The 72,089-nt window shown below is 35.4% G+C and overlaps 6 protein-coding genes across 6 annotated transcripts; 4 read left to right on the top strand and 2 right to left on the bottom strand.

Moving 5' to 3' along the window:
* The first annotated feature begins 22,625 nt into the window (after window positions 1–22,625).
* On the top strand, window positions 22,626–23,769 carry LOC146993869 (uncharacterized). The gene is made up of 2 exons (XM_085826419.1): window positions 22,626–22,802; window positions 22,893–23,769. The coding sequence occupies exons 1-2, from the start codon at window positions 22,659–22,661 to the stop codon at window positions 23,727–23,729; spliced, it is 981 nt and encodes a 326-aa protein (XP_085682545.1). The 5' UTR covers window positions 22,626–22,658; the 3' UTR covers window positions 23,730–23,769.
* A 2,613-nt stretch (window positions 23,770–26,382) lies between these two features.
* LOC146993868 (uncharacterized protein F54H12.2-like) lies at window positions 26,383–28,891 on the top strand. The gene is made up of 2 exons (XM_085826261.1): window positions 26,383–27,357; window positions 28,769–28,891. The coding sequence occupies exons 1-2, from the start codon at window positions 26,383–26,385 to the stop codon at window positions 28,889–28,891; spliced, it is 1,098 nt and encodes a 365-aa protein (XP_085682387.1).
* A 2,351-nt stretch (window positions 28,892–31,242) lies between these two features.
* LOC146993867 (uncharacterized) lies at window positions 31,243–34,026 on the bottom strand. The gene is made up of 8 exons (XM_085826418.1): window positions 33,725–34,026; window positions 33,111–33,642; window positions 32,772–33,030; window positions 32,317–32,664; window positions 31,899–32,195; window positions 31,562–31,806; window positions 31,395–31,482; window positions 31,243–31,290 (listed from the first exon to the last, which is right to left on the bottom strand). The coding sequence occupies exons 4-7, from the start codon at window positions 32,572–32,574 to the stop codon at window positions 31,479–31,481; spliced, it is 804 nt and encodes a 267-aa protein (XP_085682544.1). The 5' UTR covers window positions 32,575–32,664; window positions 32,772–33,030; window positions 33,111–33,642; window positions 33,725–34,026; the 3' UTR covers window positions 31,243–31,290; window positions 31,395–31,478.
* Window positions 34,027–46,186: 12,160 nt separating this feature from the next.
* Window positions 46,187–47,330, top strand: LOC146993866 (uncharacterized). The gene is made up of 2 exons (XM_085826417.1): window positions 46,187–46,363; window positions 46,454–47,330. Exons 1-2 carry the CDS (start codon window positions 46,220–46,222, stop codon window positions 47,288–47,290), a joined length of 981 nt encoding a protein of 326 aa, XP_085682543.1. The 5' UTR covers window positions 46,187–46,219; the 3' UTR covers window positions 47,291–47,330.
* Window positions 47,331–49,943: 2,613 nt separating this feature from the next.
* Window positions 49,944–52,452, top strand: LOC146993865 (uncharacterized protein F54H12.2-like). Its single transcript, XM_085826260.1, has 2 exons — window positions 49,944–50,918; window positions 52,330–52,452. Exons 1-2 carry the CDS (start codon window positions 49,944–49,946, stop codon window positions 52,450–52,452), a joined length of 1,098 nt encoding a protein of 365 aa, XP_085682386.1.
* A 2,351-nt stretch (window positions 52,453–54,803) lies between these two features.
* Window positions 54,804–57,587, bottom strand: LOC146993864 (uncharacterized). Its single transcript, XM_085826610.1, has 8 exons — window positions 57,286–57,587; window positions 56,672–57,203; window positions 56,333–56,591; window positions 55,878–56,225; window positions 55,460–55,756; window positions 55,123–55,367; window positions 54,956–55,043; window positions 54,804–54,851 (listed from the first exon to the last, which is right to left on the bottom strand). The coding sequence occupies exons 4-7, from the start codon at window positions 56,133–56,135 to the stop codon at window positions 55,040–55,042; spliced, it is 804 nt and encodes a 267-aa protein (XP_085682736.1). The 5' UTR covers window positions 56,136–56,225; window positions 56,333–56,591; window positions 56,672–57,203; window positions 57,286–57,587; the 3' UTR covers window positions 54,804–54,851; window positions 54,956–55,039.
* Window positions 57,588–72,089: the final 14,502 nt, after the last annotated feature.

Below are 72,089 nucleotides of genomic sequence, written 5' to 3'. Positions count from 1 at the left end.
AAATCTGATTGAATCGGTACACTTTAATTGAAAGTCTTTGCGAATTATGCATGTGTTTTTGCCCTTGAAATCTCATTTTATGTTGGTCAGATTTTCTAAACTTGCTTCCATTGGTTTTTCAAACAGGTTAGCAAATATTGGTGGTGTTTAGATTTATAAAAGAATTTTGAAATTGGATTGCGACTATGGCTTTGAATTACGCAAAGAGAAATACAGCATGAGCTCTGGGTTCCCATTTACAAAAGAATTTGAAAAAAATGCAGTTTCTTCTGAATTTTGTAAATTTTGAAAGTTTACACACAAAACATTTGAAACTAGAATAAATTCTTGAGCGCTACGAATTCGAAATTTAGTTTTTTTCGAAAATCCATTAGAGGTTTGTTCTTTCGCTCCATGCTTTAAGTTCGACTGCGTTTAGTGAAGCACGATGTAGAACAAAAATCTGGATTATAAGACTACATTTTAATCGCTTAATGCATTATTAATTTAATATACAAGTTCATTGCATAGTAGAATTAAGTTAAGTTTGATCACTGGAATAAATAAAAAACATTTCGAAAGAAATATAAAAACACTTTCTAAGTCTTGTGATACTTATCTTGCAACAATGAATGAATATCAAAAACGACTGCTTGACATAATACTTCTAATATATATATATATACTACTATTATATATTCAGCTTCGTTGAATGTGTTTAGAAAAAAATAATGGATTTGAAATGGTGAAGTTGAAGTGGATTCCTTTTATGTTAAACTACAAAGAATCGTTTGCAATGAAGCAATGGAAAATGGAAAGGTTCGAATTGCCTTGAATTTTGAAATCTTTTTTGGCAGATCTAGCAGACTCATGTCGGGTGCTGCATCATGCTGTCGACATCCATTACGCCAAACACATTTTACTGAATGATAAGATTTATTTTTAAACCGCCCAGTCTTAATAAATTAAAATGTAGCTGAAAAGAGCTGTGTACATAGCTTCGTTTCCGATTTATCCTCCTGAGATTATTTTTTGTTAACTCTCTCCGAACTACTTTCCCAATATTGAAGAAATTCGAAGATTTGGCATACCTTCTCCTAAAACCAAACCAAATGCACTTTTATAAAACAATTTCATTTCTTTGCCCGATCAAAAAATGAGATGTTACGTATTAGTGTATTTGCGTTACTGAATGCGCATCAATGCAGCAGGGTCTCATTTTGAATACTTTTATGAGTTCAGTGTTCTTATTTTGCTTTTAAAAGTATAGTTTCATTATGTACGTACTTCATTGTACCTTTTTATTCGTTTAGTTTCATTTCATATTGAATATTTAATTCATTTTCACTTTATGTACTTAATGTATTTATTTGCAAATGAATTTCTGGAACGTTCACTCGAGTACGCTGTTTTCTGCAACGTCGCACTTCTTCTCTCACTTACATGTTATTTTAGAAAACCAGTTATATCAATTAAGAACTAGAGAGAATAATTGTCATACTCTCTGACCGAGTACCAAGAATTATGTTATACGAAGCATCTATGGTTCAAACTCATTTACCTGCACATCGGAATATACTAGATAGAGAGCATAAATGAGAACATTACGCAAAAATAATTAAAAAGCAAAAAGCCAGAGGGAGCCATATGACTCAAGAAAGATTAGGTATAGGAAAAATCATTGAATTATGATGATTTTCTTTGTTTTTGTTTTACGTTTTTAATAATTTTGTGTATTTTATGTATATGTATATATTTAATTTTTTTGGTATTTTTATAATTTTTTTTATTCGCAGCACAACGCTAACGCAAAAAGCGTAAAAGCGATTAATTATTAGTGGATACCTTTCGCCAATGCCAATGAGGAGAAATTACGGAGTAGCTGTGGTAACACCACGCATCTCCACATCAGAAGAGTAAAAATATGTACAGAGAGAAACAGAAAGAAAAGTGTGTTGGTGTATTTAATTATGGGAAAGCACACTAGGGCTATCTGCCTAAGAGGAGGGATGCCTTTCGTGGAGGACTTTCTAAGGGAAACTGGCTCGTATACACGTTACACATGGGGAAAACCACGAAAAACGCCCATGCAGCAGAAAGAAAAAGAAATGGATGAAGTACTAGGAAGGCCTGCATGGCTGAGAAGCAGCAGAAAGAGAAGAGAAAACAACTGTGGAAACAAGGGAAGAATCAGGAAAAATCAGAGTTAGGTGAAAAAGCTAATAAAGTTCGGTTTGCTAGACAGAGCTTTCGTAAACAGTCTTTGTACAATACAAAAGTAGCAATAGTGTTTTGATTTATTTTCATACCAAACACAAAAAATTCATTTTAGGCTATTCTTCTCGAAATATGATTTTGCATCGGTACACCTGTCAACGGAATATCACTTTTCAATTTCTTGCTCTCAAATATTATCGCCCTGCATTATTTTTAAGGGAATTTAATATTACAAAATCTGCATATATGTATGTCCCTTGCATTGTGAAAAAAGGACTGCACTTAGGGTCATCAATGTTTGAATAATATAGTCCTCCGAACATTTTCAGCTGAAAGGCCGAAATTTGAATTTCGAATTTGTTATTGGGCTATTAGTCTCGAAACGGGATTTTGAGTCTTCCGCTATAAACGGCGGATCACGTTCAAAATTGTTGCCACGAAATATTTTTGCCCTGTACTATTTTTAACGAAATTATATAATGAAGAACCTACATGCGTGCACGCATGTTTCTGGCGTTGTGAAAAAAATTATGGTATCTAGGACCATCCAGTTTTGTATCACATAGTCCTTTAGACGAACATGTGAATCTGGAAGCCGGAATATTGAGTTTCGTCTTTTACATTTCTTTTTATGTAAAGTTTTACCGAATTTTTGATCAATTACTCGACTATCTGTAGGCGAGCTATTGCAACACTCTGACATAAACCATTTTTATCTCCAACGCGCGATGCTATTGCCATTCTAAAAAATAGAAGATAGTAAGCTTTTAATTTCAGTAAAAAAACTCGGCTCTGTGAAAGCAATGTGTAACTGTCGTCGGAAGGATTAACAAACTGAACTGTTTGGAAACCAGCAACGGCGACACTTGTACGGAATAAAACATGTTTATTTCCAACTTGCGAGACTAAAAGAATTCTTTCTAAAGATATGATGTTTTCAAATACTTTGTGATATTGCTGTTGAAATGAATTTTATGGAGCATAAGTGTGAAGAACATGATATTTAAACATTAAATTTAACACACATAACGTTAATAATAAAAAGACAAAGGAAGCGTTTTGCGAGCCATCTTACTGAGCCAGTAAGACTACTGGACATTAAGGTGATGAACTGAGAAGAGCCAGAAAACATTTGAAAAATATATGCCGACACTTAATACTGCATCAGGTATTCTGGACGTATGCTGCGTTTCTGTAATTTATACTGGTGAATTGTATATGGCATAATTAAAAAGGAAAATGATACTTAATAATAAACCGAAAAAGATGAAACGAAATGCAATAGCAGAATTGAGCTCAAGAGCAGACTGGTAGACTGTAAGCTCAGCGATAGCTTAGAAAAACCTTCACGGACCCTTTCGGGCAACCGTTAAAATCTGAACCCATTCAGATTTTTCTATTATTTTTTTCTTTTTGAATTTTTCATTTCATATTTTGTAAGAGTTTAATAAATTTTTGGTTAATTACTCAACTATTTGTAGACGAGCTATTGCAACACTCTTTGAAATAAATCATTTTTATTTCCACCGCTCGATGCTATTACCATTCTGAAAAATAGAAGATATTAATCTTTCAATTTCAATAAAAAACTCGGCACGTTGAAAGCAAGAGGTAACCGTGGTCGGAAGGAAAATACTTTCATCTTCCAACTCGCAAGCGTGTTGTCATTGAGCGAAGCTAATATAATTTTAAATTGAATATGGAAGGCTAATGCGTAATAAAGTAAGCGATTTGGAAGCAATAAAAGCAGTTCTTAACAATATTCTCTTCTACTTTTTAATGTCATTGACTTCAACAAACATTTATTAAATCACGAAATAATATTAATCATGAGAAATATTTCATACTTTCAAGAAATTACACCATGTGGACTTGTTAAAATCATTATATAATTTCATCTTGTCCTCTAACAGATTTATTCTTCGACATTTCCCACAGATGCAGAGATTCGACGTCATTTAAACTGTTACATGCCTTACAATTGCTTCCCCAAAATGCTGAGCTCTCACCTCCAGCGATCTTTCATATCTCCGACACTCACACATTATGTCTAGCTTCGTATATGTGCATGTGTTAATGTACATGACCGTAGTCGATCTCCTAAGTAGTCCTTTCAGTCCGCTCTGCCTCTTCGTTACACTGATAAGCTAATTTTTTAACTTCGTTCTTAGTTTTTTCTCATCAGTGTATGTATGGCAACCTTTAACCCTCTATGGGAATACCTAAAATATGCTGTTTTAGAATATTTTGTGATTTTTCTGATGAACTGAAATTTACATGGCGTAATCCTGAATATAAATTGTCGTAATATTTTAATTGAAAAATAAAGTGCAATTTCTGTTTTAGCCTACCGCTCTAAATTGTGCATAGAATGGAAAATACTGAAGAAAGAAAAGAAGAATTCTATAAGAGTTAAAACAGAGATTCGACACTTTTGTTTTTCTTTTCAAATATTTTTTAGGAATTTTCTTATTAATCCATTTATTTATTTGTAGTAATAAAGTGTGCTGTGGATTTTCCTAGATCTTGGTTTCCTCTATTCCTCCTGAAAGTTTGTAACCGATTTGATGAATCCCCCTGTATCTTAATATGTCTATGATGTAAGACATGCATTTTAATTATAAATATATAACGAAAGAGAAGCAAGCTTACACAGCTTGCTGAGTGCAAGTTTTTTTTTTCAACTTTCAATTTGGAAGAAGAATGATAAATCGATTTTTTTAACAAGCTTCGAATATGTAATGGATTTAAAAGTCAAATATAGTACACTAGTTAAATTGAGTCATTTGAGAATTGCTGACCACCAGGTTTTTCGTAACTTTTTGTAATAAAAAATTCTAAAATTACTCTATGCAACAATTGTTGCTTGAAATCCATTTTTAGGTATCAAGAAAAGCCATTTTTTGGCTAATTATGAAACAGTGGTGGATAAAATATGACTTACGTTTCAAGTTTAGAGTGTCAGCGATTGGTAGAGGTCCGTAAGGGTATTAATATTTCTATTCAAGAAATATAGCACCTGTGAATTGGATAATATCTTAGAAAACACGGAAGTCCAGCTAAATATAGTGTGGAAAATTGCAAGTCCATTCCGTTCACAGCAATATTATCACCTCCACCCAATTAATTACGCGGACAGATGATGTACTCCGAGATCGAGATTGCTGAAGCAATGGCCGATAATCTCAGCAAAACATTCGAACATGAACAAGAAGTAAACAACGCAGTCGACCTGATCAAAATTCGAAATAACAGAGACTATATCAAATTTACTTCCCCAAGAGAAGTTAGAGAAATTATCAAATATTTAAAGAAGAAAAAAGCAAAAGGCTATGACAGCATTAATGACGCAGCCCTTAAGGCTTTTCCCAGAAATTGTGCTCCTTTGCAACATTTTCAAAAGATGTATTAGGATTTCGCATTTTCCCCAACAATGGAAACATTCTGTGATAATAATGCTTCTCAGGCCTGGCAAAAATCCAAAGGAAGTGTCCAGCTATCGTCCGATTAGTTTATTACCGGCCATCAGTAAAGTGTTTGTAAAAGGTATCAGCGCAAGACTTAACGAACACCTCGAACGACTCGAACTTATTAGCGATCATCACTTCGCTTTTAGAACAGGACATTTCTACTACTCATCGGATTTTAAACCTTACTGAAAATATTGCTAATGAATTCCAGAAGAAAAAAGCAGTCACCGCATGCTACCTTCGATTTCGAAAAGGCTTTCGATCGAGTGTGGCATGCCGGCTTAATTTACAAGCTTTATAATTTTATATTACCTAATAGCTTCCTCAAGCTTATTATCTCCTACTTAAAAAGAAGAACCTTTCAAGTGCGCTGTGGTGATGTTCTCTCAAGTAAAAAACGTTATTTTTAAAGGATCAGTAATTTCACCAAAACGTTTTAATATTTTCGTTAATGACATGCCAAAGCCCTTCTCTTCTAATATTTAAAAATATGCCGACGTCACCGTAATCATCACGAACTCTACAAACCCAAAGAACGCAATCGAGAAACTAAGATTCCAAGTTAGTAATAAGTCCAAGTTCGAGATAATTGTTACCTGGTGCAAATTTTGGAAAATTAAATTAAACCGCCGTGAAATCTCTAGGAGTTATAGGAATTACTGGAAAGCATATACACTTAAGATTACTGCTAAGGGTCTGTTACGGTTACAGTTGAATAAATTGATTAGTTGCATTTATTTAATTACAATACCCATTACATTTATACAAGGACAAAACAAAAATGTCACTAAATTTGAGACTTCCTCACCAAATTTAGAGGCAAAAATGAGTCCCCTAAGCATCGTCAGCTTGGCGATAGCTAGCCAAACTAGCGAGATAGCCGTTTACTCAGTTATTAAATAGAATTGCCCTTGTATTCTTTCTTTCTTTCTGGGAAAGCAAAACCTTTAGGTTTTCATGTTACATTATACATGTTATTCGAAATTGAACCACTGATAAGTTTCTCGCTCTCTGCCGTTGTTAGTATTTATGCAAAGTGGATAAAAAGTGTCAGTGAAACCTACAGTAGACCTGAGGTGTTAGACAACCACGCATCACCAAAGAAAAAGGAACTCGGAGACTGTCCCGGTTGGTACAGCAAAATGGGCGGCAGACGATGTCTCTGCTGACAACCCAATAAAATGCAGGTATATGTGTTTCAGGAGACACAGTTCAGAGGACAGTGTTGTTTGTGGGACAGCGCAGCAGACGTCGACTTCTGTCGCTTGAGGAAACGTCGTTGCAAACCCCGCCTACTGGTGGCTCGGGAATATAGTCTATGGATAGGTGGAAAACAGTTGCCTAGACCGAAGAATCACGATTTCTCATTCATCACGTCGATGGTCTTATTAGTGTACGCCGTCTTTTAAGCGAACAGCTGCTCTCTTTTGCAGCAGGTCATACATCTGGTCATACATCTGGATGGTGGTGGCGAACTTATGCTTTTGGGGACATACTCATGGGCGACTCTTAGTTATGGTAGCGCAGACCATGAAAGCTGCGGACTTTCTGAACATAATTGGAGATACTTTGCATCCTTACATGGCGTCTGATCTTCCAACGGGAAATGGAATCTTCCAGCAGGACGTCGATCCGTGTCACAGGGCTTGACTTCTGTTGGAGTGGTTCGAGAAGCACAAGGATCAATTTCAACAAATGTCCTGGCCACATAACTCACCCGATCTTAACACGATAAAGCCCATTTCGGATGTCATGCAGCGGCAGCTCAGACCCAAACATCCACATGTCGAAATTTTTCAATTTTGCTTGACCGCTGCTTAAACATTCGGTATAACCTGCTTCTAGGCAACTACCAAAAATATTATATCCGTGGCAAGGCGTTGCAACCAATTTGTATGGCAAAGGACACGCAATGCATTATTGAGTAAGTAGTCTTAATGTTTTGGCTCTTTTGGTGTTATAAAATATGTATGTATTATTATTTACGTTTCTCTTATTATTTTTCATTTTTATATTACCATTAATATATTTTTATTTTTAAATTTGTTGGCCAGGTGATACTTAAATGTCACGTGGAACGAAATTTGTGGTTAGAACATCTTATTTGTCCGAATTTTAATGTTTTATGTTATTACCTCTTGACACAGTTCAGATTCAGTCGATTTGAAGCTTTAATACATAAATAAAATATTTTGCATTTTCGTATTTGTGAGATTAAGGTATCCCTAAATATGTCAACGTATTTTAATGTTTGCATATACATTTAACTTTTTTTCTTAAATTTAACAGTTCCTTACGTTTTTATTTTCAAATTCCTCTTAAAAACATTTTCTGGAATACGATATTTTGTTTCTTCTAACCTTGAATTTTAACTTTCAACTAATACATAACATATAAGACATAATATTTTAATTTTTAATATTTAACGGAAGAGAAGCAAACTTGCACTGTTTTGTGAATGCAAAACTGGATAAATTTATTCATTGAGTCAATATATGGATTTTCAGTTTTGATGAAAAATAATGAAATCGAAGTTTTCAGAACAAATTGCGATTCGGAGAAATAATGGTTTTTAGCATCAAACACTTAAAACATGAAATATTGCGAAATTATTGACTACCACTTTTTTTAGTCCAGTTAGTCGGAAGAACAAACTAACTTCTAAAATGAAACTGCGTTAGTCATAATATGAGATTTCTGAGTTATAATATGATGAGAATATGACGTTGGATAACGGCTGTTCTACTTGAATATTGAGTGAGTACGTTCTTTTGCTTCTTATTGTTATACGCTAGCGAAAGGGTATTTACGATCTACTGACTCTTGATTTTCTTTACGACTTTTTTTTTTTTTTTTTTTTTTTTTTTTTGCTTACCTAACAATTGACGACATGGCTGTGGACATGGACTATTTTAAAGAAATGGAAACGCTTTACAATCTTAGAAAGGATATGGAAATTTTGAATCTTAATTCCCTGAGAACTCCTCGGAAGAGGAAACTAAAATGTTAAAAAGTTTAGAATCCCAATGCACTCAATCTGAAACCTTAGTTCTTACGCTTCTCGCAAATAAGCAAGCTGCAATGGATGCTATTTCTAAAAATGTACCAATAATTAATGGCGAAAAAGATAAATGGACTCAGCACCTCGAAATAAAAGTGCGAGAAAGCTATCTGACTCAGATGATAACCTCCCTCCTACACAGCTTAGCAATCAATTTAATGCACTAAGCATAGATGAAAATCTTGACAACCCCACAGAAAATGAAAAAATGGATGAGGCTGACACTAATGATGCGCCTTTTGTAAAACCAAGTAAATATGCCGGGAAAATCCCACCACTAGTAATTACAAAAAACTTTAAATTGAAAAGATTTACGCAAACTAATTAAGGAAGTTTTAAAAGTAGAAAAAGTAGATGTCAAAAAAGAAGAAGACAATTTAGTCTTAAAAGTTTACCACTCAGACGATTACAGGAAAATACAGGATTTCCTTAAAACAGAAACTATACCATTCCACACTTATTTGTTAAATTCTGATAAATGCGTTCGCGCCATAATAAAAGGATTATCTGATGACATAACAGCAGACGAAGTAAAAGAAGATCTCAAATCACAACAAATTCCAGTTATTAAAGTTAGACAACTACAACGGACCAGAGATGGCGCCACTGTATTCCGCCCTGTTTTCTACGCTGAAGCGCCCAGGACAGACGAGGGTAAAAAGATATTTCACGTCAGGAAAATTATGGATATGTTTGTCAGAATAAGAGGTTATAAGAGTAGACCGGGACATACGCAGTGTTTTAACTGCCAGAGGTACGGTCACTCTCAAAGAGCCTGCCATAACCCACAAAGATGCGTGAGATGTCTTGAATCTCACAAATCTAAAGAATGCCCAAACAGACTTAAGAAAGATTTTGTTCCTACATGTATCCTATGTCATGGATCTCACCCCGCATGCAGCGAGGAATGTCCCAAGAGGCCAGGGATCGATGATAATAAATTTAAAAATTCTAATACCAACAAAAACCAAGATTTAATTCCAAAAATTGACCAATATCGCACTACAGATACTGACAACAACTCAGGAAATAGCACGACTCCTCAGATCAATCCTACGCCGCTGCTGCTGCAGCCTCTCAAAACAACAACAACAAAAAATATTTTTACTAAAAATACTACTAATAATTTTAAGAATAATGAAGTTAAAGAAGAAAGTTTTGACGAATTCAATGTATCTATAAGTAAAAGAGCAAAAGATTCTTCAAGCAGATTGAACATCGCCCTCGAGGCTGTAAGGCTTTTCATTAATCACGAACATGATTAATTACAACCGAAATAAATATACCAATAATTTAATACAGATTTCTTACGCAAAATTTACGTTCTACAATTGCAACGGAATTTACCACCAACTACTAGAACTCAGAGATTATATTTCTAATAATAATTTAGACGTAGTTATGCTTAATGAAACGCATTTACTCTGTGCACATGAACTAAAAATTCCTAATTACGATATTTATAGAGCTGACAGACTTCATAACGGAGACGGTGGAACCGCAATTGCAATAAAAAGCTCTCTAAAAAGTTACGCATACCCTCTCCCTGCTTTTAATAGCATAGAGGCTTGTGCTTGTATCTTACACTGCAGCAGCTGCAATTATTTAATAGTTTATGTTTATAAACCTCCGTAATCACATCTCAATACCCAAGACCTGGATGCAATAGTTAACTTAGGATTACCCACACTAATAGCTGGAGACTTCAACTGCAAAAATACCATCTGGAACTCCAGAACCATTAACTCGGACGGCATTACTCTATATAATTACTGCCAATTTAAGGATATGAACATTCATGCACCTGATGATCCTACTTTTATCTCTTCAGCTTATGGCTGCAAAGACACACTGGATATTCTTATTATCGCCAATATTAACCAGCAACCGTATCTTTTCACCGATAATGTTTTATCCTCTGATCACTTTCCCGTACGTTTTACTCTGTACGGGTTAAGCTACGGACTACCACCTGTAAATAGCAAGATCAACTGGGAAAACATCAGTTATATTATGCAAGAGAACACAGTTATTAATCGAAATCTAAACTCTCCCCAAGATATCGAAGATACAATTGACAAATTCACCCATAGCATGCACTCAATAAATCTAAATCGACCATTCATCCAGAAAAATTCACTCTCCCTGTGTACAAAGTGTGTCCCTGTGTACTCCCCTGTGTACTTAACAAAATTAAAGAAAAGAACAGGCTTCGAAAAATTTATCATAGAACTTTAGACCCCATCGATAAACGAAATTTCAATCAAGGTAACAGAACAGTTAAAAAACTCATCAAAGAATATAAAGACGACAGCTGGAACATCTTCATTAACAGTCTGTCACATATCAGTTACTCCGTGTGCAAAATTGCTAAAGCTATTACAAGAAATAAAGATGAAATAAAACCTATTAATTACAATAAAAAAGTTCTAATTAATCCAAAAGATATTGCAAACGCTTTTGCCAAATCTTATGAAAATCAATTCACTGTCAATCATTTTTTTTAACGCTAATGATTCGGCAGTCATTGATCACGTGACTCAGCAGTTAGAAAGTTTCAAGAATCAGACCAACCCACTTACCACACCCAGAGAAATTACAGAATTAATTCGAAAATTAAAACCAACGTTAGAACGTTTTTCCAATTGATATTTGCGATTTACAAACTGAGAGTTTGGGAAACTGTTACGTAAAATAAAGTAAAGCTAGAAATAAAACCGAGTTACGTTTTATTTGAAAATTTATTTAATGACAAACGGAATGATTTACAAATCAACCTAATTAAATAGCAGCATGAAATTATTATTCATTTTTCTCAAACATAAATTGAGATTTCGAACAGAAGTTTCTAGACTTTGCCTACAGACTTTGTACTTTTATTTTACTTGCAAATTTTGTCATTTTAATTAACAGCTGACAATAGTTATTGAAATGATGATTCCTAATGACGAGAAGCTTCAGTGGGATTTAAATTCTCTAGACAAGTTTGCAAATAAAGCTATAAGCAGTGCATAAATTTTTGCACAAAGTTTGCCTTATGTATAAATTATTACTCAAAATTTACTTCTCAGCATCACTTTCCATATCAAGTATTCCTAGACCATCCCATGGAGAAATATCGCAATGGTAAAAAAAAACATAGCTCCCTTTAGCGAAAACATCTCATTTGCTGAAAAAAAGACTCAACTTTATTTTTTTTAATAAATCATAAGTTCAGTAACAAGATTTAAATAACTGTACTAAAACGGGTGTGTATAAAACGTTCATAGTTCAGTTTACTTAATAGTGACAAATTAATATTGATAATTTAAAATTTTTCAAAATTAGTTAAAAATAATCTTAACTAAAAACATGCAGAACCAATAGAAAGACATCTTCTATATTTTCTGGATTCCAATATTATTAAACGAATGCCCGAAGTAACGCAATTTTACTTCTTCTAAGCGCTAATTTTGATCTGCAATGTTATATGAACTATTAATTTCTACAGTTTACTTTTTACCTATTTTTGGACACTTAATTACTTTTTACCTACAACATATCACAAAGAAAATTACATTAAAAGTTTTCTTCGAATAATTAGGTAAGTAATTACGAATTAAAATCTGCTTCTAGGACATAATATGTGTTTTTCAAAGGCTCTTGTATGGACACCTGCATAATTAAAATAGATCTTTCATTTGTCCACACAAGACGGTTCAATATTTGAAATCGAAGCTTAGCTCTAGAGAAATAATTAATTTTATATCGCGGTGCCGAACAATCCTGTCTTCTTAACATTATACAATCAAAACTGGTGTTAATTAAATTACATCCCAGGTGATACGTTACGTTAAAGTGATGCACCAAATCACCAGTGCTCCCTTTATTACTGCACTGACAAAATGTGCACTGATTGGTCTAGGCAAAATGACAGTTGAAGCTTCAGCTCCTTCTTTAGTCTATGTCACAACTTTACACTCCGTAGATGAATATTGAGTAAGGATAGAAAACATTATTCGGTGTTACTCTTTGTATAACTGGTTAAAATATCTCATATGAACAGAATTTCTATTATAAAAGTAGTTTGAAGGTTTATACAAACTAAATTTGCAGCTCTTTATTATTTTCAAGACAGATTTGAGATATGAAATTATTGTTACATCTACTTTTACTTCTAAGTCCTACCTTCGACCGCATCGCACTGTGCTGTGCTCACCATGTATTAAACATTTAGGAAAATTCGATGGGGTACATTATGTAACTTTATAAGAGATGTAAAACATCATCTTAATTCTGTTGCTTAAAAGTGATGGGAAGAATCGCCTCTTCTCTCCTAGAGGGTTTCTTTTGAGCAGGCATGCCTAACCCGCGGCCCAAGGCTCAATTGCAGACGTATTGCGGCCCAATTGAAGTTTCTAACTGTCTATATTGTTATAAACATTTGGACTATAGGCGGTTGAATCGAAAAACTCGTGATTTAGCCCATCCCCACCTCTCCCCGTGCAATTTTTTTCCTTCATTTGATTTCTTAAGTTTTTTAATTTCAACGTCAATGGATTTAATATTCAGATTCGAGTGAATCACATCTGAACGGACGTACCAGAGTGCATTTAGAATTATACTTAGGATTACTTTGAAAAGATTGAAGATTTTTCACACGTGTCTTAGCCGCAGTGCCCCAAATAGTGCATGCGTATAAAATATTAGGTCTTAAAATAGATGTGTAAGAGATATAGAGGTGTTCTTAAGTAGTTAAGATGTTAAGTAGTTAAGATGTGTTTTATAGTGTAGAGAAGAGATAGAGAAATAGATGTGTTTTTGGTTAACAGTTGGCTGTTACGAGCTAAAAGTGGATAAAGTTGGGATCTGACTCCCTTTGCTTTTTTGATCATGTTATCAATTTGAAGGTGCCAGATTATTTTGGAATCAAGTATAACACCAAGATACTTGTAAGAATTAGTCTAGAAACATAACCGTTAAAGTACTTTAAGCTAATGGTAGGGTAAATGGGAGGGGAACTCGTTTAAAAATCATAGCATCACGTTTAGCGACAGTAATTTTTATTTTGCAAGTAATGAGCCAGTGCTCGAGGCTTGAGATGTTATATTATGAACCAATCTGTCCAGGTGTTTGTGTCTTGCTAGGATGGCTGTGCCATGCACATAGAGAGCTAGGGTGACAGTGGGTGATTTTGGTATGTTTGGTTTTATTAGATTACGGCAAAGCACTCGAGGGCTATCTGACTTAAGGATGCCTTTGTGGAGGACTTTTTAAGCGATTTTGGTATGTCATTAATAAATTGGATATTTATTGGCTCATAAGTTAGATAGCTTTCAGAAATAATACTCTCAGTATTATTCATTTGTTGATGTAATAAGCACTGTTTAAGTCTATTACTTAAGAATCAAGGAAAAACAAAATTTTCCGTAATTGTTATACCCATTTTGATATAAGCAAATCTTTTTTTTTTTTTTTTCCTTTTTTTTCGGGGAGGCTCCATTCATTTCTCATAGCTTTAGTTGAATTATTTCATTCAAACTGAATATCTTTCAACAGGCCTGGAATTTATTCTGGCAGCCAGGAAGCGACTATACTTGAGAATGGGAGGATAGACCTTATCAATATATTATCGATATAGTACGGATTAAAATGTAGAAGTCAATACAACGCAGACATCAGTTTCAGGCTTTATTGCATCTTAACTGGTGTGTAAAATTTTGCCTGCGGAAAAATAAACGATAAAAAAATAAACCTCATGTGCGCTAATTGTTCTTTTAATGCCAAAATGTTGGGGAAATGATGTAATAGCTGCGATAGGTGGTGTTGTAGAACTATTTTCGGTATATTTCAGTGTATATTACACCACATTTAGGTGCAATATGTAAGCAGAGAAGTACAATTAATCGCTTGAAAGGTGGTGCAATATGTAAGCACCTAATAATAATTAGGTGCAATATGTAAGCAGAGAAGGACAATTAATCGCTTGAAAGCGGCAGGGTTACTTCGAGATGCAAACTCAATTTCGGCTGAATGTGTAACACAATTCTCGAAATAATAAAATTTATTAATATACCCTTATTCCGAATATGCATACTTCTTTGATGCTCAGACATCTTGAGAATTGACTGGATTGCCTTCTTTAAGACGCAAAGAGGATAAATGCTGTTAGCCTGTCTGTATCTTAGTTCTGACAGCAAAAATATAGAGAAAGGGAATTTAACGGAAGCACAAAATTATTTTGTTTTGTGAAATTTCATGTAATGAATGGCATTAAAATTAAGCAAATACTGTTACCATAATAATAGAAATGATTTACGATAAATATAAGCTTCACTTTCAAAATCACAATGGAAAGAATTAAGAATCCACAAAAATTAGTATATATTTGCATTTCGGAAAAGAAGTTTCAAATTGTAACCCCAGAGTTTCGAGATGCGAACATTCGTTATTCCATAATTCTTCTCTAATAATATAAGTTTCTACTAAAGGTATTCTAAAGTTGAAAATGGTGAAATATGTCTTTATTTCACAAAACTAACCCACAAACTAAAGTTCCTCTCAAAATCCTTTAATTTCTCGTGAGTGTTGAGTCTAAGAAATTCCTCGTAGACAGATGTTTAGTTTAGTGTCGAGAAGAGATCTGGAAGACATACCGGTGGACTCAGTCGCATGTTATCAGCAAGAAATGAAGTAAAATAGTATTAATTGCATTTATAAATAGCAGGACATTTTTGAGAATCTAGGACAGAAAGATCATGAAAATTGTACTATTTGATTACTTCTATTCTGTGCTTCTGGTCTTTATTTTATCTGTTAAGCAGCGTTTTAAGATACGATTACCTTCGGGTTTGTTTAGAAATTTTCTCAAGCTCGATAGCTTTTCTTATTACCACATGAAGTAAATATTTGCTGCAAGCCTCATGTAAAAGCCGATGCACTAAATAAAAGTATAACTATGTCATCTTGAACAATCCAACTTTAATATATTTTTTAATTATGTATTTTTAATTTAATTTATTTGAGATCTCGAAGTATATCATTCGATGTTAGAAAAAAGGAAACACAGAAGTCTTCTGTTGCCCAACATTGTTAGTCCGAAAATCACAGTTTCAATTTTTCTGCTGCCAAAATTATTCAAAAAATGTCTTTCATTGGAGAACTGGATTTTCTAGAGGCATTTCACATTCAAAAAAAATCTTTCTGTTCTAGTTACGATCCTAATTCCAATCCAACTTTGTCTTCGGCTTTTAAAGAAATTATTTTTTAATTCTGGTTTCATCAACAGATGGCGCCACTAGCTTATTTTCTGTCATGGCTTTCTTAACTTGTCTAATCATATCCTATCTCGTTCATTTGCGATTTTGAAGCTGAGGATGGTGGTTCGGTAGAAACCATCGAAACTAATCCTGTGAAAATTTGAAAATATAACGCTGGTTTTTGTAGTTTGACTTCTGAATTAGTATATCATTGCTTTTAGTACCTCTTAAAATTTAGCAAATGATAAAAATTTCAACCAACTTTTAATTTATGAGAATCTTCATTCATATTGACAAGTGCCAGTTTATCACATTTCGTTTAGTATCAAATCAAATAAAGACAGAAATTAGAGAGAGCTGATGAAACACCCACACCAAGTTCCGTTTCTACAGTCAACCCAAACCAAAATAACCAAACTAAAAATCAACAAAAATCCTCCAGAAGAATAATAGAGGGACTAATAATAACTTCTCTTTTTGAGGTTAGAAGTTATATTGTTAAACCCCAGAAATGCCTAGAAATGCACCTTGACTGGATTCTACCTCCAATTATATGATCTAAGACATTCCCTCTAAATTTGTCTTTTCCAATAATAATAATAACTGCTAATTAACTTTATGTACAAATTATCATTATTTTTTCCATAATAATGGTCATTACTAATAAACCACATCTCCATTTTCCAGAAATTCAAAAATGTCAATTAATATTGCCTAATAGAAACCTGGTCAATGCCATCAAACCCTCAAAATTACAGATCTAGTAGACCTGTCTTCGTTATCAAATTAAACGAACTTATGTTGCTTGAACGTTTGAATGTTTTCCATCGAAAACTAAATATCAATATTGATAAAAAGTTTGGATTCGAAAAAAAAAAAAAAAAAAAAATACTATACAACTCAACAGATTTTCGAACAGTATAGCATATTCATGAAGGCTTCAACAATAAAATGCTTTAAATTTTAATTTTTGTATATGTATATGAATACATACTATGTAAGAAATGTAATTCATTTGTTAATATATAAGAAAGAGAAGAAAGCTTACACTGTTTGGTGTATGAAAAACCAGATAAAATTATTTTTAAATTATGCGTTTTTATTTTGGAAGAAGAATGTAAAACTGGATTTTTCGTCATAAGTTTTGAATCAAAGAAGTAAATTTTATAATCAAATATAATCCAAAAAATTGCTCATCACCAGTTTTTTCGTAACCTCTTGTAGTATAAAAAAAAAATTAAATTACTTCTATTAACACCGTCACTTGAATAGCATTTCTTTTAAATAAAATCGCTTTGTCTATTTAAAGCAAAGCGGTAGTTTTGGTTTGTTTATTATTCTCTCATTATTTGTACATCATTTGGTTTGATGTAAACCAGATTAAATGTATAATAACAAAAACTACATAAATTAGAAGTAGTGACTGCTGAAACCAAACTCTTAATAATGGAATTTAAATGCCATTTAATTAAAACTAAAATGCATCTCTGACAAGGTCTTTATCCTTGTAAGGGAGGCGGAATTCTCTTTTCAGTTAATTTTTCTTAACAATAATGATAGAAGTAATAACCCTTAATAAATTTAATATGCCATTTACATTTGTGTTCAATTAAATTTTGTTTGTTTTAGGTAAACTAAAGTAAAACATAAATTTTAAACAGATCTTGACATATGTTAATATGTTCTAATGTTTAACGGCTTGCTGTTGACTACTCGATAACCGTCCTCTGCTCAGTTTACCTAATTTGGCATATGATTTTTCCTTAAGGTATTTCGATTGCGTCTTAAAATGATCCCATCTTATGTTTATTATGGAAAAAAAGTATTATCGAATTTTTATCTACCAATTTCATCATATACAAATGTGCTATTAAAATTTAAAGTAATATATAATGCCAAAGGTGTATATAAATTATCATTTTAAAAAACACTGCTCTGCAATTTACAGCCAGAGCGGTGACTATGAAGTGCAATGCAACTTAAGACGTAGAAGTAATTGCGATTTACGGCTGAGGACGGCTTAAAAGTCCTAATTCCCAACTCCCGCCTCTGCCATCCCGCCGTGCTATTTTCGCATAAACATTTCATTTATCCTCTTATTTCGGCCTAACCTGTCTTTACGTTTGTTATAGTTATTTTACCTTTTTATATTTCTGTTAGTTTGTGTTAGGTTTTTGGTCTCCTTGTATATATTATATTTCGGTAAACATAGAAATTATTACATTTTTTTTATTTTGTTACGAAGTTTTATTTAAAGATTAGTAATAATTGAAATTAAATGCATTTTCCTTTTATGCGTGAATTTTTTTATTGTGATTCTAAAAAAAAATGAGCTTAAGCCTATCATTATAACGCAAAGAACAGGAGATCGTCAAGCTAAACATTTAGTTCTGCGTTTAAACACAGTTTTGTGCACGAGCCTGAATGAATTTCTTTCTAGTTCTCTGAGTTTTGCTGTTTTTTAGAGTTCAAGCTTTATTGCAAGGAAACGTAATACAAGAATGAGCTTTTATCCTAATAGAAAGCTGTCGCATCACTGAAAGACACCACTTGCACCTACTAACTACATTCGTTCTATCCGAATGGAATAGTTGAGTACAATACAACACTGTTCTACAAAAATCGCCGACTATAAGCAAATACTGTACGAGGAGGAGAAAACTATAACACGTGAAGCTTTAATCGGAAAATGATGATATTCCTGTCTAATCTACAAATTAATTAATTAGTTTAAAAATGGCATGGATAAACTGACTGTTAATTAGTTTAAAAATGGCATGGAAAAACCTGATAGAAAGGTAGAACAGTAGATATTTATCGGTTCATAATTTAGACAGCCTTTAGAATCGTATTATCAGATATTATTTAATTCAGTTTGAAACAAAGTGTTTCGAAGTGTTTGGCGTCACTTGGAGACAAATCAGTCCGGGATTTATGCCTTTTATCCGGCTAGGTTTCTTTCATTTTTTACAGTTTCAGTTGCACAGTTTTACTTTAGGAATTTATTTTTACATATTTGAAGTGAGAATAAGGGGATAGGTTTAACTAAAATATTGTTGCGTGCGTATGGATTCGTATAGACTAAACGTACGCAAGAGATCATAGGTTGATAAGATTTATTTTATCAAAGGAAACATTTCACGGGTCCAGAACGTTTCACAAAAATGCTCGTAAAGCTCTACATCATATGCTATCATAGAATGCAATCAATAGTTACACTTCAGACTCCTAAGAACGTAAAACCCCGTCCAATGCAGAGCACATCTAAAAGGAAAGTTTCACGTGGATATCTATATACTTCGAAGTCGCTCTGAACTAAAATTACTCAGAGCAGATGATCTCTCCGGTGTTATACAGTTTTCATCCGGTAGAAGAGAAATCTCTAGCAAATTCCATTTCTCGAAATTACTGGAAGGCATATAGGGTTGAAGTTGCATCTAAGGCCGTATAGGTTACAGTTGCATATTATAGTTTAATTACAGTTATTCAATTACAATACCCATTACAGTTATATACGGAATGGACCAAAATATAGCCAAATCGTCGTCACGTTTGAAGACTTTTGGCGATGTCTTCCCAAATTCGGCGGCAAAATTAGTTGCTAGCTCTGCAACTCAAGATAGGATTCACCTCAATGTTAAAAGGATTTGTTCTTGTAATATTATTTTTCCGGCAGAGTTTCCTCTCTTGAGGCATTTATTGTTAAATATGCAAAATATACTACAATTTTACATGTGATTATGACTAAAATTATTTACATATGTGTAAAATTCGTAACAGCGTTGTCCATATAGAAGTAATTAAATGCCGCAATAGGTGCAACCCAAATATCAGCTCTATTGCATTCTTTACTAGTATAACAATGTCTGCCTGCGGAAGAATAAAAGGTAAGAAACAAAGCTTATGCACATTTATCATTCTTTGTATTCAAAAACGTTGCGGAGAGTAACGCAATAGGTGCGATAGGTGTTCTTATATAAATCTTTGCGATATATTTCAGCGTTCATTAATCCACGTTTGGGCGTTCATTAACTTGTATTTTTCTAAGCAGAGATGGAAATTTAATCGCTTACGGGAAGGTTCACTTCGACATGTACACCAAGTTTTGATTGAATGTGTAAAACGCATCTCGAAATAATAAAAATTAATGAGTCATCCTTATTTCGAAGATGTATACTTGTTAGACTCTCAAACATCTTGAGGACTGACTGGATTGTCTAAGTCACAAAACCCGTAAGTGCTGCTAGCCTCTGTGTATCCTAATTCTGACTGCAAAAATACTACGGAATAATATTTAACCCGACTCGCCTATTTCCTTATATGAAATTTCATGTAGCAGTAAAATGCATTAAAATTAAGTAAATACTGCAACTAGATTAATAATAATGATATCGATAAAAACGAACCTTCACACATTTCAATTTCAGTATTTCTGGGGTTGTAATTGGAAAATGTCTATTGATGCTCACATAGAGTTTATAGTTAACGCCATACAGAACAGTGGAAATTCTCGGAAAATTTCTAAAACTTTCGAAAGTTATAAACTAGTTTTAAGAGCAAATTAGCAAGTTGGAGCACTGAACAAGAACTCGCGATATGATTCACCGAAAATTCGCTCGCAAAAGAATAATGTTTGTAACTTAAAATTTTAGAATATATATGTAAAATATAAAAAAAAATACAATGGCTTTGCTCTACGCGAACACGCAACCTCCAATGAACTTTCCGCAATTTAGGATCTTCCCCTAGACCAGTACTTTCCAGAACATTCTAGTCTATTACGTAACCGCTACTATAAATAACGAATGCGCGCCATTTAGCGACACAACAGAAGCTCCTCTCCTCCTGCGCTACAAATATCGCTGATGTTTTCTGCCTTTCTTTGTTCAAAGTATGACGGATTAAATTTAAAGTAATCTTATATAGTGACGAATATTGATCTGCTTCTTGAATTGAAATAAAGCATGTAGCTATAAACTTAAATCCTATTGTGTCGTTACTTGATGTTGCCTTACCACTCTGTAAAAACAATGCCAAGTTTCAAGATCCAAATGGCTTTTAAAATATTTTCTCTGTCTTTGGAAGATATTTTACCGGCAAGCCTCGACGTCAGTTCTAAGTGTCTTTTAATTTTGGAGAATTATTTAAACTTCTTTACTTCAATATCTTTGAAGAATACATAAAGTCTGTGCTCTAAGGATCTTCTGATCTCATCCTATTTACAGTTTTTACCTTCCTTAATTAATTATTTATATTATTATATAGTTTTGTAAACTAGTTGAAAACATTAGGTTGTACAGCCAAATAGGATCCAGCTTTCTGGTAATTCTTGCTTTTTTTCCAGTATAAAAAATTGAATTTCATCCAAACCTTCGAGAAATCTATGACGAAAGTGTCCACGACTAAATTATTTTGTTCTTATGTCTCCATTTTATAAAATATATATGTATAAAAATATGTATATATGTATAAAATATATATGTATAAAAATATGTATATGTGTATATGTATATATATAATATGTATAAAATAATATGTACATATATATTATATATATATGTATAAAAATTTTATATTTCTGTCAATCACAAACTTGTTCTAATTCTACATTAATTCACATTAGAGTCTGCTTTTTCTCCTGTCGTTAAAAATTCTGTTCTTAAAGATCCCATCTCTGTGTTTCATTCCTGCGTGATTTAGCATATCGGACTGAAAAAAGTTTGATATTTCTCGTCAGGGAACATGAATCGTATTTTCCAAAAGAAGAAACAAAAAATATTTTCAAGAGCTAATCACCAAAGAACTCTTATTTACATTTTCGTTCGTATCTGTATTAATTATCCACACGTTGTATCACTTTTAAAATTGCTGCCACCAGTTGTTATCACCCTGTTTTATATTTGAAGAAATTAAATAATGAAAAACCTGCATGGATGTTTCCCCCATTGTGAAAACCCATCGGTACACTGAGAGTAGTAAGCGGGGGTAACCGTGCTACGCCCGAGGCTATAGGGGGCGTGGCCTCCGCCATCTTGAATCACGTGACAACCGGAAATGACGTAGATGGAAGGAATGACGTAGATGGAATGACATCCTCAAAGTTTCGTTTTGATTCTTTGGCAACGATTTTATGTCTCAAAGTTTTTATTTTTTGTGGCATTGAATATATATTTTTAGATTTTGTGGCAACGAACTCTTGAACCACGTGTTTGGAATGACATCATCCATTTCTTGTTGGGGCATGTTGTTTTACAAAATGGCGTCTGCCGTATCACACCTTTGTATGCCTCCGCTAAGGTGCATGGATACTTTTCTGTGAACCAATCAGATTCTTTGAAATATGACCTCACCGTCTCTTAACCAATCACCGTTGAGATGAAATAAAGAGTTCCTACCCGATATAAGGTTATCCCGAGCAACGTTCCGCATTTCTTTCCTGTCTGTCGCCCTGAGTGTACGTACCTGCTTTAGCTTCGAAAATCTTTCTTCACTGCTTCGAATGGATCAGGCACGAAACAACAAAGAAGTAAGTAACGTTTTGAAAAGTTACTGTTTTTAGATTTTTAATCTTTAAATACTTACTTTATACTTAAAATACTTTATACTTAAAATATTTTTATACTTAAATACTTTTATACTTAAAAAAGAGTTGAATTTGCAATATGTGCTTAATTTGTCTTTACTTTTTTTCAGATGGAAAACCTATTTGAGAATGAACCTACGCCTTTGAACGATAAAGTGTTGAGCCATGAAAACCGCACCCAAGATGTTCCCAATGAATCAGCTAGTTCTTGTATCAAAAGAAAAGCAGAAGAAACATCCCATTTCGAGAAAAAAGTACGTATTTGCGAAAATCTTATATATTAAAGTTGATATTGTATGTGACCCCATTTTTATGTATTATATACTAACTGTTTTTTTTTTCAGCGCAAAGGACTCTTCACCGAAGACGCTATTCCAGAGGAGCTCACTCACATGGGAGACAATGTCTTTGTGGGACCCAGCATTTACAAGGGAAAAGTGACTGTGCACATCCGAGAGTATGCCAAATATGGTAAAGCTTACTATCCGACAAGACGAGGAGTAAATTTTGAGCCATGGTGTTTGAATGTTCTCGCAACCAACATGACAGTGGAGGAACCAGACCTGCTGACACTGAATCTGGAATTGCCCAAGAATTTTGTGGTCACGTATAAAGATTCCCACTTCACTTTGAAGCAACTCTCTTCGACAGGAGATAAAAAAAGTAGCCTCAGCATTACAACGACGCAGTGGGAAGAACTGATGACCAACTTTAGCCGTATCAGCGATATTGTCACCAACCTCGTTTATCAAAACATGAACTTTTGTGAAGCCTACGAAAGCGTATCCGACGAACCTGTCAGAGAGGAAAATCTACCCCAATCCTTTGACATTTCTATGGGAAGAGCGCGACTTCAAACCATTCTAAAGACGTCACTTGAAGAACTTCTTAATCAACAAGACGAACTGAAATATCCCCAGCTGAAAGACTGTGAAGAACTCGTTCATACAACAGAAACTGTGAATGCCATTGCTCTGAGATTCAATGCTGTTGACATCGCCAGGCAATTTTATGGAAACATTTGGGGTGAAGAACCCTATTTAATGTTAGTGAAACCTGCTCACTACATTACCAAGGACTTTTTAAAATCTGTGTGTTTAAACCATGTACTCGATGAAGTAAGAAACACATTTTGTACTATCAATGGTGTCTTAGGTATTGAATACTATGAATATTTGTAAAATAATTAGGATGCTCAATAAATGTTATTTTATTTTACAACGATCTCATGACTGTCTCCAGGTTCAGACCTTATTTAAAAGAATTAATCTGTAATGATTACTTACATAAATTTTAAAAATACCTATTGAATACAAACCTATTGATTTTTATAGAATATAAATATGGTTATTCTTAAACATATATATCATTACTTGTTCAACCTTTGAGATGTTAAGTAGCATTCATTTTCTCTCTCTTGTTTTTTAGGCCTATTTTCTAAAATCTTTATATAAGTGAAACTAGGGTATTTTTTATCTGTTCTAGTTAAATATATATAAATGAATATCAGTGTACGTTTAGATCATAACAACTGTTGCAATGAACGCAGCTCTGTCTCAGACCTATCGGGATCCACAGGTCCCCGCAAGTTTCGGGGGTGTTGCTGCTTTGCATCGTGCTTTAAAAGGTCGCGTAAAAACAAAAGACATCCAGAAATGGTTGCAAACCAAGGATTCTTATACTTTGCACAAGCCTTTGAGGCACAAGTTTCCCAGGAACAGAGTCATCGTAGGAGGCTTAAACGAGCAATTTCAATCTGATTTAGTGGATATGCAATCCCTGGCCTCTTTTAATGATGGATATAAATATTTGCTGACCTGTATAGACATTCTTTCGAAATACGCTTGGGCTATCCCTCTCAAAGATAAAACATCCGTGTCCATCCAATCCGCTTTCGGAAAGATATTTTCGGAACGTACACCCGAATCATTACAAACAGATGCAGGGAAAGAGTTTACCAATAAACAAGTTCAAAATTTTTTGAAAAAGAGAAACGTTCGCTTTTTCACGACACATAATAAAACCAAAGCTTCTGTCGTAGAACGATTTAATCGAACTCTAAAAACAAAAATGTGGAAATACTTTACCGAAATGAATACACGAAAGTACATTGATGTGATTGATAAATTGATATCCAGTTATAACCATACATGGCATCGCAGTATTAAGACAGAACCTGTATCCGTTACATTACAAAATCAAGAAAAAATTTGGAAAACGCTGTATAGTGAGCAACCAGTACAAAACCCTATTTCTTCAGATTTAAAGATTGGAGACACGGTACGCATCAGCCGAGAAAAAATGCTCTTTGAGAAAGGATACGAACAAAACTGGACACGAGAAATTTTTACAATCTATAAAATTATTCGACGGATTCCTGTTGTCTATAAACTGAAAGATCTAGCAGGAGAAGTTATACAAGGAACTTTTTACAAACAAGAACTTCAAAAGGTTTCGGACTCGGTTATTATCCCGTAGAAAAAGTTTTAAAAAAGAGGAAACGTCGCGGGAAAATAGAATATTTTGTGAAATTTCAGGGGTACCCCGAAAGCTTCAATGCTTGGGTGGATGATGTGAGAAGGGTATAAAAGGCCCGTAAATTCTGCTTATCTGTCATTTGAAGGAAACATGTCTTTCTTTATCACACTGATCAGCGACAGCTCCATGCGTTTTTTTCCAGACAACAAAATATCACAATTTACCACTCAGCTTCCTACTCCGATGGATTTAAATAGTCAGTGGGAGTTATCTCTTGTGGACTTTATTTACCCTCACACATGGTATAACGTCCGAAAAGACAATAATTTATTTGGATTTGATTTGGGTGATGGAAAATTGGAAGGTCAAAGAGTGCCTCCAGGATGTTATGAAACGATACCAGATTTATTAAAAGCCATGAAAATACCTTCCCATAAAAATAAGATTGAATTCAGTTACCATCCTGTTACGAAAAAAGTGACAATTAAGACCGACGAAAACTGCAAAGTCATTCTTCACGAAGGATTAGCGGAGCTTCTAGGGTTCGAGCCGGGTGTTTACAAAGGATTGGAACAAAGTCCTTTTGTAGCCGATCCCAAAGTATCTTTTCCTGTCATGTATGTGTATTGCGATCTCGTAGAACCTCAAATTGTGGGAGATGTACAAGCCCCGTTGTTAAAATGTGTCACCGTAGAAGGAAATGACGGAGACATCATAAACGCTCATTACCCCCGGCCCTTTTACTTGCCAGTTATCCGTCAACATTTTCAGACTATACATATTGACATAAGACTTCACTCTGGAGATTTAGTACCATTCGAAAGAGGCAAAGTATTTCTTGTGTTGCATTTTCGTCTGAGACAAATTCTATAAAAGAAGCCTTCATTTGCAAATTGATTTCATTTGGATTGTGTATGCAAGATTAGAAGCATCAAACATGCGGGTGCCTTATACGTGTTGCACGAAAAAATTTGAAGATTATTATTTAGCTCAAACTGGAAATGGATTACCTTACTATCAAGGAACCATTTTACAGAAAGGTTATGGTATTGGTGGATTTTTTGCAAAGCTGTTTCGCAGTGCTATACCTTTTTTGATGAGGGGGGCCAAAACAGTCGGAAAAGAAGCCTTGCGGACTGGAACACAAATTGCAAACGACGTATTGTCGGGAGAAAATTTTAAAGTCTCCCTCAAAACCAGATCTAAAGAAGCTGGCAAAAAATTAGCGAGGAAAGCAGTTCAGAAAGCAGATGAGATGATTGGTCACGGAAGGTTTAAAAGGAAGCGCAAAACCCCCAAACACTTCATTTCGTCTAAAGCCAGGAAGGTGCAACGACGTGATATTTTTGACTCGTAATGGCTTTTCTGTTAAAAGAGTCTCCGGAATGCGCAAAATCCGAATTGGATTTATTTTCGTTACCTCCCACTCAAACAGTGATAGAAAAATGTCAGTGGGTTGAATTTCATCCATTAGCCAATGTGTCGGAAGGAAGTCCTGTGGAATTCAATGTTTCTAAAAGCGGAGACGACTACCTAGACTTATCACAGACACAACTCTACGTCAAAGTGAAAATTTTAAAAAATGATGGCAAGCCAATCACGGCTGAAAGTAAAGTGGGACCTGTCAATCTCTTTTTACATTCTATGTTTTCTCAAGTGGATATTAGCTTAAATGAAAGACTCGTTTCCACCAGTAATAACACGTATCCTTACAGAGCCATGATAGAAAAATTATTGAATCATGGTTTTGATACGAAAACGTCTCAACTATCATCAGAATTGTCTTTCAAAGATACAGCAGGACGTATGAACGTTTTTGATAATCAAGACACTCAACCGAATGAAGGATTCAACCAACGAGCAGAATTGTTTAAACTGAGTGCTTCGGTCAATATGATTGGCCGATTGCACTTGGATATGTTTCATCAGGAAAGACTTTTGCTGAATATGGTGGATATGAAAATTAAACTCATACGCAGCAAACCAGAATTTTGTTTATTGGGCGAAGGTGAATTTAAAGTTTCACTCGAACAAGCTTCATTGTTTGTACGCAAAGTGAGAGTCAGCCCAGGTGTTGTGCTAGGACATGCCAAAAGCCTAGAAAAATCAACAGCCAAATATCCCATTAATAGAGTACTCTGCAAAGCCTATTCCATTCCCACTGGAAATATGACTTTTATTCAAGACAATATTTTCATAGGTCAAATGCCTAATCGTATTGTGGTGGCATGCGTCGACAATGATGCCTTTAACGGAAACTATAAAAAGTCTCCTTTCGAATTCAAGCATTATAATATGAACTTTATCGGTGTTTATGTGGACGGTCAACCGGTACCTCATAATCCTCTTCAGCCTAATTTTGACAAAAATCATTTCATACGAGCTTATCAGAATTTATTTATGAATGCAGACGACAGAGGACTTTACCTTTCAAGATCAGAATTTTCAAAAGGATTTTCCTTATTTCGCTTCGACCTGTCACCTGACCTTTGTGATGGCTCTCATTTAAATCTAGTCGACACAGCAACTTAAGATTAGAAATAAAATTTGGGACTCCCTTACAACAAACTGTTTCGTTATTAGTGTACGCTGAATTTGAAAATTTGATAGAAATCAATAAAGCTCGAAATATTCTGTACGATTTTGGAAACTGATGAATTCATCACAGATTCATCAAATCTTATCTCGAGATCCTATTTCTTCGAGATATTATGCGGGTGTTTTTCCTTGTGATAAAATACCTGCGATTCAAAGTTTTCCCTGTGCACTGGTGCTCAATACGGACAAACATGATGAAAAAGGAATTCATTGGCTAGCTGTCTACCTTGCAGATCAACAGACTCTGGAATTTTTCGACTCTTATGCACTCCCGCCTGAAGTATATGGAAAAGATACCACATCCTTTGTCAAGAAATATCGTCATGTTTTCTGGAACAAGATTTCGTTTCAGAGTTTAACTTCTAATGTATGTGGACATTATTGTATTTATTTCATTATTAAACGCTGTCAAGGACTCTGTATGGAACTCATTGTATCACCCTTAGATGGGAAGAATCATGATTTCCAAATATTTCAATTTGTCAAAAAATGATATGGTGAAAACATGATTTTTAAAAAATAAAGTTGTTTTAATTTGTAAAAATGTCTCTTGTTTCTACACTTATTTAAACAAAATGAATAAATGTCTTATGCAAAAGGATTTTCGATTAAGTATAAAAGTGAGTGTTTTCTTAACATGCTGTCATTTCCAAAAATCGAACTGCCCAAGTTCGTACATCCTTCTACTTGTCTTCTGAGCGGACCTACCGGTTCGGGAAAAACATTTTTTGTGAAGAAATTGATAGATCATAAAATGTTCCATCCCATGCCGACCAATATTATTTATTGCTACGGAAGTTATCAACCTCTTTTTAATTCCATGAAAAACGTAAATTTTGAAGAAGGATTACCATCTAACCTGCAGACTCTTCAAAATGCTTTAATTATCATAGACGATTTAATGTCTGAATTAGCAAGTGATACTCGCTTAAGCAAACTTTTTACAAAAGGAAGTCATCACCGAAACCTTTCAGTCGTTTTTATAACACAAAATCTTTTTCACCAAGGCAAGAAGATGAGAAATATTCATTTAAATTCCCATTACCTTGTCCTATACAAAAATCCTAGAGATAAAAGTCAAATTATGCATTTAGCTAGACAAATGTTCCCCGGAAAAGTAAAGGCCTTTCAAGAAATTTTTCAGGATGCTACTTCAACTCCATTTAGCTACTTGTTGATTGATTTACGACCTGAAACAAGTGAAACGCTTCGCCTTCGTACAGGCATCTTTCCTGGGGATAAATACTATGTCTACCAGCCCCGATAGTTCATTTCAGTTTGAGACGTCGAATGGCTAACATGTCTTCTCCCATCGTGATCGATTTCGAAGGTTTTCAATGGATGCCTCATTGCTACGTTGTTAAAGAATTAGCCTTGTATTCTGTGCATGAAGGATATCACAGTTGCTGGTCATTTTTACCTCCTCAACCTTGGAAAACATTATCACGATCTCAGCAAAAGTGTTTTGCTTGGGTCACAAGAAATCGTCATCACATGAATTGGAGTGAGGGTGTATTACCTTATACTCATCTTCGTATTATTTTGCAATATTTGTCATCTATTTATTCTGACATATACGTGAAAGGATTAGAAAAGAAATTATTTTTAGAAAATTTATTAGGTAGAGACATCATAAATCTAGACTGTCCTAAGATAGAGAATTTAAAAATGAAAAGTTCTTTAACATGTTCGATTCATGCAAAAGGATTTAATTGCTGTGCTTTAACCAAAGCGGCTGCATTTGCTACCTATATAAAAGAAAGTGTGCAGGAAGAAGAGTTCATTTGTCATCAGCATGTCTCATCTGAAGGATGTGGATTATCTAAAACTATTAGGAAAAAGTCGAATAAAAGCAGCTGTACTGAAAAAGTGTCCGAATCATCTCATAAAATCAGTTTGTGAGTGTGTTTTAAATCTTCTAAAAGGAAACATACCCATCACCAAACGGGTCAAAAATCGACTCGCCCCTTTTAAAAGAACTTTAAGAAAACTAGCGGACAAAAAAGTACCTCTTTTTAAGAAAAGACGTCTTTTGGTTCAAAAAGGTGACGGTTTCCTATCTTTCCTGATTCCTGCAGCAGTCAGTGTCTTATCCTCCCTTATCCATGGAACACAGTAAGAAATTTGCGCTGGTACCCCTGGATCGTATGCAGCAATTTGAAGATGAACATTTGAGTGAATTAGATACCCAAATTCAAAACATCTTAAAAAAGAAAATGGATGATGAAGAAAAGTCTAAATTGTACATCCAGGTTCTGCAAAAGTATGTTACATTTCCTCATGTGAACACTTCCGAAGAACAACCGCCTGAACAACGTTCTGAGAAAGATATAGAAAAAGAAATTATGCAAACAGTTCCTGTGAAGCAGAAAAGAACGGCACAGAAAATAATAGATTTTCTAAAAGAGCATCAGATTTCCTGGACACAGAATAAAGAACTCATTCTAGATGATCATGTGTTTTCTGGCTTTGACATTGTTCAGTTGATAAACTTTCTGTTGAGAAATAGAACTCAAAAACCTTTTGCCTTTGAACAGTTTAAAAATGTACTGAATGTTAACAACTTTCCTCAAGACTTTGTCAAAAACAAACATTTAATGAATGTAAAAACTATGTATGCTAGACCTAAAAGAAACGCATCTTCCAAACTATGGCTGAAATTGTAATGATACGTGAATAAATGTAATGGCTGATCATTGGTGTTGTATTTCTTTCTAATTAAGTTAACATAATTTTTGAAAATAAAATATGACAATTATTTTCTAGGAAAAACTTACCTTTCATGAAATCCTTTCAAATAAGAAAAACATAATTTTATCATTCAAACTTCTGTTTATTTTTTTTCTAAATAAGTTTTCTTTTATACACATACAAATGCATGATTCTGCACACACACATATATATATATATATATATATATTTACATACAAAATTTCATTTTCAGATAAGGTTCTAACATAAACATAAAAAGTTCTTCTTCAATATACTAATGACCATACGGCAATGTGCTCAAGTCTTTTTGAATTACCCGTTTATCCAACACAATTCTGTACAGTTTTGTCTCGGGTTTATTCATCACCTTTCTTCTCTTCGCTTCTCGGGTGATTTTGGAGGGGTTGTGGAGAGAGATGATCTCACTTCGGTCGAGGCTGCAGACCAGACTTTTAATGGCTTCAAAATTCAGCAACTGAGAATTCCGGAAATTCAATGAAAATCCTCGGACTTTGCAGCAAGTTTTCCCAGTGGCCATCTGGTATGCGTAGTTTTTCGGTCCTCCTGAAAAAATAAAACATCATGAGAAAAAAAGAGATAATAGAAAAACTTTCAATATTTTTGGTACATGTTAAATAAAGAAATTTTTTAAAGGTCCTTAACAGAGACAAAGGTTTTGATGACATCACCCTCCAGTTCATCCGTAAATTCACCCAGAAAGTTGCCCAAGGGGGGATCATTGCGGCCATTCGAGGCATAGATGATGGAGTCTGTGTCGTGGTACAGGACATCTCTACCCAACTTCTCCATTTCACTATACAGCTTGAGACGAGCCCAAGCTGTTGTGAAGGTCGCTAGGAAAATGTTGGTAGAGGCATCCTGCGGCACAAACTCCTTCGCAGATTCCCAGGAAATGGCAGCCACCTCAGGCGTGGGAAGAAAGACATCTTTGATCTAAAAAATAGAAGAGTCATGAGATAACAGTTCAAAATAGTCATAAGTTAACAGTTTGAAACTCTTTGAGTTTACAGATGAATAAAATCGGAAAGGAAACTTACTTTTTTAGTAGAATCCGCCAACATCTTATTGAAGTCTGGCACCGTGTGGACATAGGTCAGTTGGGCTTTGTTCACGTTCATACCCTATCTGAGTGAAAAAAAGCTATCATAAATCACAACGAATTAAAAATATTTATAAAAATTAAGTACAAAAGAAATCATCTTACCTGCCCCAGAAACTGTTCAGGGCCAACTTGGCGACTTGTCGACGCCCAGGGTTCTTGGAAATCTTTCCAGCGTCCAACTTGACGCCCTCTCTTTCTTCATACTGGCGAATGCACTTCAGTCTGGCTTCTTCTGTCACACACTCCGAAGGCCATCCGCTACTTTCCTGCTTGATCTTCAGAAACAGATCAATGTATGATCTGAACAGAGAAGTAGACGATGCCTGGAAATGGTACACTTCGTAAATCTAGAAAATAAAAAATAAATGTCAGTTATAAAAAAATTTTAAAAGTAACCTCTGAAACTAAATAAAGATTAAAATAATCTTTGAGTACTTACATGTGTGACGCGGTAACCTTTCCTTATCGCCAGCTTGACTTCCTCCGTTACCCACGTTCCGATAAGAGCTCTTTCATCGTCTGTGTGGGTACAGGAAGACTGAGACTGTAGAAAGGCGCAAGTCCGACACAGGGGGAACATGAGCTTCTTCCTACACCGATAGGGCAGTACCGGAAGATACAGATTCCGTGGAGGAATCACTCGGCATTGGATAATTCCAAAATAATCTTCCACATCTCTAAAGCTTTCCGTAATGATTGTTGGATGTCCTACAGGGTAGACGCAATATTTGTTCACCTGTGAAATAAAACAAAGTCAAAAAAACATACATAAAAATCAGAAAAAACACATCATAAAAATATACAGAAAATTTAGAAAAGTTTAAGTAAACATTTTTGAAATAATAAAAAGTACGAACCCAGGGATAGAGTGAGGTAAAATCCACATATTTTGCGTCTCCCTCGTGGAACAATTTGAGGGCATTGGTCCTTCCTCCAAAAAACGACTCGCGAGGATTGAGTCGATCCCTCAGATGGTGTTGATCCAGGAAAGCTTGGAGATCTGGATTTTCCTCCTTCTCTCTTTGAAATTCATGCTCCCACATTTCGATGACGTGGAAACCCTGGGTGCGAAGCTTTCTTGTCGTCTCTTCTGTCTTTTCTCTTAACGTTGCCATGGAAACCCCTTTTAGTGGATGTTACCATCGTAACACGAACGATACGATATAACCATCGTAACACGAACTACATCCGTGAAAGAAACAGCCCTAAAATAATACAAATATATTAATAGTGTTCCACATGTAAATTAAACATTAAAAGTGTAAAATCATTAAAAAGAATCATATAGAAATATAATTTACTTTTTACATACCTGAAACTGATAGACGGTTTGTGTTTCTTGGCAGAATCCGTCTACCGAGATTCCGGCGACTCTGTGCTCTCCGGAACCGTTCAACGCATGTTGAATCTGTAGGCCTTCCGAAGCAGCAACAAAGTCCAAACATCGGATCGAATCAGGGCTGTAATTCGTTGAGTTGATGTAGCCGTGTGTAGGCACCATGGCAATCGTGTCGGGTTGAATGTGGCCACTCCGATACGTTGCCATACAGGCTGACGCAATGGTCACGTATCTGAAAAGACAAAAATAAGAACGATTTAATGAACTGTAAATATGATTATTTTTGTATAAGAAAATGAGAAAATGACTTACTGGAATGGATCCACATTCGCCACATCCAAAAACTGGGCTCGAAACTCCAGACAACAGCGGCGAAGAATATCCACGTCCGATCTATGAATATAAAAAGAAAATGTTAAATATACGAAACATAAAATATAAAATTAAAGCAAGAAAAAAGGAAAAAACATACCTGCAATAGGCCAGCATCTCATCTTGAAAGTCAAACACATCCCCCTTGTGTGCTTCATGCCAGGACAGAAATGCTTGTCGGGCTGCAGTGCTCATGGTATCCGGGCTGTAGTACCGGGCTTCAGGCAGCGGTCCGACATAACTCTGGTTTTCCATCGAGTTAAAGAGATGAGGGAAGTATCCTTTCTTTAATTCGGTGAGACCGAAGCATCCCGGTAGTTTGGCCAACGCCATCGGTAAAAAGTTTAACGAGTCTATGACCCGAATGTTGAGACTGGGGTGTCTTACACTCATGATCATAGACCCGTTAGGGATCACCTCCGGCGCTGTACCTTGCTCCAAGAGCCAGGCCATCACGAACTGCCCATCGAACCTGTAAGTAAAAAAAAAATCATGAATAATATTGAAAGCATAGTCATAATTAAAGCATGCAAACTATGGTATTTTTAACTTACCCTTTCATGTTGTGTGCCACGGCTGTGAAGCCCTTGTGTTGTGGGGTGAACAGCCAGGCGCAGAAATCTTGGCATGCTTCGTAACCCGGAAACACCTTTTCAGTGCCGTCGGCATACTGAGCCACCGCGAAATTTACGAGATGCTCCCCCGAAGACTGGTCCGTTTTAAAGTCAAAAAAGATGAACTTGTCATCAGACTACTTCGGAGCAACACGTCGCAAATAACAACGGTGCTCAGCAGCCACGACAAACTGGCCGCAAGACGGACATTTGGTGGTACCGCTCTTATGCAGATCTTTAGGGCACTTACAGCGTTCAATCACTTGGCAGCAGTCCCTGCACTGGTATACCTGTAACGACAATTATTTTTTTTAAACATAACAATTTTGAGAAAATTATATGATAAATAACTTTGATCATTAAGATATATTTTCAAAACACTTACCCTATCGCAAAGTGAAAACTCTTGGTTTCCAGTGAGGGCTTTGTGTGCTGCATAACAGGCATCGGATCGGCAGAGACGGTCACAGTCAGGGCATCGTTGGGGCTGGCCTGGAAAGCAATCAGTCCTTAGGCATATAGGGTACGCATTGGCACATCTATGACTTTCAGGCATTTGGTAGGCCTTTTCACATGCTGTGCAATAATGGTTGCTACCAAAAAACCCTTTCAGGGACTTAATGACATCATAATGTCCATCGTGAAGCCACAAATTGATCCGTTGTGCCCTCTCTCTTCCTTTGTACACCACCTAAAACATAGACAAAAAATTTTTCTCTTGAGTTCCAAAAATCAAAGTAAAACCAGTTTTTAACATTTAATTGCATACATAAAGCGATCTAAAAATTCCTAATGCATTTAACATCGAAAGTAATTACATGCATATATGTTAAAGTAAAACAAAACAAAAAAAAAAATTCATCGTGAATTCATTTTTTATAGTTTAAAGTTTTAACATCTTAATGAATTGTGTGCATGCATAAAATGAATCTAAAAATAAAAAATTCTTCATGCATTTTTTTTTTTTTTTTACAAATCATATTTTTAACATCGAAGCGAAACGCATACATGCATGCATTTATACATAAAATTTAACGCAATCTAAAAAATTCGCCATGCATTCAGTTTTACAAGTTAAAGTTTTAACATTTAAATGATCAGAAATATATGCCTAAATGTTAACTTTTTGCAAATTATATTTTTAACATAGAAACAAATTGCCTTTGTGCATACATGTAAATAAAATCTAAAAAGTTAAAGTATTCTAAAAATAAAAATTTTTAAAAGTGAAAGTTTTAACGAATTGCATACATAAAATAAGAAATTAATCTAACAATTTTAAGTAAACTAAAATCTAATTAATTTTTACAAGGTATATTTTTTAACATCGAAGCGAACTGCATACATTCATGGATTCTATGCGTGAATACGCATAAAATATAATCTTAAAATTTAGAGTAATTCAAAAATTCACCATGCATTTTTATAAGACATATTTTTAGCGTCTAAAGAAATGCATGCATAAAATATAAATTTTATGTTAAATGTAAAATTAATCTAAAAATTTTTCAAGTTATGTTTTTAGCATCTAAATAAATTTCATACATAAAAATAATCTAAAAAATGTAACACAATCTAGAAAATTTACTATGTATTCAGTATTTCAAGTTATCTTTTTTTTTAACTTGGAAATGAATTGCTTACATGCATAAAATATAAAGTTAATCTAACAATTTAAAGTAATCTAAAAGATTCATCGTGCATTCAATATTTTCACGTTATATTTTTAACTTCTAAACTATTCTCTAAAAATAAATTCTCAAATTGAACAATTTAGAAATCAGTTTTTTTACCCATTAACATAGCAAAACGAATTGCATACATGCGTAAAGTTAATTTAAACATTCAGTGTGCATTTAAGATATAATTTTAACATGCAAACGACATGAACCTAAACTATAATGGTACTCGTTTAATTTTTCAGTCCGTTGAAAGCAATTTTTAAAAATTATTCAGGTACAAAATAAATTACCATAAACATAGTACAAAATAGAAAAGAACTAAAAAGTTACGATATGAAAACATACAGAAAAAATTTTAGGTAAGCTTGTATTTTAAAACAGATATATTTTAAAATATAAATATCTGGAGACAAAACTGACTTACCTGGTTCAAATTTTCCGATGAGAAGACAGCTATTTGAGTATCCAGATGGTCTTCAAATATAGCGATTTCAGTAAACGTGCAGGGGCCTAAGGGAACATTCGCAGCCATATGAAGTTCCTTTGCACGTTTCAGGAGGGCTGGTCGGCGACGATTTTTCATGGCATTGATGGCGGTCGTATCCTTATGTAAATTGGCCAACGCATAAACAATTGCTTTGGCACAACACAGTGCTTCCTTATCGTAGGGTATGGACAAAATTGACTGTTTCTTCAGTCTATCCACGGAGATATTGATGACTTTCCTATTACCACCGGCGCCCACAGGTCGCCTGATGGTGATCACGTCCACCGCGAATCCTGAGTCTAGCTCGATTTTATCCTTGGACTGCAGCACTTTCATCACAGCAGCCAAAATCTTTTCGACTGTTAAGGTCGAAACTGTCATTAAGGAAGTGCTGATAGGCTTGTCCAACCCTTCTGCTTGGATGCAGAATCGGATGAGGTCTGATGGGCCCAGATTTGCTGTTGTCCGGCGAATAAGTTGCTCAAACAACTCCCGGACGGTGTCAGGAATTCGGACCATCGGGATGCCTTGCAAGTTCTGAGGCAGCCGTTCCATATCTATACTGGCCCGGAAGGTAATCTCCTCGGCCTGATATTTATGGTTTCGTCGACGAGACTTCTCCGTGAGTACAATCGCCTCATCAATCTGGAAAAAAAATAAATAAGTTTCAGTAATAATCAAACATTTTCAAAATACATTATTTTAATAAATCATGCAAGAAAAGAAAAATATACACCGATCGTTCATTCGAAGCAGCTATATACACAGGGCCATGAGCTGATGAGGAAGAAGTCTAAAAATAAATAATAAATAAAAATAAATACATTCATTTTCTAGTTCTATAAAAATATTCTAACAGAATCATAACGAAACGAAAATTTACCTCAAATCCGGAATCCACATGATAGTACAGAGGCAAAATCAGGGGATTTTCCATGAAAATTTGATCCACTTCATCTAATAACTATTAAAATAAAAGTGGATTCATTCAAAATAAAATAAGCTCAAATGGTAAAATACATTCAGAAAAAAAAAAAAAAAAGTACACTACGAAAATACGTGTAAAAACTTACATCGTCATCAGAATCACGGAAAGGACAATCAGGTTCTTCAAATAACACCTAACAATTAAAAAAGTAGAATAAATAACGTGTTTAAAAATGGTAATCTAAAAATAAAGTAGAAGCAAAAATATACTTACATTAGATGCAGAAAAAACTCGTTTAGCAGACATTGTATAGATAAAATGAAAATGGCGCAAAAGAAAATCACAAAAAGGCAAGAGAACGTTCGCTCAGCAACAACCACAGTAGAAATGATTGCATTCGTCAACGCGAGCGAATATATAGGCGATGTATAAGAAACAAACACGCTGATTGGCTGAAATAAGATAGAAAATATTAGTGAGAATCTGATTGGTTGTTAAGATTGTATACTTTCGCCACGGCGGATGTAGAAAGCGTGAAGCGGTTTCGACAGGCTGCAACGTGAAAGAGATGACGTTTGCCTGTTTCCCCCAGCCTCCTGACGTCATGGTTGTTTTTCTACTCAACGCGATAATGTGACCTAGTTTGTAAGGTCTCGCTGGCATGGTGGTTTGGGAAATCGCCTTCCAAACTAAAGTTTGCGGGTTCGAATCCCGCTCGTGGAGCTATTTTTAAAATTCAATAAAATTTAATTAAAGGTAATAATTAAAATAATAACGTAGTAAATAATTAAAATACTTATTAAAAAGAGTAAATAATTAAAATTAATGACATACTAAATAGTTAAAATTAATTAATGTCAAATAATTAAAAATAATAAATTAAAAGTGATGTCATTCCAAACACGTAGTTCAAGATACTGTTGCCATAAAACCTAAAAATATATGTTCGTTGCCACAAAAAATAAAAACTTTGAGACATAAAATCGTTGCCACAGAATCAAAACGAAACTTTGATGATGTCATTCCTTCCATCTACGTCATTTCCGGTTGTCATGTGATTCAAGATGGCGGCGACCACGCCCCTTTTCTGTGACGTCACTTCCGCCTACCGGTTACCTCCGGTTACTACCTTCCGGCATCAAACCGGTGCACACATCTACTGCAAACATGCTGATTAAAAAGTTTTAATTAAAAGAAAAACAATCTAATAATAAAATACAGATCAATGTTTCACATTCAGAATCCATTTCCCGTACCCATTTGAGACATATAAATTATTGAATTATATCAGACTTTTAGAGAGTCATAATATAAAACTATTAAAAGTGAGACTTGGCCGTTCAATAAATCTCACAAATACTTCGTATCTGTCTCTAAACAAATGCATGGTATCCTCATTCATTGTTGTCGATCAGTATTAGCGTTTATCTCTGGTACCCTTTTAACAAAATCTGTGATAACTGCTTACTAGATTTTAAACAAACGTATGCAACTTATACAGGTTGGACTGTCAAATATATTGAAAAATTAGTTCTTCAGATTAAAAAAACAATTGAAATTCCTCTATGAAATATATGGGACATGGAAAGAGGTTTCGATTCGATTTTCAAAATTATAATTACAGAGTGAGATTATAATCATTACGAAAAAAATTCGAACAGATTTGTTACTTACTAGGTTTTTCGTAGACTGTTAAGCTATATATAGTTTTAAGGAAACCTAGGACTTTGTTATATTTTTAAATAAAATTACGCTGCCTTTCATAGGCACAGCGGTGGCTTTAAATTAAATTTTAGTTTTTTTATTCTCCGTTATTTGTTTTTGTTCTTTCAGGGTTTTTTTAGATTGTTATTCACCGCAAAAAATTAAAAACGTAATTCATAAGTTTGGTTTTGAAGATTTTAAAATCTTTCAAAAATGAATTGATTTATGCTTTCAAATGCTGAATTATGTTTAACTGAAGAGCACTTTTCGAACGTCCCACGGGAAGGTTTTTTTCAGTTAAGCAGATGTGGGCAAATAGAAGCCAGCTTAAAGGGTTAGAAAATCCGTTTTATTCGAGATTTCCTTCCTGTACGAAACCGAAGATTTATATCGTATTCCCCATTAAGACGGACAGGGTCCATGCGCACAGTAGAAACGATGTGCAGTGTTTGCTGAAATATCTGGGAAATTTCAATTTTGTCATTGTCACATTAACTATATAATTCCCAACTTTAGTGAAACCGCGGGCCGTCCGACAAGAAGTAAAATCGGTGATGAATGTCGTGTATTTAATAAAGAATGTACTAACAAATATTTCTTTGGCAATACAGGGAATAAATCAGTATGTTTACTGTGTCACGAAACGATAGCCGCATTAAGGAGTAAACTCTCAAACGGCAACACAAAATATTAAAAAATTTAAATTTACACACACACACACACACACACACACCATAAGAAGAAGATCCGCACAGTTAATTTTTTGATTCGACATGGATCAAACTACCAGGGTTCAACAATTTTAACACTGCTGCAAATAATTATAACACAATAACTACAGAGCGATATAAATGTGATTTCAAATAGTACTCAGAAAATATAGTTATGACATATTGAGCTTTCTTTCATACTCTAAAGCAAATACCCAAAAAAGAATGAAACTGATAGAAGGCGTTTATCAGGCAGTGCAATTAAACCAGTATTGCATATTCATTGAACGTTTATCAATAAGTTAACTTTAATTTTTAGTACTCATTTGATTCTTTGCTTTCCTTTATATATCTTATGCAGATATTAATTTAAATGGCGCAACATATATTAAACAAAGAACATATATAAAAACAAGAATCCTCCAACTGGCGGGGCCGTGTACTTATCCAAGATAATTTTAACGATGATTTTCAATATTAATGTTTACGTGCATCTTAAAATGTGGCCAAATGTTGAAGAATGCTTATTATAAGAGAAAGAATTGAGGTATAAATCAGCAGCCTCGTTTTTGAATTGCAGCCTCGTTTTTGTTTTTGAAAACTTTTAGTGAATGTTAAGTGAATAGTACTTTAATTGCAATGCTGCTATCAAATCCAATACGTTTCTTACATAGACATTTATATTTTGCTTCTTTGCAGCCAAAGCGAAATATGCAAATATCCTGCATGCACATTGCTTTCCGTTCACAGTAGCGGAACGATTGCTGAGAACACGTTTGGGATAACACTTTCTTGCCATTATATGTACAGTCCCTTAAATATCCGATGAGAACATTTCTGGCAATGTAAACAAACCAGCAATTGAAGTCATTGATAAACTTGATTCGCTGCTTTTGGCTGTACAAATTATGTACGTCAAAAGTATCAAATGCCTTTTTTTAAAGTTCTCAGGAACGTCCCTTTGCTAATATTTATAAATAGAAGTTCTATATTAAAAATATTTATAGATTTTAGAACTGAAATTTTCAATTTAGTCAACAACATTCTAAAATTTTGCAGGAATTATTGTAGCAAAAAGAAAAATTTATATTTGCTTGGTTTTATTAGATGTTAGCTATTTTTCATTTCCTATACATGTAAATACGCAGTTTCATTACAATGTAAATATATCAGTCAGTTTTTAATAAAAATTCATTCTTGAAACGTTTTTGTAGTGGATTTTTAAATTGCGACATATCGACACATTTTTGTTGTAGTATTAGAAGTGCCTGTTTAGAATACTCACGACTTGACGAATAAAAGAAATCAAGAAATTTTAAATGCAAATTAGTACCGTGTTCAAGCTACTGACATTAGTAAAAATGTCTACATCTTGGAAGACTTCTTCGATCTCTTCTTAGTTGCGCAATCTTTCGATATATCTGCACGATTGTTCTAATTATGAGATTGTGAACGTTGGTGCAATGCTAAAAATTCAACCTTTATATCCTATATACGAAAGACAGATCAAAACTCTGACGGATAACTTCAATTACTGGTCATGATCATGAAATAATTATATCATCCTCATGTTATGATCATAATGCAACTCAAATTATGATTACCTATAAATTTACTTCCCCTACTGATTTTAAAATCTTTAAAATATTTTCTGTTGATCATATTTCTATCATGTATATAGGGAAGACAGTTGCTACAGCCTTGATTTCCTGCTCGAATTCTGAAGAAAGCTAGTTAAGTGTACAGTCTCTTTGCATCATGGAGGCATTAGAATGTCTATGCTTTTAATTGGTTTTGTTTAGTTGATTATGGCAAAATACACTAGGTCTATCTCAATAAGTGAAAGTATGCATTCGCGGAGAATTTTCTAAATCAAGCTGACTAGTATATACTTTGCACATGACGGAAACCCTCACCAGTGGCTGAGCGGTAAAGACGCTGAACACTGGTAGTTCGGTCCGAGGTTCGAATCCTGCGAACGGGCTGGCTGCATGGGCGTTTTCGTAGTTTTCCTCATGTGTAACGTGTATATGAGCCAGTTTCCCTTAGAAAGTCCTCCACGAAAGCATCCGTCCCTTTAGACAGATATCCCTCGTGTGCTTTGCCATAACTGAATAATCCAATCCAATCCACATGAGGGAAACCTAGGAAACGCCCATGCAACCAGCCCTTTCGTCTGGAACTAACCCAGGTCGGAACTGTTAGTTTTCAGTGATTTTATCGCTCGACCACTCGTAGGGGCTGAATTCCATCGAACCAAAAGTCTTCGAAAGAAGATCCAATGTCCTATCATCGGACACAGGCTAAGAGTTGCGTCCTCTGAAATATTCTTCAGCAAAAAGAGAGCCGAATTTTCCCTTTATCGTGAATGAAATTCTCCCATTAGACTAATAGAAAAGACTGCAATTTTATCGAACAACGTTAAAAATTCTCTTAATATTTTCGTATTTCTCAGATTTAAGAGAATCACTGAGATTTCGCGAATGTAATTTCCTTTCGCGGTTACCAAACACATTCACAAATTTCTGATATATGATATTTATTTTCCATCTTATATGCTGAGTCATACACTATCTTTAAGTACATTTAAAACTTTACTAATTAAATTTACTCAAATAACATATTTTAAGGTGTATCTACTCTAGAGTCTGAACATTAAGTCTGAGCAACATTTAGCCTGGTTTTGTATCACAGAACTTACGCTCAATTGTTAAATGAACTCCAGAAAATTATATGTACTTAGACTTTTGTGTCCACACTGTACGAGCCTATACGTTTGTGGATGAATCGTTATAGAAGGAGTTTCTGTTCAGATGTTGAGGAATAAAAATCAAGCATTCATTTTGCAAATTAATAGCGTAACTCTCACGCAGATACCAATTTCCTCGCAGCACTTCGTGACTAATTCCATTCCTTGAGCTTTTTAAATAAGGAAACACATTCATTTCCATCTGGAATCTTGTGTTCAAAAATGAAGACAAATGAATTCTGTGTTTCGAATAAGCATAAAAGAATTTCATATTTAGAAAGTTTGTGATTACTATTCATAACTTTCGCTACCACTTGCATTTTGAGGCGTTCTATACTTCTTTGTTCATGCAACAATTTTGGCACACCTCATATCAGAAAGTTGCTCAAATATATAAATATATTTCATATCAGAAAGTTATACATGTTTAACCGCACTAGAAAACAGCTCACCTTGATTATTCTATTTCTATGCCGCCCAACCGGGATAGCGGCTAGCTGCCTATGCGGCATGAGGCACTCTAAATATGCGGCAAGACAACAGTCTTCTCCAGAAGTTTGTGGTAGTGGAAGAGAGATGGGAGAAACTCGGACCCCTTCTAAAGGGATGCCACTTTAAAATTTAGGCCGGAACTGAAGAAAGCTCTACTGTCAACTCTATGGTAAGCAACGTTGTTTATAAATTAGGTTCCCATGCAATTTTCGCTATATCAGGTTAACAAAATGAATTGGGTTTCCGAATTGATGGTGCAATATATAGCTACGACCTTCTATAGACTGAGCATCTTTAAGACAGTATTTCATAGTAGAAATCTTGCGTTCAGGGAATACTTTTTGACTTCACTTAATTAGCATTGTTATGGCATTAATTATTACGGCAACCATTTAGAGAAATTTTAAGATTTTACTGGTTACAAGTCCAATTTTATATTATTTTGATGATCATTAAAAACGAACATGTGTAACTTCTCTGAAAATCTACAAACTCGAATATAAATCTTATTCAAAAGTTTGAAGTTATATATTTGATTGTTTATATAAATTTGTATTGCAATCATTGCTGGCATACTTTATTTTCAAAGTTATGCTTTTATTGCAGTTTGAATAATGACGACTCAAGTCTCAAAATTTAAGAGTGAAAGCCTAGTAATCAAATGCAGATCAACGTTTTGTCACAGTCAGGATCAATTTTGCTACCTAGTTGAGTCATGTAAATTGTGCGAGACTTGTAGAGATTAATATAAAAATGTTATAACGGAGACATGGAGGAAATCTTAAAGTACTTCTTTTCAGTTTCTAAACAAATGTATTGTTACGAAATGTACAGGCTCGGTAAGATGGCTTCCCCGCAAAGCAGTTTTAGGGCTGCCATCAAATGGCAAAGGAGGGCAGGGTTGCCACATTTGGCGGGAAATCGCCCATTTGGCGGCAAAACTGGCGATATACCATGGACGGTTCGAGAACCTTCTGGAACGAATTCTTACCGGTTTAGTCCAGAATGTTCCCGAACACAAGCCGAAAGCTATATAAACCGTGCTGGTCTGCAATCAAAAAAAGTGTGTCTCTCATCGAGAGAGTCTGCGTCTCTCATGGAGTGAGTGTGTCTCGTCTAGCGAGTCAAACCCTGCGGAGGCGATCGCGTTGACAGCCGGCCAGCGAGTGCCGAGTGGGTCGTCGAATGCACCGAAAGAGTCTCGTAGAGTATCGCGGTTAGTGCATCGTCGAGAGAGCGTGTAGAGCTCCGGGAGCGACTGAACCGAAGAGTCGGAAGACGTGCTCGTGGGTCTTCGAGTGCATCGCGAGTTGTAGCGTGGAGAGTGTCGAGAGTACGTTGAGTTCCGAGAACGACCAAGCAGAGTCGGGAGCTGTACTCCGGAAAGCAGAATCGGGTGCTTTGCGGGAAGCTGTCTCCACTGTAATAGCCTGATAACCTGAAGACTGTGTCGCTGATCGTGTCACCGTGTTTATAGTAGATCTTTGACGACTGTTAAACGTGTTTTGGAGCTGTCCTGACAATACTGGCAAATAAAGTGTGTTTCGATACTTCATAAAGTGTCGTCGTTATTCGCTCCAAATCTACACAAACCGCGTACGAATGTGAAGGAAGGAAATAATGCAACAACTGGTGTCAGAAGAATAGGAAAAACGTTCACGTTCATTGCTACTGATGAATATTAGCGTGTCATAACATTTTAAGAAAATCTAGGAAAAGACTAAAGAAATGAATGCAGCTTGTGAAATTATACCTATTAATAAAAAACCGGTATCCGACTTGTTACTTACCGGTTTTTTCTTATACTCTTGCGGTATATGTATTTTAAAATTACGTTGATTTACAAAGCAAAAATTGAACAATAGTTCTTTTCTGTTTAAGTAAAACTGTTTGCTTATTTTAGGCTGAGTGGTGATTTTAGAATAAATTGTAGTTCTGTTGTTTTTACTGTTGGACTTTGTGCTTAAATTGTGTATACCCTTTGCTGTTTACCGCAACAGTTGTTTGAAATTATCCCGTCACGCCCAATGATCTATTTAAGATTCAGCTACTTTTAGACCGCTCCTCGAGAATAATATCTTAAATCACTTGCCATTGTCTGATTTTCTCTTACACATGTGGCTACACCCTCAAAAGCGGTTTTTTGAAACGTTATTTTTCACCACATGCACAGGAGTCTGATGAAGAGAGATTTCTTGCATAGAGATACGTGGGAACGGGACTGTGCCCCGTGATAAACCACGTGATATGTCTAGAGAGAGGGATTGGAGGAGAGTCAACTTTGGGGAAGAGGTTGTAAACTCTTCTGCCTGTATTTGCTGCGTCTCACCATTGTTGCCATAAGTCTTTAGTTGTGACCTGTAGTTTTAGTTTGAGGTGAGAACCTGGCTTGAGGATGCTTATTTTTTGGCATTGATTCCCTGTGCTGCCTCCTTGGCTAATATGTCAGCCTCTTCGTTTCCTTTAATACCAACATGGTCTTGGTCCAGATTATAAAGAAGTGTTGGCCTTGGGCATTGGATGACTTTTTAAGAATTTCCTGAGCTAATGGTGGTCCGTTTACAGATTCTCTTCATCTAAAGAAGCCACATTCAGAAGAGGATTTCTTCCCATTTCTAAGATATGCAATTAAGAACAAGCATTTGAGAAATAAAATTACAAAGTTTATTGACTTTTTGGCTGCTATAAGTCAAGAGCTATGTAGTGTAATTTAACCTTCAAAGAAATGCTCCAGCAATAGCAAAATAAAGCAATTAAATGCAGATATAATGTACGCGGGCGTACCTTTATAGGAAAGAAATAAGCATCGCAATCGTATCTGTATTAATTATCCACACGTTGTATCACTTTTAAAATTGCTGCCACCAGTTGTTATCACCCTGTTTTATATTTGAAGAAATTAAATAATGAAAAACCTGCATGGATGTTTCCCCCATTGTGAAAACCCATCGGTACACTGAGAGTAGTAAGCGGGGGTAACCGTGCTACGCCCGAGGCTATAGGGGGCGTGGCCTCCGCCATCTTGAATCACGTGACAACCGGAAATGACGTAGATGGAAGGAATGACGTAGATGGAATGACATCCTCAAAGTTTCGTTTTGATTCTTTGGCAACGATTTTATGTCTCAAAGTTTTTATTTTTTGTGGCATTGAATATATATTTTTAGATTTTGTGGCAACGAACTCTTGAACCACGTGTTTGGAATGACATCATCCATTTCTTGTTGGGGCATGTTGTTTTACAAAATGGCGTCTGCCGTATCACACCTTTGTATGCCTCCGCTAAGGTGCATGGATACTTTTCTGTGAACCAATCAGATTCTTTGAAATATGACCTCACCGTCTCTTAACCAATCACCGTTGAGATGAAATAAAGAGTTCCTACCCGATATAAGGTTATCCCGAGCAACGTTCCGCATTTCTTTCCTGTCTGTCGCCCTGAGTGTACGTACCTGCTTTAGCTTCGAAAATCTTTCTTCACTGCTTCGAATGGATCAGGCACGAAACAACAAAGAAGTAAGTAACGTTTTGAAAAGTTACTGTTTTTAGATTTTTAATCTTTAAATACTTACTTTATACTTAAAATACTTTATACTTAAAATATTTTTATACTTAAATACTTTTATACTTAAAAAAGAGTTGAATTTGCAATATGTGCTTAATTTGTCTTTACTTTTTTTCAGATGGAAAACCTATTTGAGAATGAACCTACGCCTTTGAACGATAAAGTGTTGAGCCATGAAAACCGCACCCAAGATGTTCCCAATGAATCAGCTAGTTCTTGTATCAAAAGAAAAGCAGAAGAAACATCCCATTTCGAGAAAAAAGTACGTATTTGCGAAAATCTTATATATTAAAGTTGATATTGTATGTGACCCCATTTTTATGTATTATATACTAACTGTTTTTTTTTTCAGCGCAAAGGACTCTTCACCGAAGACGCTATTCCAGAGGAGCTCACTCACATGGGAGACAATGTCTTTGTGGGACCCAGCATTTACAAGGGAAAAGTGACTGTGCACATCCGAGAGTATGCCAAATATGGTAAAGCTTACTATCCGACAAGACGAGGAGTAAATTTTGAGCCATGGTGTTTGAATGTTCTCGCAACCAACATGACAGTGGAGGAACCAGACCTGCTGACACTGAATCTGGAATTGCCCAAGAATTTTGTGGTCACGTATAAAGATTCCCACTTCACTTTGAAGCAACTCTCTTCGACAGGAGATAAAAAAAGTAGCCTCAGCATTACAACGACGCAGTGGGAAGAACTGATGACCAACTTTAGCCGTATCAGCGATATTGTCACCAACCTCGTTTATCAAAACATGAACTTTTGTGAAGCCTACGAAAGCGTATCCGACGAACCTGTCAGAGAGGAAAATCTACCCCAATCCTTTGACATTTCTATGGGAAGAGCGCGACTTCAAACCATTCTAAAGACGTCACTTGAAGAACTTCTTAATCAACAAGACGAACTGAAATATCCCCAGCTGAAAGACTGTGAAGAACTCGTTCATACAACAGAAACTGTGAATGCCATTGCTCTGAGATTCAATGCTGTTGACATCGCCAGGCAATTTTATGGAAACATTTGGGGTGAAGAACCCTATTTAATGTTAGTGAAACCTGCTCACTACATTACCAAGGACTTTTTAAAATCTGTGTGTTTAAACCATGTACTCGATGAAGTAAGAAACACATTTTGTACTATCAATGGTGTCTTAGGTATTGAATACTATGAATATTTGTAAAATAATTAGGATGCTCAATAAATGTTATTTTATTTTACAACGATCTCATGACTGTCTCCAGGTTCAGACCTTATTTAAAAGAATTAATCTGTAATGATTACTTACATAAATTTTAAAAATACCTATTGAATACAAACCTATTGATTTTTATAGAATATAAATATGGTTATTCTTAAACATATATATCATTACTTGTTCAACCTTTGAGATGTTAAGTAGCATTCATTTTCTCTCTCTTGTTTTTTAGGCCTATTTTCTAAAATCTTTATATAAGTGAAACTAGGGTATTTTTTATCTGTTCTAGTTAAATATATATAAATGAATATCAGTGTACGTTTAGATCATAACAACTGTTGCAATGAACGCAGCTCTGTCTCAGACCTATCGGGATCCACAGGTCCCCGCAAGTTTCGGGGGTGTTGCTGCTTTGCATCGTGCTTTAAAAGGTCGCGTAAAAACAAAAGACATCCAGAAATGGTTGCAAACCAAGGATTCTTATACTTTGCACAAGCCTTTGAGGCACAAGTTTCCCAGGAACAGAGTCATCGTAGGAGGCTTAAACGAGCAATTTCAATCTGATTTAGTGGATATGCAATCCCTGGCCTCTTTTAATGATGGATATAAATATTTGCTGACCTGTATAGACATTCTTTCGAAATACGCTTGGGCTATCCCTCTCAAAGATAAAACATCCGTGTCCATCCAATCCGCTTTCGGAAAGATATTTTCGGAACGTACACCCGAATCATTACAAACAGATGCAGGGAAAGAGTTTACCAATAAACAAGTTCAAAATTTTTTGAAAAAGAGAAACGTTCGCTTTTTCACGACACATAATAAAACCAAAGCTTCTGTCGTAGAACGATTTAATCGAACTCTAAAAACAAAAATGTGGAAATACTTTACCGAAATGAATACACGAAAGTACATTGATGTGATTGATAAATTGATATCCAGTTATAACCATACATGGCATCGCAGTATTAAGACAGAACCTGTATCCGTTACATTACAAAATCAAGAAAAAATTTGGAAAACGCTGTATAGTGAGCAACCAGTACAAAACCCTATTTCTTCAGATTTAAAGATTGGAGACACGGTACGCATCAGCCGAGAAAAAATGCTCTTTGAGAAAGGATACGAACAAAACTGGACACGAGAAATTTTTACAATCTATAAAATTATTCGACGGATTCCTGTTGTCTATAAACTGAAAGATCTAGCAGGAGAAGTTATACAAGGAACTTTTTACAAACAAGAACTTCAAAAGGTTTCGGACTCGGTTATTATCCCGTAGAAAAAGTTTTAAAAAAGAGGAAACGTCGCGGGAAAATAGAATATTTTGTGAAATTTCAGGGGTACCCCGAAAGCTTCAATGCTTGGGTGGATGATGTGAGAAGGGTATAAAAGGCCCGTAAATTCTGCTTATCTGTCATTTGAAGGAAACATGTCTTTCTTTATCACACTGATCAGCGACAGCTCCATGCGTTTTTTTCCAGACAACAAAATATCACAATTTACCACTCAGCTTCCTACTCCGATGGATTTAAATAGTCAGTGGGAGTTATCTCTTGTGGACTTTATTTACCCTCACACATGGTATAACGTCCGAAAAGACAATAATTTATTTGGATTTGATTTGGGTGATGGAAAATTGGAAGGTCAAAGAGTGCCTCCAGGATGTTATGAAACGATACCAGATTTATTAAAAGCCATGAAAATACCTTCCCATAAAAATAAGATTGAATTCAGTTACCATCCTGTTACGAAAAAAGTGACAATTAAGACCGACGAAAACTGCAAAGTCATTCTTCACGAAGGATTAGCGGAGCTTCTAGGGTTCGAGCCGGGTGTTTACAAAGGATTGGAACAAAGTCCTTTTGTAGCCGATCCCAAAGTATCTTTTCCTGTCATGTATGTGTATTGCGATCTCGTAGAACCTCAAATTGTGGGAGATGTACAAGCCCCGTTGTTAAAATGTGTCACCGTAGAAGGAAATGACGGAGACATCATAAACGCTCATTACCCCCGGCCCTTTTACTTGCCAGTTATCCGTCAACATTTTCAGACTATACATATTGACATAAGACTTCACTCTGGAGATTTAGTACCATTCGAAAGAGGCAAAGTATTTCTTGTGTTGCATTTTCGTCTGAGACAAATTCTATAAAAGAAGCCTTCATTTGCAAATTGATTTCATTTGGATTGTGTATGCAAGATTAGAAGCATCAAACATGCGGGTGCCTTATACGTGTTGCACGAAAAAATTTGAAGATTATTATTTAGCTCAAACTGGAAATGGATTACCTTACTATCAAGGAACCATTTTACAGAAAGGTTATGGTATTGGTGGATTTTTTGCAAAGCTGTTTCGCAGTGCTATACCTTTTTTGATGAGGGGGGCCAAAACAGTCGGAAAAGAAGCCTTGCGGACTGGAACACAAATTGCAAACGACGTATTGTCGGGAGAAAATTTTAAAGTCTCCCTCAAAACCAGATCTAAAGAAGCTGGCAAAAAATTAGCGAGGAAAGCAGTTCAGAAAGCAGATGAGATGATTGGTCACGGAAGGTTTAAAAGGAAGCGCAAAACCCCCAAACACTTCATTTCGTCTAAAGCCAGGAAGGTGCAACGACGTGATATTTTTGACTCGTAATGGCTTTTCTGTTAAAAGAGTCTCCGGAATGCGCAAAATCCGAATTGGATTTATTTTCGTTACCTCCCACTCAAACAGTGATAGAAAAATGTCAGTGGGTTGAATTTCATCCATTAGCCAATGTGTCGGAAGGAAGTCCTGTGGAATTCAATGTTTCTAAAAGCGGAGACGACTACCTAGACTTATCACAGACACAACTCTACGTCAAAGTGAAAATTTTAAAAAATGATGGCAAGCCAATCACGGCTGAAAGTAAAGTGGGACCTGTCAATCTCTTTTTACATTCTATGTTTTCTCAAGTGGATATTAGCTTAAATGAAAGACTCGTTTCCACCAGTAATAACACGTATCCTTACAGAGCCATGATAGAAAAATTATTGAATCATGGTTTTGATACGAAAACGTCTCAACTATCATCAGAATTGTCTTTCAAAGATACAGCAGGACGTATGAACGTTTTTGATAATCAAGACACTCAACCGAATGAAGGATTCAACCAACGAGCAGAATTGTTTAAACTGAGTGCTTCGGTCAATATGATTGGCCGATTGCACTTGGATATGTTTCATCAGGAAAGACTTTTGCTGAATATGGTGGATATGAAAATTAAACTCATACGCAGCAAACCAGAATTTTGTTTATTGGGCGAAGGTGAATTTAAAGTTTCACTCGAACAAGCTTCATTGTTTGTACGCAAAGTGAGAGTCAGCCCAGGTGTTGTGCTAGGACATGCCAAAAGCCTAGAAAAATCAACAGCCAAATATCCCATTAATAGAGTACTCTGCAAAGCCTATTCCATTCCCACTGGAAATATGACTTTTATTCAAGACAATATTTTCATAGGTCAAATGCCTAATCGTATTGTGGTGGCATGCGTCGACAATGATGCCTTTAACGGAAACTATAAAAAGTCTCCTTTCGAATTCAAGCATTATAATATGAACTTTATCGGTGTTTATGTGGACGGTCAACCGGTACCTCATAATCCTCTTCAGCCTAATTTTGACAAAAATCATTTCATACGAGCTTATCAGAATTTATTTATGAATGCAGACGACAGAGGACTTTACCTTTCAAGATCAGAATTTTCAAAAGGATTTTCCTTATTTCGCTTCGACCTGTCACCTGACCTTTGTGATGGCTCTCATTTAAATCTAGTCGACACAGCAACTTAAGATTAGAAATAAAATTTGGGACTCCCTTACAACAAACTGTTTCGTTATTAGTGTACGCTGAATTTGAAAATTTGATAGAAATCAATAAAGCTCGAAATATTCTGTACGATTTTGGAAACTGATGAATTCATCACAGATTCATCAAATCTTATCTCGAGATCCTATTTCTTCGAGATATTATGCGGGTGTTTTTCCTTGTGATAAAATACCTGCGATTCAAAGTTTTCCCTGTGCACTGGTGCTCAATACGGACAAACATGATGAAAAAGGAATTCATTGGCTAGCTGTCTACCTTGCAGATCAACAGACTCTGGAATTTTTCGACTCTTATGCACTCCCGCCTGAAGTATATGGAAAAGATACCACATCCTTTGTCAAGAAATATCGTCATGTTTTCTGGAACAAGATTTCGTTTCAGAGTTTAACTTCTAATGTATGTGGACATTATTGTATTTATTTCATTATTAAACGCTGTCAAGGACTCTGTATGGAACTCATTGTATCACCCTTAGATGGGAAGAATCATGATTTCCAAATATTTCAATTTGTCAAAAAATGATATGGTGAAAACATGATTTTTAAAAAATAAAGTTGTTTTAATTTGTAAAAATGTCTCTTGTTTCTACACTTATTTAAACAAAATGAATAAATGTCTTATGCAAAAGGATTTTCGATTAAGTATAAAAGTGAGTGTTTTCTTAACATGCTGTCATTTCCAAAAATCGAACTGCCCAAGTTCGTACATCCTTCTACTTGTCTTCTGAGCGGACCTACCGGTTCGGGAAAAACATTTTTTGTGAAGAAATTGATAGATCATAAAATGTTCCATCCCATGCCGACCAATATTATTTATTGCTACGGAAGTTATCAACCTCTTTTTAATTCCATGAAAAACGTAAATTTTGAAGAAGGATTACCATCTAACCTGCAGACTCTTCAAAATGCTTTAATTATCATAGACGATTTAATGTCTGAATTAGCAAGTGATACTCGCTTAAGCAAACTTTTTACAAAAGGAAGTCATCACCGAAACCTTTCAGTCGTTTTTATAACACAAAATCTTTTTCACCAAGGCAAGAAGATGAGAAATATTCATTTAAATTCCCATTACCTTGTCCTATACAAAAATCCTAGAGATAAAAGTCAAATTATGCATTTAGCTAGACAAATGTTCCCCGGAAAAGTAAAGGCCTTTCAAGAAATTTTTCAGGATGCTACTTCAACTCCATTTAGCTACTTGTTGATTGATTTACGACCTGAAACAAGTGAAACGCTTCGCCTTCGTACAGGCATCTTTCCTGGGGATAAATACTATGTCTACCAGCCCCGATAGTTCATTTCAGTTTGAGACGTCGAATGGCTAACATGTCTTCTCCCATCGTGATCGATTTCGAAGGTTTTCAATGGATGCCTCATTGCTACGTTGTTAAAGAATTAGCCTTGTATTCTGTGCATGAAGGATATCACAGTTGCTGGTCATTTTTACCTCCTCAACCTTGGAAAACATTATCACGATCTCAGCAAAAGTGTTTTGCTTGGGTCACAAGAAATCGTCATCACATGAATTGGAGTGAGGGTGTATTACCTTATACTCATCTTCGTATTATTTTGCAATATTTGTCATCTATTTATTCTGACATATACGTGAAAGGATTAGAAAAGAAATTATTTTTAGAAAATTTATTAGGTAGAGACATCATAAATCTAGACTGTCCTAAGATAGAGAATTTAAAAATGAAAAGTTCTTTAACATGTTCGATTCATGCAAAAGGATTTAATTGCTGTGCTTTAACCAAAGCGGCTGCATTTGCTACCTATATAAAAGAAAGTGTGCAGGAAGAAGAGTTCATTTGTCATCAGCATGTCTCATCTGAAGGATGTGGATTATCTAAAACTATTAGGAAAAAGTCGAATAAAAGCAGCTGTACTGAAAAAGTGTCCGAATCATCTCATAAAATCAGTTTGTGAGTGTGTTTTAAATCTTCTAAAAGGAAACATACCCATCACCAAACGGGTCAAAAATCGACTCGCCCCTTTTAAAAGAACTTTAAGAAAACTAGCGGACAAAAAAGTACCTCTTTTTAAGAAAAGACGTCTTTTGGTTCAAAAAGGTGACGGTTTCCTATCTTTCCTGATTCCTGCAGCAGTCAGTGTCTTATCCTCCCTTATCCATGGAACACAGTAAGAAATTTGCGCTGGTACCCCTGGATCGTATGCAGCAATTTGAAGATGAACATTTGAGTGAATTAGATACCCAAATTCAAAACATCTTAAAAAAGAAAATGGATGATGAAGAAAAGTCTAAATTGTACATCCAGGTTCTGCAAAAGTATGTTACATTTCCTCATGTGAACACTTCCGAAGAACAACCGCCTGAACAACGTTCTGAGAAAGATATAGAAAAAGAAATTATGCAAACAGTTCCTGTGAAGCAGAAAAGAACGGCACAGAAAATAATAGATTTTCTAAAAGAGCATCAGATTTCCTGGACACAGAATAAAGAACTCATTCTAGATGATCATGTGTTTTCTGGCTTTGACATTGTTCAGTTGATAAACTTTCTGTTGAGAAATAGAACTCAAAAACCTTTTGCCTTTGAACAGTTTAAAAATGTACTGAATGTTAACAACTTTCCTCAAGACTTTGTCAAAAACAAACATTTAATGAATGTAAAAACTATGTATGCTAGACCTAAAAGAAACGCATCTTCCAAACTATGGCTGAAATTGTAATGATACGTGAATAAATGTAATGGCTGATCATTGGTGTTGTATTTCTTTCTAATTAAGTTAACATAATTTTTGAAAATAAAATATGACAATTATTTTCTAGGAAAAACTTACCTTTCATGAAATCCTTTCAAATAAGAAAAACATAATTTTATCATTCAAACTTCTGTTTATTTTTTTTCTAAATAAGTTTTCTTTTATACACATACAAATGCATGATTCTGCACACACACATATATATATATATATATATATATTTACATACAAAATTTCATTTTCAGATAAGGTTCTAACATAAACATAAAAAGTTCTTCTTCAATATACTAATGACCATACGGCAATGTGCTCAAGTCTTTTTGAATTACCCGTTTATCCAACACAATTCTGTACAGTTTTGTCTCGGGTTTATTCATCACCTTTCTTCTCTTCGCTTCTCGGGTGATTTTGGAGGGGTTGTGGAGAGAGATGATCTCACTTCGGTCGAGGCTGCAGACCAGACTTTTAATGGCTTCAAAATTCAGCAACTGAGAATTCCGGAAATTCAATGAAAATCCTCGGACTTTGCAGCAAGTTTTCCCAGTGGCCATCTGGTATGCGTAGTTTTTCGGTCCTCCTGAAAAAATAAAACATCATGAGAAAAAAAGAGATAATAGAAAAACTTTCAATATTTTTGGTACATGTTAAATAAAGAAATTTTTTAAAGGTCCTTAACAGAGACAAAGGTTTTGATGACATCACCCTCCAGTTCATCCGTAAATTCACCCAGAAAGTTGCCCAAGGGGGGATCATTGCGGCCATTCGAGGCATAGATGATGGAGTCTGTGTCGTGGTACAGGACATCTCTACCCAACTTCTCCATTTCACTATACAGCTTGAGACGAGCCCAAGCTGTTGTGAAGGTCGCTAGGAAAATGTTGGTAGAGGCATCCTGCGGCACAAACTCCTTCGCAGATTCCCAGGAAATGGCAGCCACCTCAGGCGTGGGAAGAAAGACATCTTTGATCTAAAAAATAGAAGAGTCATGAGATAACAGTTCAAAATAGTCATAAGTTAACAGTTTGAAACTCTTTGAGTTTACAGATGAATAAAATCGGAAAGGAAACTTACTTTTTTAGTAGAATCCGCCAACATCTTATTGAAGTCTGGCACCGTGTGGACATAGGTCAGTTGGGCTTTGTTCACGTTCATACCCTATCTGAGTGAAAAAAAGCTATCATAAATCACAACGAATTAAAAATATTTATAAAAATTAAGTACAAAAGAAATCATCTTACCTGCCCCAGAAACTGTTCAGGGCCAACTTGGCGACTTGTCGACGCCCAGGGTTCTTGGAAATCTTTCCAGCGTCCAACTTGACGCCCTCTCTTTCTTCATACTGGCGAATGCACTTCAGTCTGGCTTCTTCTGTCACACACTCCGAAGGCCATCCGCTACTTTCCTGCTTGATCTTCAGAAACAGATCAATGTATGATCTGAACAGAGAAGTAGACGATGCCTGGAAATGGTACACTTCGTAAATCTAGAAAATAAAAAATAAATGTCAGTTATAAAAAAATTTTAAAAGTAACCTCTGAAACTAAATAAAGATTAAAATAATCTTTGAGTACTTACATGTGTGACGCGGTAACCTTTCCTTATCGCCAGCTTGACTTCCTCCGTTACCCACGTTCCGATAAGAGCTCTTTCATCGTCTGTGTGGGTACAGGAAGACTGAGACTGTAGAAAGGCGCAAGTCCGACACAGGGGGAACATGAGCTTCTTCCTACACCGATAGGGCAGTACCGGAAGATACAGATTCCGTGGAGGAATCACTCGGCATTGGATAATTCCAAAATAATCTTCCACATCTCTAAAGCTTTCCGTAATGATTGTTGGATGTCCTACAGGGTAGACGCAATATTTGTTCACCTGTGAAATAAAACAAAGTCAAAAAAACATACATAAAAATCAGAAAAAACACATCATAAAAATATACAGAAAATTTAGAAAAGTTTAAGTAAACATTTTTGAAATAATAAAAAGTACGAACCCAGGGATAGAGTGAGGTAAAATCCACATATTTTGCGTCTCCCTCGTGGAACAATTTGAGGGCATTGGTCCTTCCTCCAAAAAACGACTCGCGAGGATTGAGTCGATCCCTCAGATGGTGTTGATCCAGGAAAGCTTGGAGATCTGGATTTTCCTCCTTCTCTCTTTGAAATTCATGCTCCCACATTTCGATGACGTGGAAACCCTGGGTGCGAAGCTTTCTTGTCGTCTCTTCTGTCTTTTCTCTTAACGTTGCCATGGAAACCCCTTTTAGTGGATGTTACCATCGTAACACGAACGATACGATATAACCATCGTAACACGAACTACATCCGTGAAAGAAACAGCCCTAAAATAATACAAATATATTAATAGTGTTCCACATGTAAATTAAACATTAAAAGTGTAAAATCATTAAAAAGAATCATATAGAAATATAATTTACTTTTTACATACCTGAAACTGATAGACGGTTTGTGTTTCTTGGCAGAATCCGTCTACCGAGATTCCGGCGACTCTGTGCTCTCCGGAACCGTTCAACGCATGTTGAATCTGTAGGCCTTCCGAAGCAGCAACAAAGTCCAAACATCGGATCGAATCAGGGCTGTAATTCGTTGAGTTGATGTAGCCGTGTGTAGGCACCATGGCAATCGTGTCGGGTTGAATGTGGCCACTCCGATACGTTGCCATACAGGCTGACGCAATGGTCACGTATCTGAAAAGACAAAAATAAGAACGATTTAATGAACTGTAAATATGATTATTTTTGTATAAGAAAATGAGAAAATGACTTACTGGAATGGATCCACATTCGCCACATCCAAAAACTGGGCTCGAAACTCCAGACAACAGCGGCGAAGAATATCCACGTCCGATCTATGAATATAAAAAGAAAATGTTAAATATACGAAACATAAAATATAAAATTAAAGCAAGAAAAAAGGAAAAAACATACCTGCAATAGGCCAGCATCTCATCTTGAAAGTCAAACACATCCCCCTTGTGTGCTTCATGCCAGGACAGAAATGCTTGTCGGGCTGCAGTGCTCATGGTATCCGGGCTGTAGTACCGGGCTTCAGGCAGCGGTCCGACATAACTCTGGTTTTCCATCGAGTTAAAGAGATGAGGGAAGTATCCTTTCTTTAATTCGGTGAGACCGAAGCATCCCGGTAGTTTGGCCAACGCCATCGGTAAAAAGTTTAACGAGTCTATGACCCGAATGTTGAGACTGGGGTGTCTTACACTCATGATCATAGACCCGTTAGGGATCACCTCCGGCGCTGTACCTTGCTCCAAGAGCCAGGCCATCACGAACTGCCCATCGAACCTGTAAGTAAAAAAAAAATCATGAATAATATTGAAAGCATAGTCATAATTAAAGCATGCAAACTATGGTATTTTTAACTTACCCTTTCATGTTGTGTGCCACGGCTGTGAAGCCCTTGTGTTGTGGGGTGAACAGCCAGGCGCAGAAATCTTGGCATGCTTCGTAACCCGGAAACACCTTTTCAGTGCCGTCGGCATACTGAGCCACCGCGAAATTTACGAGATGCTCCCCCGAAGACTGGTCCGTTTTAAAGTCAAAAAAGATGAACTTGTCATCAGACTACTTCGGAGCAACACGTCGCAAATAACAACGGTGCTCAGCAGCCACGACAAACTGGCCGCAAGACGGACATTTGGTGGTACCGCTCTTATGCAGATCTTTAGGGCACTTACAGCGTTCAATCACTTGGCAGCAGTCCCTGCACTGGTATACCTGTAACGACAATTATTTTTTTTAAACATAACAATTTTGAGAAAATTATATGATAAATAACTTTGATCATTAAGATATATTTTCAAAACACTTACCCTATCGCAAAGTGAAAACTCTTGGTTTCCAGTGAGGGCTTTGTGTGCTGCATAACAGGCATCGGATCGGCAGAGACGGTCACAGTCAGGGCATCGTTGGGGCTGGCCTGGAAAGCAATCAGTCCTTAGGCATATAGGGTACGCATTGGCACATCTATGACTTTCAGGCATTTGGTAGGCCTTTTCACATGCTGTGCAATAATGGTTGCTACCAAAAAACCCTTTCAGGGACTTAATGACATCATAATGTCCATCGTGAAGCCACAAATTGATCCGTTGTGCCCTCTCTCTTCCTTTGTACACCACCTAAAACATAGACAAAAAATTTTTCTCTTGAGTTCCAAAAATCAAAGTAAAACCAGTTTTTAACATTTAATTGCATACATAAAGCGATCTAAAAATTCCTAATGCATTTAACATCGAAAGTAATTACATGCATATATGTTAAAGTAAAACAAAACAAAAAAAAAAATTCATCGTGAATTCATTTTTTATAGTTTAAAGTTTTAACATCTTAATGAATTGTGTGCATGCATAAAATGAATCTAAAAATAAAAAATTCTTCATGCATTTTTTTTTTTTTTTTACAAATCATATTTTTAACATCGAAGCGAAACGCATACATGCATGCATTTATACATAAAATTTAACGCAATCTAAAAAATTCGCCATGCATTCAGTTTTACAAGTTAAAGTTTTAACATTTAAATGATCAGAAATATATGCCTAAATGTTAACTTTTTGCAAATTATATTTTTAACATAGAAACAAATTGCCTTTGTGCATACATGTAAATAAAATCTAAAAAGTTAAAGTATTCTAAAAATAAAAATTTTTAAAAGTGAAAGTTTTAACGAATTGCATACATAAAATAAGAAATTAATCTAACAATTTTAAGTAAACTAAAATCTAATTAATTTTTACAAGGTATATTTTTTAACATCGAAGCGAACTGCATACATTCATGGATTCTATGCGTGAATACGCATAAAATATAATCTTAAAATTTAGAGTAATTCAAAAATTCACCATGCATTTTTATAAGACATATTTTTAGCGTCTAAAGAAATGCATGCATAAAATATAAATTTTATGTTAAATGTAAAATTAATCTAAAAATTTTTCAAGTTATGTTTTTAGCATCTAAATAAATTTCATACATAAAAATAATCTAAAAAATGTAACACAATCTAGAAAATTTACTATGTATTCAGTATTTCAAGTTATCTTTTTTTTTAACTTGGAAATGAATTGCTTACATGCATAAAATATAAAGTTAATCTAACAATTTAAAGTAATCTAAAAGATTCATCGTGCATTCAATATTTTCACGTTATATTTTTAACTTCTAAACTATTCTCTAAAAATAAATTCTCAAATTGAACAATTTAGAAATCAGTTTTTTTACCCATTAACATAGCAAAACGAATTGCATACATGCGTAAAGTTAATTTAAACATTCAGTGTGCATTTAAGATATAATTTTAACATGCAAACGACATGAACCTAAACTATAATGGTACTCGTTTAATTTTTCAGTCCGTTGAAAGCAATTTTTAAAAATTATTCAGGTACAAAATAAATTACCATAAACATAGTACAAAATAGAAAAGAACTAAAAAGTTACGATATGAAAACATACAGAAAAAATTTTAGGTAAGCTTGTATTTTAAAACAGATATATTTTAAAATATAAATATCTGGAGACAAAACTGACTTACCTGGTTCAAATTTTCCGATGAGAAGACAGCTATTTGAGTATCCAGATGGTCTTCAAATATAGCGATTTCAGTAAACGTGCAGGGGCCTAAGGGAACATTCGCAGCCATATGAAGTTCCTTTGCACGTTTCAGGAGGGCTGGTCGGCGACGATTTTTCATGGCATTGATGGCGGTCGTATCCTTATGTAAATTGGCCAACGCATAAACAATTGCTTTGGCACAACACAGTGCTTCCTTATCGTAGGGTATGGACAAAATTGACTGTTTCTTCAGTCTATCCACGGAGATATTGATGACTTTCCTATTACCACCGGCGCCCACAGGTCGCCTGATGGTGATCACGTCCACCGCGAATCCTGAGTCTAGCTCGATTTTATCCTTGGACTGCAGCACTTTCATCACAGCAGCCAAAATCTTTTCGACTGTTAAGGTCGAAACTGTCATTAAGGAAGTGCTGATAGGCTTGTCCAACCCTTCTGCTTGGATGCAGAATCGGATGAGGTCTGATGGGCCCAGATTTGCTGTTGTCCGGCGAATAAGTTGCTCAAACAACTCCCGGACGGTGTCAGGAATTCGGACCATCGGGATGCCTTGCAAGTTCTGAGGCAGCCGTTCCATATCTATACTGGCCCGGAAGGTAATCTCCTCGGCCTGATATTTATGGTTTCGTCGACGAGACTTCTCCGTGAGTACAATCGCCTCATCAATCTGGAAAAAAAATAAATAAGTTTCAGTAATAATCAAACATTTTCAAAATACATTATTTTAATAAATCATGCAAGAAAAGAAAAATATACACCGATCGTTCATTCGAAGCAGCTATATACACAGGGCCATGAGCTGATGAGGAAGAAGTCTAAAAATAAATAATAAATAAAAATAAATACATTCATTTTCTAGTTCTATAAAAATATTCTAACAGAATCATAACGAAACGAAAATTTACCTCAAATCCGGAATCCACATGATAGTACAGAGGCAAAATCAGGGGATTTTCCATGAAAATTTGATCCACTTCATCTAATAACTATTAAAATAAAAGTGGATTCATTCAAAATAAAATAAGCTCAAATGGTAAAATACATTCAGAAAAAAAAAAAAAAAAGTACACTACGAAAATACGTGTAAAAACTTACATCGTCATCAGAATCACGGAAAGGACAATCAGGTTCTTCAAATAACACCTAACAATTAAAAAAGTAGAATAAATAACGTGTTTAAAAATGGTAATCTAAAAATAAAGTAGAAGCAAAAATATACTTACATTAGATGCAGAAAAAACTCGTTTAGCAGACATTGTATAGATAAAATGAAAATGGCGCAAAAGAAAATCACAAAAAGGCAAGAGAACGTTCGCTCAGCAACAACCACAGTAGAAATGATTGCATTCGTCAACGCGAGCGAATATATAGGCGATGTATAAGAAACAAACACGCTGATTGGCTGAAATAAGATAGAAAATATTAGTGAGAATCTGATTGGTTGTTAAGATTGTATACTTTCGCCACGGCGGATGTAGAAAGCGTGAAGCGGTTTCGACAGGCTGCAACGTGAAAGAGATGACGTTTGCCTGTTTCCCCCAGCCTCCTGACGTCATGGTTGTTTTTCTACTCAACGCGATAATGTGACCTAGTTTGTAAGGTCTCGCTGGCATGGTGGTTTGGGAAATCGCCTTCCAAACTAAAGTTTGCGGGTTCGAATCCCGCTCGTGGAGCTATTTTTAAAATTCAATAAAATTTAATTAAAGGTAATAATTAAAATAATAACGTAGTAAATAATTAAAATACTTATTAAAAAGAGTAAATAATTAAAATTAATGACATACTAAATAGTTAAAATTAATTAATGTCAAATAATTAAAAATAATAAATTAAAAGTGATGTCATTCCAAACACGTAGTTCAAGATACTGTTGCCATAAAACCTAAAAATATATGTTCGTTGCCACAAAAAATAAAAACTTTGAGACATAAAATCGTTGCCACAGAATCAAAACGAAACTTTGATGATGTCATTCCTTCCATCTACGTCATTTCCGGTTGTCATGTGATTCAAGATGGCGGCGACCACGCCCCTTTTCTGTGACGTCACTTCCGCCTACCGGTTACCTCCGGTTACTACCTTCCGGCATCAAACCGGTGCACACATCTACTGCAAACATGCTGATTAAAAAGTTTTAATTAAAAGAAAAACAATCTAATAATAAAATACAGATCAATGTTTCACATTCAGAATCCATTTCCCGTACCCATTTGAGACATATAAATTATTGAATTATATCAGACTTTTAGAGAGTCATAATATAAAACTATTAAAAGTGAGACTTGGCCGTTCAATAAATCTCACAAATACTTCGTATCTGTCTCTAAACAAATGCATGGTATCCTCATTCATTGTTGTCGATCAGTATTAGCGTTTATCTCTGGTACCCTTTTAACAAAATCTGTGATAACTGCTTACTAGATTTTAAACAAACGTATGCAACTTATACAGGTTGGACTGTCAAATATATTGAAAAATTAGTTCTTCAGATTAAAAAAACAATTGAAATTCCTCTATGAAATATATGGGACATGGAAAGAGGTTTCGATTCGATTTTCAAAATTATAATTACAGAGTGAGATTATAATCATTACGAAAAAAATTCGAACAGATTTGTTACTTACTAGGTTTTTCGTAGACTGTTAAGCTATATATAGTTTTAAGGAAACCTAGGACTTTGTTATATTTTTAAATAAAATTACGCTGCCTTTCATAGGCACAGCGGTGGCTTTAAATTAAATTTTAGTTTTTTTATTCTCCGTTATTTGTTTTTGTTCTTTCAGGGTTTTTTTAGATTGTTATTCACCGCAAAAAATTAAAAACGTAATTCATAAGTTTGGTTTTGAAGATTTTAAAATCTTTCAAAAATGAATTGATTTATGCTTCCAAATGCTGAATTATGTTTAACTGAAGAGCACTTTTCGAACGTCCCACGGGAAGGTTTTTTTCAGTTAAGCAGATGTGGGCAAATAGAAGCCAGCTTAAAGGGTTAGAAAATCCGTTTTATTCGAGATTTCCTTCCTGTACGAAACCGAAGATTTATATCGTATTCCCCATTAAGACGGACAGGGTCCATGCGCACAGTAGAAACGATGTGCAGTGTTTGCTGAAATATCTGGGAAATTTCAATTTTGTCATTGTCACATTAACTATATAATTCCCAACTTTAGTGAAACCGCGGGCCGTCCGACAAGAAGTAAAATCGGTGATGAATGTCGTGTATTTAATAAAGAATGTACTAACAAATATTTCTTTGGCAATACAGGGAATAAATCAGTATGTTTACTGTGTCACGAAACGATAGCCGCATTAAGGAGTAAACTCTCAAACGGCAACACAAAATATTAAAAAATTTAAATTTACACACACACACACACACACACACACCATAAGAAGAAGATCCGCACAGTTAATTTTTTGATTCGACATGGATCAAACTACCAGGGTTCAACAATTTTAACACTGCTGCAAATAATTATAACACAATAACTACAGAGCGATATAAATGTGATTTCAAATAGTACTCAGAAAATATAGTTATGACATATTGAGCTTTCTTTCATACTCTAAAGCAAATACCCAAAAAAGAATGAAACTGATAGAAGGCGTTTATCAGGCAGTGCAATTAAACCAGTATTGCATATTCATTGAACGTTTATCAATAAGTTAACTTTAATTTTTAGTACTCATTTGATTCTTTGCTTTCCTTTATATATCTTATGCAGATATTAATTTAAATGGCGCAACATATATTAAACAAAGAACATATATAAAAACAAGAATCCTCCAACTGGCGGGGCCGTGTACTTATCCAAGATAATTTTAACGATGATTTTCAATATTAATGTTTACGTGCATCTTAAAATGTGGCCAAATGTTGAAGAATGCTTATTATAAGAGAAAGAATTGAGGTATAAATCAGCAGCCTCGTTTTTGAATTGCAGCCTCGTTTTTGTTTTTGAAAACTTTTAGTGAATGTTAAGTGAATAGTACTTTAATTGCAATGCTGCTATCAAATCCAATACGTTTCTTACATAGACATTTATATTTTGCTTCTTTGCAGCCAAAGCGAAATATGCAAATATCCTGCATGCACATTGCTTTCCGTTCACAGTAGCGGAACGATTGCTGAGAACACGTTTGGGATAACACTTTCTTGCCATTATATGTACAGTCCCTTAAATATCCGATGAGAACATTTCTGGCAATGTAAACAAACCAGCAATTGAAGTCATTGATAAACTTGATTCGCTGCTTTTGGCTGTACAAATTATGTACGTCAAAAGTATCAAATGCCTTTTTTTAAAGTTCTCAGGAACGTCCCTTTGCTAATATTTATAAATAGAAGTTCTATATTAAAAATATTTATAGATTTTAGAACTGAAATTTTCAATTTAGTCAACAACATTCTAAAATTTTGCAGGAATTATTGTAGCAAAAAGAAAAATTTATATTTGCTTGGTTTTATTAGATGTTAGCTATTTTTCATTTCCTATACATGTAAATACGCAGTTTCATTACAATGTAAATATATCAGTCAGTTTTTAATAAAAATTCATTCTTGAAACGTTTTTGTAGTGGATTTTTAAATTGCGACATATCGACACATTTTTGTTGTAGTATTAGAAGTGCCTGTTTAGAATACTCACGACTTGACGAATAAAAGAAATCAAGAAATTTTAAATGCAAATTAGTACCGTGTTCAAGCTACTGACATTAGTAAAAATGTCTACATCTTGGAAGACTTCTTCGATCTCTTCTTAGTTGCGCAATCTTTCGATATATCTGCACGATTGTTCTAATTATGAGATTGTGAACGTTGGTGCAATGCTAAAAATTCAACCTTTATATCCTATATACGAAAGACAGATCAAAACTCTGACGGATAACTTCAATTACTGGTCATGATCATGAAATAATTATATCATCCTCATGTTATGATCATAATGCAACTCAAATTATGATTACCTATAAATTTACTTCCCCTACTGATTTTAAAATCTTTAAAATATTTTCTGTTGATCATATTTCTATCATGTATATAGGGAAGACAGTTGCTACAGCCTTGATTTCCTGCTCGAATTCTGAAGAAAGCTAGTTAAGTGTACAGTCTCTTTGCATCATGGAGGCATTAGAATGTCTATGCTTTTAATTGGTTTTGTTTAGTTGATTATGGCAAAATACACTAGGTCTATCTCAATAAGTGAAAGTATGCATTCGCGGAGAATTTTCTAAATCAAGCTGACTAGTATATACTTTGCACATGACGGAAACCCTCACCAGTGGCTGAGCGGTAAAGACGCTGAACACTGGTAGTTCGGTCCGAGGTTCGAATCCTGCGAACGGGCTGGCTGCATGGGCGTTTTCGTAGTTTTCCTCATGTGTAACGTGTATATGAGCCAGTTTCCCTTAGAAAGTCCTCCACGAAAGCATCCGTCCCTTTAGACAGATATCCCTCGTGTGCTTTGCCATAACTGAATAATCCAATCCAATCCACATGAGGGAAACCTAGGAAACGCCCATGCAACCAGCCCTTTCGTCTGGAACTAACCCAGGTCGGAACTGTTAGTTTTCAGTGATTTTATCGCTCGACCACTCGTAGGGGCTGAATTCCATCGAACCAAAAGTCTTCGAAAGAAGATCCAATGTCCTATCATCGGACACAGGCTAAGAGTTGCGTCCTCTGAAATATTCTTCAGCAAAAAGAGAGCCGAATTTTCCCTTTATCGTGAATGAAATTCTCCCATTAGACTAATAGAAAAGACTGCAATTTTATCGAACAACGTTAAAAATTCTCTTAATATTTTCGTATTTCTCAGATTTAAGAGAATCACTGAGATTTCGCGAATGTAATTTCCTTTCGCGGTTACCAAACACATTCACAAATTTCTGATATATGATATTTATTTTCCATCTTATATGCTGAGTCATACACTATCTTTAAGTACATTTAAAACTTTACTAATTAAATTTACTCAAATAACATATTTTAAGGTGTATCTACTCTAGAGTCTGAACATTAAGTCTGAGCAACATTTAGCCTGGTTTTGTATCACAGAACTTACGCTCAATTGTTAAATGAACTCCAGAAAATTATATGTACTTAGACTTTTGTGTCCACACTGTACGAGCCTATACGTTTGTGGATGAATCGTTATAGAAGGAGTTTCTGTTCAGATGTTGAGGAATAAAAATCAAGCATTCATTTTGCAAATTAATAGCGTAACTCTCACGCAGATACCAATTTCCTCGCAGCACTTCGTGACTAATTCCATTCCTTGAGCTTTTTAAATAAGGAAACACATTCATTTCCATCTGGAATCTTGTGTTCAAAAATGAAGACAAATGAATTCTGTGTTTCGAATAAGCATAAAAGAATTTCATATTTAGAAAGTTTGTGATTACTATTCATAACTTTCGCTACCACTTGCATTTTGAGGCGTTCTATACTTCTTTGTTCATGCAACAATTTTGGCACACCTCATATCAGAAAGTTGCTCAAATATATAAATATATTTCATATCAGAAAGTTATACATGTTTAACCGCACTAGAAAACAGCTCACCTTGATTATTCTATTTCTATGCCGCCCAACCGGGATAGCGGCTAGCTGCCTATGCGGCATGAGGCACTCTAAATATGCGGCAAGACAACAGTCTTCTCCAGAAGTTTGTGGTAGTGGAAGAGAGATGGGAGAAACTCGGACCCCTTCTAAAGGGATGCCACTTTAAAATTTAGGCCGGAACTGAAGAAAGCTCTACTGTCAACTCTATGGTAAGCAACGTTGTTTATAAATTAGGTTCCCATGCAATTTTCGCTATATCAGGTTAACAAAATGAATTGGGTTTCCGAATTGATGGTGCAATATATAGCTACGACCTTCTATAGACTGAGCATCTTTAAGACAGTATTTCATAGTAGAAATCTTGCGTTCAGGGAATACTTTTTGACTTCACTTAATTAGCATTGTTATGGCATTAATTATTACGGCAACCATTTAGAGAAATTTTAAGATTTTACTGGTTACAAGTCCAATTTTATATTATTTTGATGATCATTAAAAACGAACATGTGTAACTTCTCTGAAAATCTACAAACTCGAATATAAATCTTATTCAAAAGTTTGAAGTTATATATTTGATTGTTTATATAAATTTGTATTGCAATCATTGCTGGCATACTTTATTTTCAAAGTTATGCTTTTATTGCAGTTTGAATAATGACGACTCAAGTCTCAAAATTTAAGAGTGAAAGCCTAGTAATCAAATGCAGATCAACGTTTTGTCACAGTCAGGATCAATTTTGCTACCTAGTTGAGTCATGTAAATTGTGCGAGACTTGTAGAGATTAATATAAAAATGTTATAACGGAGACATGGAGGAAATCTTAAAGTACTTCTTTTCAGTTTCTAAACAAATGTATTGTTACGAAATGTACAGGCTCGGTAAGATGGCTTCCCCGCAAAGCAGTTTTAGGGCTGCCATCAAATGGCAAAGGAGGGCAGGGTTGCCACATTTGGCGGGAAATCGCCCATTTGGCGGCAAAACTGGCGATATACCATGGACGGTTCGAGAACCTTCTGGAACGAATTCTTACCGGTTTAGTCCAGAATGTTCCCGAACACAAGCCGAAAGCTATATAAACCGTGCTGGTCTGCAATCAAAAAAAGTGTGTCTCTCATCGAGAGAGTCTGCGTCTCTCATGGAGTGAGTGTGTCTCGTCTAGCGAGTCAAACCCTGCGGAGGCGATCGCGTTGACAGCCGGCCAGCGAGTGCCGAGTGGGTCGTCGAATGCACCGAAAGAGTCTCGTAGAGTATCGCGGTTAGTGCATCGTCGAGAGAGCGTGTAGAGCTCCGGGAGCGACTGAACCGAAGAGTCGGAAGACGTGCTCGTGGGTCTTCGAGTGCATCGCGAGTTGTAGCGTGGAGAGTGTCGAGAGTACGTTGAGTTCCGAGAACGACCAAGCAGAGTCGGGAGCTGTACTCCGGAAAGCAGAATCGGGTGCTTTGCGGGAAGCTGTCTCCACTGTAATAGCCTGATAACCTGAAGACTGTGTCGCTGATCGTGTCACCGTGTTTATAGTAGATCTTTGACGACTGTTAAACGTGTTTTGGAGCTGTCCTGACAATACTGGCAAATAAAGTGTGTTTCGATACTTCATAAAGTGTCGTCGTTATTCGCTCCAAATCTACACAAACCGCGTACGAATGTGAAGGAAGGAAATAATGCAACAACTGGTGTCAGAAGAATAGGAAAAACGTTCACGTTCATTGCTACTGATGAATATTAGCGTGTCATAACATTTTAAGAAAATCTAGGAAAAGACTAAAGAAATGAATGCAGCTTGTGAAATTATACCTATTAATAAAAAACCGGTATCCGACTTGTTACTTACCGGTTTTTTCTTATACTCTTGCGGTATATGTATTTTAAAATTACGTTGATTTACAAAGCAAAAATTGAACAATAGTTCTTTTCTGTTTAAGTAAAACTGTTTGCTTATTTTAGGCTGAGTGGTGATTTTAGAATAAATTGTAGTTCTGTTGTTTTTACTGTTGGACTTTGTGCTTAAATTGTGTATACCCTTTGCTGTTTACCGCAACAGTTGTTTGAAATTATCCCGTCACGCCCAATGATCTATTTAAGATTCAGCTACTTTTAGACCGCTCCTCGAGAATAATATCTTAAATCACTTGCCATTGTCTGATTTTCTCTTACACATGTGGCTACACCCTCAAAAGCGGTTTTTTGAAACGTTATTTTTCACCACATGCACAGGAGTCTGATGAAGAGAGATTTCTTGCATAGAGATACGTGGGAACGGGACTGTGCCCCGTGATAAACCACGTGATATGTCTAGAGAGAGGGATTGGAGGAGAGTCAACTTTGGGGAAGAGGTTGTAAACTCTTCTGCCTGTATTTGCTGCGTCTCACCATTGTTGCCATAAGTCTTTAGTTGTGACCTGTAGTTTTAGTTTGAGGTGAGAACCTGGCTTGAGGATGCTTATTTTTTGGCATTGATTCCCTGTGCTGCCTCCTTGGCTAATATGTCAGCCTCTTCGTTTCCTTTAATACCAACATGGTCTTGGTCCAGATTATAAAGAAGTGTTGGCCTTGGGCATTGGATGACTTTTTAAGAATTTCCTGAGCTAATGGTGGTCCGTTTACAGATTCTCTTCATCTAAAGAAGCCACATTCAGAAGAGGATTTCTTCCCATTTCTAAGATATGCAATTAAGAACAAGCATTTGAGAAATAAAATTACAAAGTTTATTGACTTTTTGGCTGCTATAAGTCAAGAGCTATGTAGTGTAATTTAACCTTCAAAGAAATGCTCCAGCAATAGCAAAATAAAGCAATTAAATGCAGATATAATGTACGCGGGCGTACCTTTATAGGAAAGAAATAAGCATCGCAAACCATATGAAGTACAAAATAGGTCACAAGTAGGGTAAAGGGCTCCTATCTGTTTACTTCGGGTAAGTAATAGGTGATCCCCTACATTTCTATGTAACATAAGGTCACATTACCTGATAAGTAAATACATATAATAAATAATCATCATTGAGTTGGTAAAGTATCAACAATGTAATGTGTCATAGTATGTAATTCGTGTAATATAATTATTGTAAAAACACACGTAATTGCATACAATGAACTGACAAAAATAAGTTGGCAATGTATCAGCATATGTATGCAAATATATCTAAAAGTACATAGTAAGTATAAGTATGCAGATGAAGGTTTATTTTTTTTTTTTTTTTTTTTCGTTTTTGTTTTTGTTTTGTTTTCAGACTTATTTATTTATGTCTTTTTTATTATTTTATATTCTTTTCTATTTCTGACAGCTGTTTGTAAGAAAAAATATGTAAACAAGTCATGATTGTAGGCATGATCTATATACTAGAAATAAGTTGCTTTTAGCCACCTCAATTTATAATGTCGTGATAAATTTTTACATGCAAATAACAATGTACTGCCAGACAATAATGTAATTTCTGAAAATCAGTTAACACAAACATACGTTACAACACATAATGAATCGTCAAAATTGAGCTGATACATGTTTCCTGTACCCAATGCAATAGATAACATCTTGAAATATGCACCTGCACAACTATGTATTTCGCAATGTATATCATGTAATTTAATCCCTTTTACTTGAGCTAATTTAACGCTGAAAGGTAGGAGTACCGTTGATGCCGCCGCCGGTGGCAGTACACTGGACTCATTATTTCCATCACGACTCGAGGTATGATGCCAGAATGTTGTTAGTTTTCTTAGTTATTTAGAAGTCTCGTTGTTAGTTAGTGTGGGGCTAATACCTGCTTACTTAGAGTAAATATTAGGTAGCCCCCACACTTCTACATAACATAACATTATTTTTCAGATCAGTCCAGCACATAATGTCTGAAGTTAGTCAAGTGATGCTTCATAGTGTAGATTTCGTTTTTTATCCAACGAAAAAAAAATTTATGTAAGTAAGTTATGCTTTTCGTATGTGTTTTACATTTTCAGTACCTCTTTAAATGACTCTCTACGTGACTGTAATTGTCTCTCTACGTTATTTAAATTAGGAAAATAACTGTTCTTATAATTAAATTTTAAGCTTAAACACGCTGATCTGTAAATAGATCGCTGGACGTTAGTGGTAACTAATGCTATTTTTTCCCTTTTCATTTTTTCCAGAAATTACAGATGTAAAGTGTTTAACACCGCCGAAGAATTATTAGAATATGTTTTCTAAGGAGATTAAGCCAGATATAATTGCTTTTCCGCCTGATGTGGATGCGTTAACTGACGAACAGTGCTTTGATGATGGTGAAATGATTCCTCCATCCGTAAACGATTTTCCAGGTTATGAAGAAATTTGTTTCCCTGAGTAAGAAATAGGGGTAAAAGAACAATGTGAATCAAAAAACATAAATTATTTTGGACCTAATTTTACGGAGCATCTTCCATCTACATCTATTTTGAGATGGTGTGAAAACAGTGTTGATGTCTTTTTAAGCTACATGAACCTATGAGCGACCGAGCAATAATGTTGCTGAACACTGGTCCTTCGACTTGAGCTCGGTTCTAGGCAGACGAGATGAATGCATGGGCGTGTTCATCATATATTAAGAAATATACTAACTTGTTTCCCTTAAAAATCCCTCGAAGGGAGACAAGGCCTCCTCCTATGAAAATACAAAGCAATCGGTAGATGTCTTGGATGTTGATTGATTGTATTGGAGATGATTCTTGTATGCTGTATGAGATTATCCCTATCCTGAGTGAAACTGGTTTGACTTAGATCAGAAGATAAACGAGAAGAGACATCTTGAAAATTCTTGAGGGACACTCTCTACAGCACTCTTCTCTTCAGTGCTAAATTATGCATTCTAGAATAACTGTCATATTAGGCTCTCTGAATCCACTGAATTTGAAGGGCTACTGGTTCTTTTAAAGCAAGTGACTGAAGTACACGCTAAAATTACTTCGCCTTTCCTAATGACTTTCGCCTTATCACATACGTTAGCAAATCGCAACGGGATCATGTTCTTCGAAACGTAGACTAGTGCTGAGGCTACTAATAATCCTTTCGGGCTGTTACAGTTTTTACGAAATTTCTATTTTCAGCTACGGACCCAGGTAATGAAGATTCTGTTTCTGCTAGTACTGTGATATTCTCTTCAGCTATTATTTGGTGGGCGGTTTAATGTTCTTAATCTTTATTCCGAAAAGAGTTACAGCCTCAGTGGCAGAATGTACTTTCGTTAAAGTACAAGAAAAAAAGTTATTTCCATAGAATGTCTAATCCGATTTTGCAAGAATCTTCAATAATGGCCACATATGCCTCATAATTGGAGGCATCTCTTCTAGACGTAATATTGAGGTATAACCTTTTATCAATGTCAGTTTTATCCCCAGACATATTCTGAAGGCTAATGCAAGCTTTATATGAGTCCATATGAGTATAACTTTTAACTGTTAAACTAAATCATTCCGGGTGATAGTAACATCGGCTTCAGAATCAATGATTGTATTGCATACAGTAATTTCATGGCATACCCTAAAGCTCATTTTAAAACTTTGATATCTTCCATTCTCAGGGCTTTCTATACCTCTTGGCTCCAGATGCCATTGATGAAGTTCTGCAAGGACAGGATTTCAGTTATGTCTCATGAGAAGTCAGAAAAGGTAAGATGAAACAGCCTTTCAACATCCGTCGTGATCTCCTGCAGTGATTTCCTCTGCCTCTGTTGACCAAATTTTAAATCTCGCCTGCTCCAGACTTTTAAACATTTCTCGCCAAGCCGCATGTCAAACACGCTGGATAGAGCTTCAAAATGTCGACCCTGGTTCTCAAAAGAAAGCGACGGTTCGAACTGATTGCGTACGAGTTCGTTATTGATTGAATGCACGTAGAACCATGATATTTTGTCATTCGCCAAAGGAAAACTTTGCACTTCTAGAATTTTTTACAAAAGCACTCATGCGACTCTTCTCAGGATCACCGAGCAGAATCAGAAGTTACACTCCTCCAAACTACTAAAAACGTCAAACACGACGCAGTGCAAAGCGAATTTAAAAGACAATGTTCTGCCGCATATCT

Source organism: Stegodyphus dumicola, chromosome 11, assembly GCF_044657685.1.
Source record: "Stegodyphus dumicola isolate Sdum_Otavi_A_Nest chromosome 11, ASM4465768v1".
Lineage (NCBI taxonomy): Eukaryota > Metazoa > Arthropoda > Arachnida > Araneae > Eresidae > Stegodyphus > Stegodyphus dumicola.
The sequence above is the reverse complement of the archived record's forward strand: the minus strand, read 5'-3'. Positions and strand labels throughout refer to the sequence as shown.

Bases quoted from the DNA above. Each gene is read 5' to 3' on its own strand.
- LOC146993869 (XM_085826419.1), top strand. From the start codon at position 22,659: ATGGAAAACCTATTTGAGAATGAACCTACGCCTTTGAACGATAAAGTG. The intron at 22,803-22,892 runs GTACGTATTTGC...TTTTTTTTTCAG, and splicing joins CATCCCATTTCGAGAAAAAA to CGCAAAGGACTCTTCACCGA.
- LOC146993868 (XM_085826261.1), top strand. From the start codon at position 26,383: ATGGCTTTTCTGTTAAAAGAGTCTCCGGAATGCGCAAAATCCGAATTG. The intron at 27,358-28,768 runs GTACCTCATAAT...GAAATTTTTCAG, and splicing joins TTTATGTGGACGGTCAACCG to GATGCTACTTCAACTCCATT.
- LOC146993867 (XM_085826418.1), bottom strand. From the start codon at position 32,574: ATGGCAACGTTAAGAGAAAAGACAGAAGAGACGACAAGAAAGCTTCGC. The intron at 32,196-32,316 runs GTTCGTACTTTT...TTTATTTCACAG, and splicing joins TTACCTCACTCTATCCCTGG to GTGAACAAATATTGCGTCTA. The intron at 31,807-31,898 runs GTAAGTACTCAA...TTTATTTTCTAG, and splicing joins AAGGTTACCGCGTCACACAT to ATTTACGAAGTGTACCATTT.
- LOC146993866 (XM_085826417.1), top strand. From the start codon at position 46,220: ATGGAAAACCTATTTGAGAATGAACCTACGCCTTTGAACGATAAAGTG. The intron at 46,364-46,453 runs GTACGTATTTGC...TTTTTTTTTCAG, and splicing joins CATCCCATTTCGAGAAAAAA to CGCAAAGGACTCTTCACCGA.
- LOC146993865 (XM_085826260.1), top strand. From the start codon at position 49,944: ATGGCTTTTCTGTTAAAAGAGTCTCCGGAATGCGCAAAATCCGAATTG. The intron at 50,919-52,329 runs GTACCTCATAAT...GAAATTTTTCAG, and splicing joins TTTATGTGGACGGTCAACCG to GATGCTACTTCAACTCCATT.
- LOC146993864 (XM_085826610.1), bottom strand. From the start codon at position 56,135: ATGGCAACGTTAAGAGAAAAGACAGAAGAGACGACAAGAAAGCTTCGC. The intron at 55,757-55,877 runs GTTCGTACTTTT...TTTATTTCACAG, and splicing joins TTACCTCACTCTATCCCTGG to GTGAACAAATATTGCGTCTA. The intron at 55,368-55,459 runs GTAAGTACTCAA...TTTATTTTCTAG, and splicing joins AAGGTTACCGCGTCACACAT to ATTTACGAAGTGTACCATTT.